We start from the raw sequence: 72,089 nt of genomic DNA, 5'->3' as shown, positions 1-72,089 counted from the left end.
TTTTATATTTTACCCATATTTTAAAACTTTTATCTACACAAGAATTGTTCTGATATAAACCACTGTGCTAAGTCACTTCAGTTGTATCCGACTCTGTGCGACCCCATAGACGGCAGCCCACCAGGCTCCCCCGTCCCTGGGATTCTCCAGGCAAGAACACTGGAGTGGGTTGCCATTTCCTTCTTCAATGCATGAAAGTGAAAAGTGAAAGTGAAGTCGCTTAGTCGTGTCCTACTCTTAGCGACCACATGGACTGCATCCTACTAGGCTCCTCCATCCATGGGATTTTCCAGGCAAGAGTACTGGAGTGGGATGCCATTGCCTTCTCCAATAAACCACTGTATTTATGCCTAAAGCAGTCACATTTGAGGTTTTCTCTGAAGCCAGTGTCCCAGGCTCTTCTCTCTGTAGCTGCCTCATTTCCTGGTTCTCTCCAGTGAGCAACTGTCCTCACATCTGATCTCCTGCTCTCGTACATGTATTTCCAAGCCATCTCTTAAATATTTACTTTCAAAATGTCCATTATTTTCAAGATTGCCCTTAGGCTTCAACTTTTCCACATCCTGTTTTAATAAAACTAGTTCCTTAGAGAGAGGGCCACCTCTATGCTTGGGCAAAACTTCTGAGCCACTTCTCTGGGTCCTATGTAAAGATGATCACCTGTGGTTTTCTCTGAATGCAGAAACTGCACCCTATAAGCAAGCTGGGGGTAGGGTGATCTGGCTTCCCATATTCTTAGCCTGCAGCAACAAGTGTGAAATTTCTTCCTTGGGAGTGACATAAGATAAAACAAAGATAATTTGTTTTTTAAATGTGATACTGGAAATAAGCTAAACAAACCTAACTTGCATCAAGTTCATAAGAATGATTCATAAATAAAATAGTTATTTCAAGTAAGTATGCCTATTTCATGTATTTGGTGGGGCAATTTTTAAGCACAAAGAGGCCAGATATTGAAAGGTCAGATGTATTGAAATGGCACAGTGGCCAGTCTGAATGAAATCAATAATTAAATATGGTATAATGTGGACATAAAAAGAATAATGACTATAAATGATTATCAAACAGTAAAGAGAAAAATCCATAAGCTCCTAGTTTCTCTAAAATAAGAAAGAAAAATCATTTACTACCTTTGAAAAGTGAAAGAGAAAGTCAGTCAGTCGTGTCCAACTCTTTGTGACCCCACGGACTATACAGTGCATGGAATTCTCCAGGCCAGAATACTGGAGCAGGTAGCCTTTCGCTTCTCCAGGGGATCTTCCCAACCCAGAGATTGAACCCAGGTTTCCCTCACTGCAGATGGATTCTTTATCAGCTGAAAATGATTATTGCTTCAACTCCTCATTCTTAATATTGGTAATGAAAAGGAAGGAATTAATCATTTACTTTGCCTTCATAAGAGAAACAGTAGCTCATCCCCAGTTGATTAGAGAAAAAAAATAAATAAATAATTTTATTATGACAAAATTTGAATGGAACTGTATAGAGAGCCAAGAAATAAACCTACACACCTATGGCCAATTAATGTACAACAAAGGAGACAAAACTACACAAAAAAAGACAGTGTATACACAGGAAATTAAATTAAATGTCCTCTGATAAACCACAATGGAAAAAAATATGAAAATAACACATGTATATGTGTAATTGAATAAATTTCCTGTACAGCAGAAATTAACACGACATTGTAAATCAACTACACTGCAATAAAAAATAGAAATGGTAAAAAGAAAATAGTTTCTTCAACAAGAGATATTACATGTAGCTGCATGTAAATCATTGAAATTAGAATACTCCCTCTCAACATATAGACAAATAAGATCAAAATAGTTTAAAGAGCTAAATGTAATCCATGAATCCATAGCACTCAAAGAAGAAAACATGGGCAAAATGTCCTCTGACATAAATTGTAGCAATATTTTCTTAAATGTCCTTCCCAAGGCAAAAGAAATAACAGTAAAACTAAGCAAAGCTAAAACCTAATGAAACTTAAAAGCTTTTGCACAACAAAGGAAATCATAATTAAACAGAAAGACAACCTGCAGGATGGGAAAAAATATTTTCAAATAAAGTAATAGACAAATATGTGTATGAGTGTATGTGTCTGTGTGTGTGTATAGTCATTTGCAGCAACATGAATGAACTTACAGAATATTATACTTTGTGAAGTAAGTCAGACAAAGGATATTATATGAAACCACTTGTATGTGGAATCTGAAAAAAAAAAATAGTACAAACACATCTATATATGAAACAGAAATAAACTCTCAGACATAGAAAATAAACATGTTTATCAAAGGGGAAAAAAGAAGATCGGAAGAGATAAATTAAGAGTATAGGAGTAACAGATTCAAAGTACATAAAATAAATAAACAACAAGGATTTGCTGTCTAGCACAGGGTAGTGTAACCAATAACTTGTGATAACCTATAGTCGAAAAAAAAATCTGAAAATATATGATTCACTTTGCTGCACATCTGGAACTAAAGCAATATTTATATCAACTATACTTCAATTTTAAAAATTATTAATTTACTAATTCTGATTAAATAATTGATTTCTCAAGACCCCTCAGTGGTTGTGAAAATCTTTAGAAATGTTTTCCCACACTGTAAAAGTCTCACCCATCACATATTTTCTAATTGCAAGTGGGTTTAATAAACTATAGTTTATGAGAAAGATTGGGAGGTCATGATCTGGAGCAATCAGTCAAATTTGGCTTGAATATTTGTAAGACACCTGATACTTTATGTAATAAACTTCTGAGCCACCAAGGAAGCCTAATAAATATTTCTAATCAAAGCTAACTATTATGATTTAATTTGGCCTTTAAATCTAATTATGATTCAGTGAAAATACCCAGTTTAGAAGAGTTAAGTTAGCAACAAGTAAATACATAATATTGGACATTTTATGAAGTCACTTGTGTTTTAAAAAAATGTGGCCCTTTTAGATTAAAGGAGGAAGAACATTTCTAATAACAAAATACAATGCATAAAAATTGATTGCATCTTGATTAAAGTAAAAGACAAAACTAAAACAAAAACCAGTTACAAAGTATAGCAAAGAAATAACTGGGGGAATTTGAATAAATATGTGAGATTTTATAATTTTTTTAGGTATGACAATGGTCCAGATAACATGCAGAACATCTTAATTTTTAAGAGATGTGTGTCAGGAGTATTTAAGGATAAAGTGTCAAATTTTCTCTAACTGATTTTGAAAATTCTCAGAAAGTATGCATTTGGACATTAACATACATATGCAAAAGATACATAGCAAAATGCTGATAATTATTAAATATTGTGGTGGGTTTACTGATACATATTGTTCTATTTCTCCAGCTGTCAATATATTGAAAATTATTTGTACATAAGTATTAAAAATTTTAAATGTAAATAATTTTAATCATTTTAAAATTAATTAATAAATGTATATATAAATAAGCCATCATTCATTAACTACTTTGAAGGTGTGATACATATAACTTAGTTATTTTAATATGAGTTTAACTCCTGTATGAGTAAAAGTCCTATTTTTTAGCTAAAGGGACTGAGGGAATTAAGTCATTTAATAACATTCCAAATAAATATTGAAAAGTAATAATGTTGTACTTAAGGAATTAAGTAGAATAAGTTGAGAAATTTGTAATTAATTCCATAAACTCCTCTAGAAAGATTCCAGTCATGGAAATATGATCAGAATCTCAGTTTAGAAAGAGATTTTGTTGCATTTAATAAGAATTGAAGTCAAGGAGAAAACAGTAGAAGACATAGATAATTTTCTAATGAACATGTCTAGATAATTTAGAAGTACCAGGAGAAGGAGTGTAAGAGAAATGATAGAAGTTCATGATATTTTGCCTGCAGACTATACATGACTTGGAATCTGATTAAAACATAAGATTAGAAGAAATGAGTCAAAAGGCTTGAGATTTAAATCCACATTACTAAAAAAAAAAAAGGTGCTGTTATTCCTTAAGTGCTTACATAAGATATAGGGATTTTATTGGGAAGAAAACAATAAACTTATTTGTGGCTATGTTGATTTTGACACGTTAGAGGTAAGTATTCTATTGAGAATTTGAACATATGTCAGATCCTAGACTGGGACTGGGAACGGTGATTCATTACTATAGTAAAAAAGAGAGACAAAGAATGAAGATATTTCCATGGTAAAGCTAATGGTGAAATCTAATTTGGGGAAAAGCTTAAAGTGATAATGTTAATACCTTTTATTTTTTCAGGAAAAAAATATATAATACATTCCACAACATAAATATAATATATATGTATGTATTTATGTTTGTATGTTTGCCAGAAATGGTAGAGACATAACAGACAACAAGAAAAAAAAAAAAAAACTATCAAAGGAGATTTCTGTGGAGGAGAGAGAGAGAACAAGATTAACCAAGAACAATCTATGCTTTAGACAACTAAGAATTTTCTTTTTTATATTTTAAATAATAATTTTTATACTGAAATAATAATAAATAGTAAATATGAGATGAAGAATTTGGGATAAAGAGCATCCTATATCTCTTTAAGGTGCTTAACCTTCTTCTGTGTCTAAAAACTTCATGAGCTGACATTTAGTTTTTAGATGAAGATAAAGAACTTTGATTTTACGGACAGTAAGTGTGCTTTTTCTGTATAGCAGAAAGATCAAACTTATTAAATAAAGTTCTTAAATTTCTTCCCATCACTTAAGAAAAAAATGAACACACATTGCCAAATTGAAATAGTAGTGAATAAAGTCTAAAAGAAATAGAGATGTTTTGTCTTCACAGAGTAACTGCTGAACAATTCTCTGCATGATGTACCACTGCCCCCTGTTAAAAAGATCAAGTGGCCCAAGGATATTTGCAGCACAGCTCCTCTCTGCCAATAAAAGACATAGATAAATTCATAATACCATTCAGAATAGATTTTAAATATCTATTGAAGTTCATAGGCTTCTATGCAACTTATATAGAAGATTAGTCTGTATCATTTGTGAAAAATGTCACCAGCATATATGTGTGTGTGTATGATTTTTGGTCTTTGACATATATGGGCTTATTCACTGTTTTCCTACTAGTAAAACACATTTAACTTATTAAATTGCAGCAAGATCCAGAATATATATTTTTACTTAAATTACACGTTAATTTCATTAAAAACCAATGAATATGGCTCTGTCACTTTTTTCTAATGTTAATCCTATTTTTGCAGCATCTTATCAATGAGATTTCAGGGATTGGCAGAAAGGTCACTCAGTTCAGTCACTCAGTCCAGTCACTCAGTCATGTACGACTCTTTGCGACTCCATGTACTGCAGCACATCAGGTCTCCCTGCCCATCACCAACTCCAGGAATTGACTCAAAATCATGTCCATCCAGTTGGTAATGCCACCCAACCACCTCATCCTCTATTGTCCCTTTCTCCTCCCATCTTCAATCTTTCCCGGAATTAGGATCTTTTCCAAAGAGTCAGTTCTTCACATCAGGTGTCCAAAGTACTGGAGTTTCAGCTTCAGCATCAATCCTTCCAATGAATATTCAGGGTTGATTTCCTTTAGGATGGACTGGTTGGATCTCCTTGCAGTCCAAGGGACTCTCAAGAGTCTTCTCCAACATCACAGTTCAAAAGCATCAATTCTTCGGCGCTCAGCTTTCCTGATAGCCCAACTTTCACATACATACATTACTACTGGAAAAACCGTATCTTTGACTAGACAGAACTTTATTGGCAAAATAATGTCTGCTCTTTAATATGCTGTCTAGGTTGGTCATAGCCTTTCTTCCAAGGAGCAATTATATTTTAATTTCATGGCTGAAATCACCATCTGCAGTGATTTTGGAGCACCCCAAAATAAAACCTCTCACTGTTTCTAAATTTTCCCTGTCTATTTGCCAAGAAGTGATGGGACCAGATGCCATGATTTTAGTTTTCTGAATACTGAGTTATAGGACAACTTTTTCACTCTCCTCTTTCACTTTCATCAAGAGGCTCTTTAGTTTTTCTTTGCTTTCTGCCATAAGGGGAGTGCCATCTGTATTTCTGAGATTATTGATATTTTTCCTGGCAATCTTGACTCCAGCTTGTGCTTCATCCAGTCTGGCATTTCACATGATGTACTCTGCATATAATATACATTATTTCTGTTAAAAGGCAAAGACATCACTTTGCCAACTAAGGTCCATGTAGTCAAACTATGGTTTTTCCAGTAGCCATGTAAGGATATGAGAGTTGGATCATAAAAAAAGCTGAGCACTGAAGAATTGATGCTTTCAAACTGTGGTACTTGAGAAGACTCTCTAGAGTCTCTTAAAATGTGAAGAGATCAAATCGGTCATTCCTAAAGGAAATCAGCTCTAAATATTCATTTGAAAGACTGGCTGAAGCTCCAATACTTTGGATACCTGATGCAAAGAGCCAACTTATTGAAAAAGACCCTGACACTGGGGATGATTGAAGGCAAATGGAAAAGGGGTTGGTGAAAGATTAAATGGTTGGATGGCATCCCTGATTCAATGGACATAAATTTGAGCAAACTCTAGGAGATGGTGGAGGACAGAAGAGGATGCTGCAGTCAATGGAATTGCAAAAAGCTGAACATGACTTTACAATTGGCCAACAAAAAATCAGGCATCATTAAAACTAGCATTGAAATTAATGTCACAAAAATTGTTACCTCTGATTTTTTCTGAACTAATCGGCAAATATCACATCAAGGAGATATCAATTTAATTTTAAAGAACTTCAGGAGAGTGTTTTATTGTGAACAGTGCAAATAAGTATAAGCTTAATTCACTCTAATTATCAGCAAAAGTATTTCCTTGTTAGAGACATTTTCTTGTTAAAGGCAAAAGGTTTAGACTATGACTTTACAAACTTCTATTGCTCCTGACAGGAGTACAGTAAATTTTCAAATCATTTTACAGTCATGGCACCAGATATTTTATTAAGAACAGAGAATTAAATAATGTAATTCAAATAGAAATTGAACTTGTTGCTTCTTAGCACCTGTTCACAAAATGAAGGAGTTAGGATTATCATAAATCAATTATAATGTGCTGCACTATGGTCAATATATCTTTCATTTGAAATACTTCCCATCAAAATAATTGTTTCAGTGATTTCTTTGTCTGGGATATCTGTAAAATATTTATCAGTTTAGTGGTTAAGATGTGCCTGTAGAAATGTCAGGATAATGGTATATGAAATAATATCCTGAATCTGAAATCCTGCCATTAACGTTTGGTTTTGCAGAAATGATTGAAACACATGTTTCATATTTCTGATTTATAAAAATAAGGATGAAATTGATTCTTAAGTTAAGGTACTATCCCCAATATATCTTTAAGAAAAATACTAAACATAATGGTAAAAGCCCTGCAGAAGTTGAAAATGAATACTCAAATTTAATGTCATATGTCTGTAACTTTTCCTAAATATGAAAGCCTTTCTTTCAACTAACTTTAGAATACTCTATTTCCCTGTGAGGGCTACAGGGCAAGAAGAGTAAAGTAAACAGTGTTAAGTCATTTATCTACTTTTTAGCCATTGGTTCAAATTCAGTCAGAGAAGCTAACTTTTTTTTTTTTTTTTCTTGTTGTCAGGAAGAGTCACAAAGAGAAATTTAATATTTATAGCTTCTAACTAGTGTGCAGTTACTGAATTCAAAAACCACGGTACATAAGTTTCAGAAAAGCTATTTAGTTTAGTTGTGTAAGGTCTTGGGAATCCAAAATGATTGTGGAAAGTGAACAGTGAGAGTATAAGCATGGAAATTATATATTTTAGAGGAATTTAAATTAATATGTGTGTCATACAATATCTCATCATACAAAATAATAAAAAGTGAATGTTACTGTGCTATTTCTTTTATGCCTCCCTTGAGTATTTGAAAAGGCTTGAGGGAGGTTCAGATTCCATTATGCCTAAATTAGAATCCTAGTCTACGAGAAGAGCAAGAAAGTTTAATTTTCAAAGTCATCATGGCATGGCAGGAAAAAATATCAAAGACCTCAGATTGTCTGTTGTTCTTGCTTAGTCACTAAGCTATGTCCGAATCTTTTGCGACCCCATGGACTACACCATTCCAGGCTTCCCTGTCTTTCACTATCTTCCCAAGCTTTCTCAAACTCATGTCCATTGAGTCAGTGATGCCATCCAACAATCTCGTCCTCTGTCACCCCTTTCTCCTTTTGCCCTCATTTCCCCCCAACATCAGGGTCTTTTCTAATAAGTTGTTTCTTTGCATCAGGTAACCAAAGTGTTGGAGTTTCAACTACAGCATCAATCCTTCCAATGAATCGTCAGGGTTGATTTCCTTTAGGATTGACTGGTTTGATCTCCTTGCAGTCCAAGGGACTCTCAAGAGTCTTCTCCAACACCACAATCCAAAAGCATCAATTGTTTGGCGTTCTGCCTTTTTCATGATCCAACTCTTACATCCATATATGACTACTGGACAAACCATAGCTATGACTGTATGGACCTTTTGGCAAAGTGATGTCTCTATTTTTTAATATGTTGTCTAGCTGTATCATAGCTTTTTTTTTTTTTTTTTTTCCCAAGGAGAAAGTGTCATTTAATTTCAAGTCTGCAGTCAGCATCCACAGTGATTTGTGAGCACAAGAAAATAAAATTTGCCACTCTTTCCACTTTTTCTCAAGCTATTTACCATGAAGTGATGGGGCTGAATGCCTTGCTGTTATAGATGAATGCAAATGAAACCTGGAAGATTGCCATCTGTGGATGCTATTGCATTACTGCTAAGTAGGAGGATATGTAAAAGGGACATAGACCAGGAAATGTAAACAAGGAATTGAGAACCAGTTATAGAAGGAAAATAGTTCAAAAGTAAAATCTAACAAAATTATGCATTAAAAACCTCTGGAATTAGCCTCAATTAAAATAAATAAATTTATACTAAAAAAAATAAACTTTGGAAGATAAGGCTACTAAATAGCTTTCCTTCAAAGGACTCTAGACATAATCTAAAAACAGAGTAATCTTATTACTGAACACCATATTTATTTACTTTCTTCTAAGAATTCAAATTAAAACTCAGTGATCACTGCAAAGAAATAAGGAAAACAATAGAATGGGAAAGACTAGAGATGTCTTCAAGAAAATTAGAGATACCAAGGGAACATTTCAGGCAAAGATGAACATAAAAAAGGAAAGAAATGGTATGGACCTAATAGAAGCAGAAAATATTAAGAAGAGGTGGCAAGAACACATGGAAGAACTATACAAAAAAAGATCTTCATGACCCAGTTAATCATGATGGTGTGATCACTCACCTAGAGCCAGACATCCTGGAATGTGAAGTCAAGTGGGCCTTAGGAAGCATCACTACAAACAAAGCTAGTGGAGGTGATGAAATTCCAGTTGCGCTATTTCAAATCTTAAAAGATGATGCTGTAAAAATGCTGCACTCAATATGCCAGCAAATTTGAAAAACTCAGCTGTGGCCGTAGGACTAGAAAAAGTCAGTTTTCATTCCAAACCCTAAGAAAGGCATTGCCAAAGAATGTTCAAACTACCAAACAATTGCACTTATCTCACACACTGCTAAGGTAATGCTAAAAATTATCCAAGCAAGGCTCCAACAGTTCATGAACTGTGAACTTCCAAATGCTAATGCTGAATTTAGAAACGGCAGAGGAATCAGAGATCAAATTGCCAACATCTGCTGGATCATGGAAAATGCAAGAGAGTTCCAGGAAAAAAAAAAAACATATATTTCTGCTTTTTAGACTATGCCAAAGCCTTTGACTGTGTGGATCACCACAAACGCTGGAAAATTCTGAAAGAGATGGAATACCAGACCACCTGACATGCCTTTTAAGAAATCTGTATGTAGGTCAGGAAGCAGCAGTTAGAACTGGACATGGAACAGACTGGTCCCAAACAGAAAAAGGAGTATGTCAAGGCTCTATATTATCATCCTGCTTATTTTAATTTATATGCAGAGAACATCATGAGAAAGGCTGGGCTGGATGAAGCACAAGCTGCAATCAAGATTGCCAGGAGAAATATCAATAATCTCAGATATGCAGATGACACCACCCTTATGGCAGAAAGCTTCTTGATGAAAGTGAAAGAGGAGAGTGAAAACGTTGGCTTATAACTCAGCATTCAGAAAACTAAGATCATGATATCCAGTCCCATCACTTCATGGCAAATAAGAGGAAACAATGGAAACAGTGGCATACTTTGTTTTCTTGGACTCCAAAATCACTGCAGATTGTGACTGCAGCCACGAAATTAAAAGATGCTTACTCTTTTGAAGAAAAGTTTTGACCAACCTAGACAACATATTAAAAAGCAGAGACATTACTTTGCCAACAAAGGTCCGTCTAGACAAAGCTATGGTTTTTCCAGTCGTCATGTATGGATGTGAGATTTGGACTGTGAAGAAAGCTAAGTGATGAAGAATTGATGCTTTTGAACTGTGGTGTTGGAGAAGACTCTTTAGAGCCCCTTGGACTGCAAGGAGATCCAACCAATCCATCCTAAAAGAAATCACTCCTGAATATTCATTGGAAGGACTGATGCTGAAGCTGAAGCTCCAGTACTTTGGCCACCTGATGAGAAGAACTGACTCATTGGAAAAGTCTCTAATGCTGAGAAAGATTGAAGGTGGGAGGAGAAGGAGATGAAAGAGGATGAGACGGTTGGATAGTGTCACCGACTCAATGGACATGAGTTTGTGTGAAGTCTGGGAATTTGTGACGGACAAGGGGGCCTGGCGTACTGCAGTCCATAGGTCTCAAAAACTCAGACATGACTGAGAGACTGAACTAAACTGAACTGAATAATTCAAATAAATAATTTTCCTTAATTTGAAGACATAATTTCTCCTTGATAGATATATACATATCAATATAAATCACAGTGGTGAGGTGTTCTCCTAAATTATTTATATTATTATATTCCTGTCAACCTACTGCCCCCAATGCATTTCCACACATGCACCTAGCAATGAAAATATGTATTTTCTAAACACTGGTTATAAAAATACTAGTATTCATATACTTATGTGGTGGACAGCCCCACTTCTGAAGTTATTTGTAAAAAGTTTTCCTTTATGATCATGATGTAAGCCTTGAGATAGTGTTTGACACAAATGTCAAATGTAAATTTGCTATTATCATTACTAAATATATATAATCTGTTTACAGAGTGAGTTAAATACAATGGATGAATTGGATTGAAGTTCTTTCCTCATACCTAAAAAGAGAGCCCTGCACACTGTTTTCAAAAAGATAGTGTAACCCCTTATTTTCCTCAACCTTCCTCCATGGAAAGAAGTAAACAAATTTCTTCAGGTTTAGAACTAAAAACAAGAGTGCATTTGGGAAATTTCCAGGCCTGAGCAGATGGAGGCAGAGGAATTTTTTTTTTTCCTGAGAGAGTGAGAGGTAGCAGTCTTGTGTAAATTTTGAGCCTGCCCAAGACTGCCAGGGCCAGAGTCCAGGGCCCCACCTTTACTGATCATTAGGGAAGGGGAACAAAGGGATGCTGCTGTTGAAGGAGTGAAACCACTGTGTGTGATAGCCCTGAACTTACCTGAGACAGCAGCTTTTGAGAAAAATAATATCAGTCTGAACTCTGAGAACAGAAATGTTGCATCACATCTGAAACATGTACTAACATCTGTGCCCAGTTTTATGGCATCACCAAACCCAAGATTCTTGAATGATCCTATGAAAATGAATGAGGGATAGTGTCTAGAAGAAGCAAGATTGAATTTCCTGCCAGATGGTCAGCCGGGGGCTCAGAAGACATTCGATTTGGTGTAGAAAAATAAGGAAATATGACATTTATCATGCCCTATATGTTGAAGTCAAACATGTAAAGCTGTGTGCATAAAAAGTAGCAAAATTCTCAAATTTAACAGTGCAGCTTGTGAATTTCTGTTGTTATTTTAAACTTTTTATTTCTATTTATTTATTTATTTGGCCACGTTGTATTGTCAAAGCAAGAGTGTCACTGGAAAAAGGCAGGGAAGACTTCATTCAAAGCGATTGCAGTAGGGGAGAGAGACCAGAATTCAGCCTCTGTTCAACTCCTCTGAAATTTAAGGCAGGACATTTCTGCACAGCTGGGGAAGGGAAATCCTGGGCTTTACCCAGGGGGGAAGTAAGTTTTCTTCCTGATAGGAGGTCGTTGACTGTATGGAGCAGGCACACCCTGCAGTTAAGGATCCTGGCCTCCCAGAGACCAGGAGATGAATCTCTATCTTTCTTGATGATTCCATTTCAAAGGATAGATCCCAGATCTTTGAAAAAGACATTCCTAGTTGTAAAACTGACAAGAGGCTTTAAAAATTTGCATCGCTAAGGGCCAAAGTTTTAACAAAGTCGAGTTTTCTAAAATAAGCAAGCAAGCTCTCTGGGAAAAGGGAGGCCAGGGTCCCTGAGTCAGGAGGAGGTCTGTATAAAGTTTAGTTCAGTAGAAGGGAATGTTGAGGTTGTCTTGGTCAGTGTACAGAGTCAAATACCACAAAATTAAATAACATTTTATGAATCTATTTCAGCATAAGTATAATTTATTCCTATTAGTTTGCAATCCTGATTTTGAAGGTGTTTTTCACTCCTACTCTCAACATTCTGAAAGCGGGTCTAACCAGGATAAAAGATTTATTTAAAAAAAATTACATATACCCTTAGAAATCCCTAGGACCAAATGACCAAAGCTCTTCAGAGGACTGAATTTATTTATTTTTATTTTATTTTTAATTAAATTTATTTATTTTAATTAGAGGCTAATTACTTTACAATATTGTATTGATTTTGCCATACATCAACATGAGTCCGCCACGGGTGTACACGTGTTCCCAATCTTGAACCCCCTTCCCACCTCCCTCCCCATACCATCCCTCTGGGTCATCCCAGTGCACCAGCCCCAAGCTTCGTGTATCCTGCATCTAGCCTGGACTGGCGATTCGTTTCTTACATGATATTATACATGATTCAATGCCATTCTCCCAAATCATCCACCCCCTCCTTCTCCCACAGAGTCCAAAAGACTGTTCTATACATCTGTGTCTCTTTTGCTGTCTCGCATACAGGGTTATCATTACCATCTTTCTAATTTCCATATATATGCATTAATATACCGCATTTGTGTTTTTCTTTCTGGCTTACTTCACTCTGTATAATCAGCTCCAGTTTCATCCACCTCATTAGAACTGATTCAAATGTATTCTTTTTAATGGCTGAGTAATATTCCATATTTAAGTAAGGATCAGTGCTCACACTTAATTAAAAAGGAATTGCAATCCTTAATTGTGTCTCTAAAAGAACATTAAGGGAGATCCATGTCATTACCCACAAAATCACATTTCAATTTTTTTTTTTCTCCTCCTCTCCAGTTCTTTCTCTCATTGTAATTGTACAGAACCCTTCAGTCTATGAATTCCACATATCCCCAGGTTTTCTCCCTCTTTTCTCATATTTCTGCCTCTGAAACCTTGTCTCTCCTTCATATTGAATGATAAATTTCATGCTTCTCAAATAAAGAAAATATTCTCTACAAATTGTGCCTATTCAAGCTTCTTAAGTCCCTTTGCAACTTGTAGAGTCTCAGACTAATCTGTTAAATAAAATCAGATTGCTACATAGGCAATGAAATGAAGTGACAATTGCTCAGTCATGTCCAACTCTTTGCAATCCCATGGACTATAGCATCCATGGAATCCTCCAGAATCCACCAGAATACTGGAGTGAGTAGCTGTTCCTTCTCCAGGGGGTCTTCCAAACCCAGAGATTGAACCCAGATGTCTTGCATTACAGGCAGGTTCTTTACCAGTTGAAACATGAGGGAAGCCCACATAGACAATGCCTATGCATTACAGCTGCTACTATTTTTAATACCATTTGGCAAGGCTCAATCACTGAGACTTCAAACTGAAATAAGCCAATTCAATTCACTCTGCTTTCTAAAAAGTGAAGTAAAATAAGGAAGGCTTTGCTAAAATATGAGAGTTTATATTTTGCTACTCAGTTCAGTTCAGTCACTCAGTTGTGTATGACTCTTTGCAACCCCATGGACTGCAGCATGTCCGACTTCCCTTTCCATCAAAAACTCCCAGAATTTACTCAAACTCATGTCCCTCCAGTCGGTGATGCCATCCAACCATCTCATCCTCATTGTCCCCTTGTCCCACCTTCAATCTTTCCCAGTATCAGGGTCTTTTCCAATGAGTCAGTTCTTCACATCAGGTGGAGTTTCAGCTTCATCATCAGTCCTTCCAATGAATATTCAGGACTGATTTCCTTTAGGATGGACTGGTTGGATATCCTTGCAACCCAAGGGACTTTCAAGAGTTTTCTCCAACACCACGGTTCAAGACCATCAGTTTTTTGGTGCTCAGCTTTCTTTATAGTCTCACATCCATACAAGATGACTGGAAAAAACATAGCTTTGACTAGACAGACATTTGTTGGCAATGTAATGTCTCTACTTTTTATTATGCTGTCTAAGTTGGTCTTAATTTTTCTTCAAAGGAGCAAGCATCTTTTAATTTCATGGCTGTAGTCATGATCTATAGTGATTTTGGAGCCCCCCAAAATAAAGTATTTCACTTTTTCTATTGTTTCCTCATCTATTTGATATAGTTTTCTGAAAGTTGAGTTTTAAGCCAGCTTTTTCACTTTCCTCTTTCACTTTCATCAAGAGGCTCTTTAGTTCTTTGCTTTCTGCCACAAGGGTGGTGCCATCTGTGTATCTGAGGTTGTTGATATTTCTCTCGGTAATCTTGATTCCAATTTGTGCTTAATCCAGTCCAGCATTTTGCATGATGTACTCTGCATATAAGTTAAATAATCAGGGTGACAGCCTTGATGTACTCCTTTCCCAATTTGGAACCAGTCTGTTATTCCATGTCCAGTTCTAACTGTTGCTTCCTGACCTGCATACAGCTTTCTCAGGAAGGAGGTCAGATTGTCTGGTATTCCTATCTCCAAAAGAGTTTTCCACAGTTTTTTGTGATCCACACAGTCAAAGGCTTTTTGCTGTTAATTAAAGGCAAATAATGAGTTGCTCTAATTTATTTGAGAGAAAGGGATGTATGTTTACTATTTTTGATATCCCCCAAGTATAACATAATGTATACAACATGATAAAAATAGTTGTGGAATTGAAAGCAAGGTAGGATTTTAATATCATTATACAATTATGTTCTTAGTTCATTTATTTGTTTGTTTATTCAGGAATATTATAAGAAGAAGATTATGTGTGAAAAAAATTGACCAAGTGCTGTGAAGAATATTGAGTTAATATGAAATAATACCATCCATAGAGAAGTTGCTGTCCTGAGTGTGGTGCAGAAAAGAAAAAAATAATTTTCCATCTACTCTTTTAAGTTCTTGGCAGAGATATCCACTGTGACAAAAGACAAATTAATAGAAGAAGCAAGTTTAATGTAATGCATTCTTCCTATATGGGGCTTTCCAGGTGATTCAATAGTAAAGAATCCTCCTGCTAAGCAGGAGACATGGTTTTGAACCCTAGGTCAGAAAGAGAAGATATTTATATTCATAATGTAAGAGAAGGAAGAAGAAGGAAATGGAGAAGGAAAAGGCAACCCACTACAGTATTCTTGCTGGGAAATCCTATGAACAGTGGAGTCTGGCAGGCTACAATCCATGGATTCACATAAGAATTGGACAAATCTTAGCCACTAAACAATAATTTTTGTGTACATGGGAGAGACCCCATAAAATCTGATAACTCTTCTAAATGGCCCATGCCACCCCTTTATATACCATCGTAAGATATAGGCAAAATATAGATGTCGGGGACAAGCCTGTTAATGAGCTATTACCAGGGAAACATATTAAACATATAACAGGGTGAGGTTGTTATGCAGATCTAAGTCATAACTTCTTCACTTTCTCAAGTGTTTCTAGAGACTTAGTCATCCTTCCCTTACTGGTAAAAGGGGGAGACACCCTAACAAATTTAGATATCCATTATGAATGTAAGTATCTCCTACAAAAGGGTGACTTCTACTCAGTTTTCAGAGCTTTCCCTGCGTCAGCTGTGCCTTAAAAATAATCACCTTAAAATAATGTTTATTCTAAAGGGATGTATTTGGGGTGTCAAATTCTGATCCCCTTCAGTGAGGAGCAGGTCATGGGGAATTATAGGCCAGGACTATGGGACAGAGATAAGCTTTTGTGGGTACACACACACACATATAAATATATATATATACATATATACATATATATATATATATATATATATATATATATATTTAATTGAAGAAAGAAGGGAAAACCACTAGACCATTCAGGTACGCCCTAAATCAAATCCCTTATGATTATACAGTGGAAGAAAGAAATAGATTTAAGGGCCTAGATCTGATAGATAGAGCGCCTGATGAACTATGGAATGAGGTTCGTGGCATTGTACAAGAGATGAACAAGACCATCCCCATGGAAAAGAAATGCAAAAAAGCAAAATGGCTGTCTGGGGAGGCCTTACAAATAGCTGTGAAAAGAAGAGAAGCAAAAAGCAAAGGAGAAAAGGGAAAATATAAGCATCTGAATGCAGAGTTCCAAAGAATAGCAAAAAGAGATAAGAAAGCCTTCCTCAGCGATCAATGCAAAGAAATTGAGGAAAACAGCAGAATGGGAAAGACTAGAGATCTCTTCAAGAAAATTAGAGATACCAAGGGAACATTTCATGCAAAGAGGGGCTCAATAAAGGACAGAAATGGTATGGACCTAACAGAAGCAGAAGATATAAAGAAGAGGTGGCAAGAATACACAGAAGAACTGTACAAAAAAGATCTTCATGACCCAGATAATCACGATGGTGTGATCACTGACCTAGAGCCAGACATCCTGGAATGTGAAGTCAAGGGCCTTAGAAAGCATCACTACGAACAAAGCTAGTGGAGGTGATAGAATTCCAGTTTAGCTATTTCAAATCCTGAAAGATGATGCTGTGAAAGTCTTGCACTCAATATGCCAGCAAATTTGGAAAACTCAGCAGTGGCCACAGGACTGGAAAAGGTCAGTTTTCATTCCAATCCCAAAGAAAGGCAATGCCAAAGAATGTTCAAACTACTGCACAATTGCACTCATCTCATATGCTAGTAAAGTAATGCTCAAAATTCTCCAAGTCAGGCTTCAGCAATACGTGAAGCTGGTTTTAGAAAAGGCAGAGGAACTAGTTATCAAATTGCCAGCATCTGCTGGATCACGGAAAAAGCAAGAGAGTTCCAGAAAAACATCTATTTCTGCTTTATTGACTATGCCAAAGCCTTTGACTGTGTGGATCACAATAAACTGGAAAATTCTGAAAGAGATGGGAATACCAGACCACTTGACCTGCCTCTTGAGAAATTTGTATGCAGGTCAGGAAACAACAGTTAGAACTGGACATGGAACAACAGACTGGTTCCAAATAGGAAAAGGAGTACGTCAAGGCTGTCTATTGTCACCCTGCTTATTTGACTTATGTGCAGAGTACATCTTAAGTCAGAGTACATCATGAGAAATGCTAGGCTGGAAGAAACACAAGCTGGAATCAAGATTGCTGGGAGAAATATAATTGACCTCAGATATGCAGATGACACCACCCTTATGGCAGAAAGTGAAGAGGAACTAAAAAGCCTCTTGATGAAAGTGAAAGTGGAAAGTGAAAAAGTTGGCTTAACGCTCAATATTCAGAAAACAAAGATCATGGAATCTAGTCCCATCACTTCATGGGAAATAGATGGGGAAACAGTGGAAACAGTGTCAGACTTTATATTTTGGGACTCCAAAATCACTGCAGATGGTGATTGCAGCCATGAAATTAAAAGACACTTGTTCCTTGGAAGGAAAGTTATGACAAACCTAGATAGCATATTCAAAAGCAGAGACATTACTTTGCCAGCAAAAGTCTGTCTAATCAAGGCTATGGTTTTTCCAGTGGTCACGTATGGTTGTAAGAGTTGGACTGTGAAGAAAGTTGAACACCGAAGAATTGATGCTTTTGAACTGTGGTGTTGGAGAAGACTCTTGACAGTCCCTTGGACCGCAAGGAGATCCAACCAGTCCATTCTGAAGGAGATCAGCCCTGGGATTTCTTTGGAAGGAATGATGCTAAAGCTGAAACTCCAATACTTTGGTCACCTCATGCGAAGAGTTAACTCATTGGAAAAGACTCTGATGCTGGGAGGGATTGGGGGCAGGAGGAGAAGGGGATGACAAAGGATGAGATGGCTGGATGGAGTCACCAACTCAATGGACATGAGTTTGGGTGAACTCCGGGAGCTGGTGATGGACAGGGAGGCCTGGCGTGCTGCAATTCATGATGTCGCAAAGAGTCGGACACGATTGAGCCACTGAACTGAACTGAACTGATATATGTATATGTATATATACTCACAACCACATATGTATATACATAATCAATCACAATATGCAAAGAAAAAGTGGTTTTCTTCCAAGCGGAATAAATCGGGAATAACATTGTGTCCAGAGTGGCCACTGAGTTCAAAATAATTATGGTTCTAGCTAGAAGACTGGGTTGGCTGTGCTAGTGCCATAAAGAGGTACTGAAAGACGGTGCTTTCTGACACTTAAAAGTGCTTTAAAGGAACAAATATAAGCACTTAGAATAAATATTTATTTTGATCTCTCCCTACATTTATAGTCTATGGGACCTTTTTATGAAGTACATTTTGAAGGTAATTAGCAGTGTTTTGTACTTTTACAGCAAGCAAGATATTCTTATTATGACACATTCTCTTTTAATCTATACTTTTCACAAATGTATTTTATTTTCATCATTAAATACTTACTATTTTTTTAGTCTTTTCATGTGATAGCATTAAAATAATTGCTATTCTAATGTAGTTTATTAACATTGCTATCTATTATCCATGTTTGCTGAATCCAGATTGCTTTCAGAAAGATCTTTCTATACATTCTATGAAAATTTTTACTTTAAAAAGTAATTCTCAAAATATGATTCCTAGAGCAGCACCATCAATCTTACTTGAAAACTTGTTACAAATACAAGTTATTGTATGCACCCCTAGAGCTACTCAGTGAAAAATTTGGAAGAACAGCAAGCTGTATTTTCATAAGCCCTTCAGATGTTGTGATCATGCTAAACTCTGAGATCCAATGACTTAAAGTATTTACCTTCAGAAAGGAAGTTCAATCTAATTAGTTGAATATATGGAGTCTCTTATCTCCTCAGCCCTCTTTTAGGGCATTTTTCATTACTGAATCCTTGTATCTGCATTTACTCACTCATGTATGAAGAATAAAATAACCATAAAACTTATTCAGTATGAGTAAAAATCTTAAAATATTTAAATTATCTTTTAGTTTCAATATTTCTACAAAATGTAATACTTTAAGTTTACTGAGTCTACCCTTAATATATTCATAGTACCTAAAACTATAATATTCCTAACAAAATGAAATAAACTAATACTACTTATGCAAACTGAAAATAACAATATTAATAACATAAAAGTTAGTTTCAAAATGTTATAAGAAAATAGGAAAAAAAAAAGAAATTAATGAATTCTTAAGTGATATTTTAAATAACTGCTGCACCGAATATCCTTCACAGAAATCCAAACATGGTTTGAAAGAGATAATGATGCATATACATATTGCCTCCAAATCTGGAAGGAGACCTGGGTGGCATCTATACAGTCCACCCACAAAGGCACCAGATGGGATTTTGCCATTTCCACATCATGGGAAGGCCCTAAGTATCTGGTGTCTTTGGTAATCAAGAGTTCTGTAAAGAAATTTTAAAGTCAAAATTTATGTACTAATAAATGATATTAACTATTGGGAATGGGCATTTATTTAATTCTCTATGCCTTTACACATTCTTGGATCCCTAGGTGGTGCTAGTGGTAAGAAACCTGCCTGCCAATGCAGGAGACATAACATATGTGGATTCAGTGCCTGGGTCAGGAAGATCCCCTGGAGGAGGGAATGGAAACCCACTCCAGTATTCTTGTCTGGAGAATGCCGTGGATAGAGGAGCCTGGTGAGCTATAGTCCATAGACTTTCAAAGAGTCAGACACGATTGAAGTGACTTAGCATGCAATTTACATATTCTAATAAGCAAAGAATCCTGAATGAAAATATAAGAACATCTTTTCCGACTGCTGAATATCCTGAACTCGCCTAGATTTCTCTGGTGCTTTTGCAGAGACACAGTGAATGGGGTTATTTACCCCTTCACCTTAAATGCAGCTGAACTGTGATAATATTTTTCTCCCTGCTCATTGATCTTTGGGAAGTCAAAACAAAACCTACAACCTAGCAAATTAAAGCTACAATAATGTTAACTTTACTCGGATGAATGGATAACTCCATATTTTTTCATGCTGGATCCTTTTCCTCTCAGAGAAAAATTTAGTTACTCTATTGTTACTAAATATTTAGCAAATGCTTAACAGTTGTCAAAAGTCAAACCATGCAGTTATTAAAGATATCTCTATGCTTTTAAATTTTTTTATGTAAATGGAATATGACTTTCTATAGTATTTAGCTTTTTATTAGAAAGTTTTATTTACCTGAACTTATTTGGATACAAGTCTAAGGATTAGCTATATAATAAAACTAATATAATGGTTCAATACATACTCTATCCTGTTTCACCACCACTTTAAAGACACCCTAAACTGTGTAGTCCACAAGAACTGTTAAAATATTTAAGTGGTTTATTTATGCATATAAATTAAGAGTACTCATGCTCACAATGCTTTTACCCTCTATAGTCAACCTGTTTACTTACTGTCCTTTAGTAAAGGGGAAAAAAATGATGAGTCATTTTAGGAAGAGTAACCTGGATATGCTACAGACAATGTATTAGAAGTGAGTAGTCCGAGGAATCATTGAACTATCCTAGCCTGGAGTGAAGTACTGAAGTCTGCTCTGGAGTGGTAACCTTTCAAAGGGAGATTCTGTTGAGCTCTTAACACAACACACTGTGCAAGAAAAATTGGCATGATTTAGTTATGTTGTTGTTCATTCACTAAGTCGTGTCCAATTCTTTGTGACCCCATGAACTGCAGCTCAGCAGGCTTCCCTGTCCTTCACTATTTCCAGGAGTTTGTTCAAACTTATATTCATTGAGTCAATGATCCTGTGTTGCCCCTTTCTCCTCTTGCCCTCAAACTTTTCCAGCATCAGGCTTTTTTCCAATGAGCTGTCTCTTTGCATCAGGTGGCCAAAGTATTGGAGCTTCAGTTTCAGCATTAGTCCTTCCAATGAATATTCATGGTTGATTTCCTTTAGAATTAACTGGTTTGATCTCCTTTCTGTCCAAGCGACTCTCAAGAATCTTCTCCAGCACTACACTATGAAAGGATCAATTCTTATATAGATTGAAAGAGACATTTTTTGACAGAATCTTTATATTACAGGAAATTTTACGTTAGGAAGAACAGATATTTGAAAATGATGAAATGTGAAAAATATTTGGGCTAAATGTATATGTTGGTGAGAAAAATAAATGTTCCTATACACTACTGAGTTCCTCTGAGTTCTTCTGGTTGCTTTAGAATTACTAATAAATTGACATGCAACAGGTTAAAAATAAACTTAATTTCATGTGGAGGGAAGATCATAAAAATATGGTAAAACCAATACAATATTGTAAAGTAATTAGCCTCTAATTAAAATAAATAAATTTAAATTAAAAAAATATTGCTCAGTAAGTGGCCAAAAGCAGGTAGTTTTTATAAAGTTTTACATAAAAAACTATAAAATGCTGAGGTTTTCACAGACAAAGAAGCTTAGGTTTGAATTCTTAACTAGTAAGGAATTTAAGCAAAGTTTGTATTTGAGTAAAAAATTAATGATGAAGTACAAGGTTTGTTTACACAGGCTTTCTTGTCTCTGCTGTTAAGAATATCTGTCCTTAGTCTGCTGTTCCAGAGAAAACATCCTTTACATGGTAAGTTATTTCCTTTATTCGGAAAACAAAAGAGACTCAAAGAATTCTCATAGAAGTTGTTTTTCAAGTAACTTTGCTTTGAAATAATCAATATGCCATTGAGGCATATTTTGAGGAGGGCTGCCCTGAGCCCAAGAGTTCCTTCCTCTGAAATATTTGAGACATTTCACACACTCACAGGTGAGCTGAATGATTCTTCCATTTCATTGAAATAGTCTTCAGAATACATCAGTTTAGTTTAGCTAATTTCTGGAAGTGGTGATTGAAAATATGGCTCTATGAATGAAATCTAAACTAGTCTTGGTTCAGTACAGTTCAGTCACTCAGTTGTGTCCGACTCTTTGCAAGCCCATGAATGGCAGCACGCCAGGCCTCCCTGTCCATCACCAACTCCCGGAGTTCACTCAAACTCACATCCATCGAGTCAGAGATGCCATCCAGCCATCTCGTCCTCTGTCATTCCCTTCTCCTCCTGCCCCCAATCCCTTCCAGCATCAGAGTCTTTTCCAATGAGTCAACACTTCGCATAAGGTGACCAAAGTATTGGAGTTTCAGCTTTAGCATCAGTCCCTCCAAAGAAATCCCAGGGCTGATCTCCTTCAGAATGGAGTGGTTGGATCTCCTTGCAGTCCAGGGGACTGTCAAGAGTCTTCTCCAACACCACATTTCAAAAGCATCAATTCTTCGGCGCTCAGCTTTCTTCACAGTCCAACTCTCACATCCATACGTGACCACTGGAAAAACCATAGCCTTGACTAGACTGTCCTCTGCTGGCAAAGTAATGTCTCTGCTTTTGAATATGCTATCTAGGTTGGTCATAACTTTCCTTCCAAGGAGTAAGCGTCTTTTAGTTTGATGGCTGCAGTCACCATCTGCAGTGATTTTGGAGCTTCCCAAAAAATAAAGTCTGACACTGTTTCCCCATCTATTTCCCATGAAGTAATGTGACAGATGCCATGATCTTCATTTCCTGAATATTGAGCTTTAAGCCAACTTTTTCATTCTCTTCTTTCACTTTCATCCAGAGGCTATTTAGTTCTTCTTCACTTTCTGCCATAAAGGTGGTGTCATCTGCATATCTGAGGTTATTGACATTTCTTCTGGCAATCTTGATTCCAGTCTGTGCTTCTTCCAGCCCAAGGTTTCTCATGATGCACTTTGCATATATGTTAAATAAGCAGGGTGACAATATACAGACTTGACATATTCCTTTTCTGATTTGGAATCAGTCTGTTGTTCCATGTCCAGTTCTAACTGTTGCTTTCTGACCTGCATACAAATTTCTCAAGAGACAGGTCAGGTGGTCTGGTATTCCCACCTCTTTCAGAATTTTCCACATTTTATTGTGAGCCACACAGTCAAAGGCTTTGGCATAGTCAATAAAGCAGAAATAGATGTTTTTTCTGCAACTCTCTTGCTTTTTCCATGTCTAGCAGATGTTGGCAATTTGAGCTCTGGTTCCTCTGCCTTTTCTATAACCAGCTTGAACATCTAGAATTTCATGATTCACATATTGCTAAAGCCTGGCGTGGAGAATTTGGGCATTACTTTACTAGCCTGTGAGATGAGTGAGTCTGGGTTACTGTTATTTTAATAAACAGAAACTTTGGTATATGAGATGTGTACTTTATAAAAATTGACATGAATAATTTTCCTTTGTGGAAATTATTTTAAACATATATTCAAAAACATGGCATAAATGTAAATATGAGACCGTTGGTTTGTCAAAAAATAGGTGATGGATAAAATGCAATTTAGTATTCTACTTTGAAAAATGCATCATGGCAGCTTAGCCTAATGAATTAGTAAACTGGAAATTATGGAAGCATGTTAAAAATATTGACTGAAAACAAATACAGAACTGAAGTTTCTAATATTATTAGTAATATCATCTCTCATTATTAAAACAATCATGTTAAGTGTAACCTTTTAAAAGTTTTCCTGTGGTTGTTGTTGTTCTTATTTTAATACATGTATCTATATCTTGGTAAAGGCTGATAATTTACAGAAAAAATATAAAACATAGGAAAGATGAAACTTAAAACATAAACTCATTATCACTCAGATCAGATCAGTCACTCAGTCATGTCTGACTCTTTGCGACCTCATGAATCCCAGCACACCAGGCCTCCCTGTACATCACCAGCTCCCAGAGTTCACTCAGACTCACGTCCATCGAGTCAGAGATGCCATCCAGCCATCTCATCCTCTGTCGTCCCCTTCTCCTCCTGCCCCCAATCCCTCCCAGCATCAGAGTCTTTTCCAATGAGTCAACTCTTCGCATGAGGAGGCCAAAGTACTGGAGTTTCAGCTTTAGCATCATGCCTTCCAAAGAAATCCCAGGGCTGATCTCCTTCAGAATGGACTAGTTGGATCTCCTTGCAGTCCAAGGGACTCTCAAGAGCCTTCTCCAACACCACAGTTCAAAAGCATCAATTCTTCAGCGCTCAGACTTCTTCACAGTCCAACTCTCACATCCATACATGACCACTGGAAAAACCATAGCCTTGACTAGACGAACCTTTGTTGGCAAAGTAATGTCTCTGCTTTTGAACATGCTATCTAGATTGGTCATAACTTTCCTTCCAAGGAGAAAGTGTCTTTTAATTTCATGGCTACAGTCACCATCTGTAGTGATTTTGGAGCCCAAAAAAATAAAGTCTGACACTGTTTCCACTGCTTCCCCATCTATTTCCCATGAAGTGATGGGACCGGATGCCATGATCTTTGTTTACTGAATGTCGAGCTTTAAGCCAACTTTTTCACTCTCCACTTTCACCTTCATCAAGAGGCCTTTTAGTTCCTCTTCACTTTCTGCCATAAGGGTGGTGTCATCTGCATATCTGAGGTTGTTGACATTTCTCCCGGCAATCTTGATTCCAGCTTGTGTTTCTTCCAGTCCAGCGTTTCTCATGATGTACTCTGCATAGACGTTAAATAAACAGGGTGACAATATACAGCCTTGAGGTACACCTTTTCCTATTTGGAACCTGTCTGTTGTTCCATGTCCAGTTCTAACTGTTGCTTCCTGATCTGCATACAAATTTCTAAAAAGGCAGATCAGGTGGTCTGGTATTCCCATCTCTTTCAGAATTTTCCACAGTTTATTGTGATCCACACAGTCAAAGGCTTTGGCATAGTCAATAAAGCAGAAATAGATGTTTTTTCTGGAACTCTCTTGCCTTTTCCATGATCCAGCGGATGTTGGCAATTTGATCTCTGATTCCTCTGCCTTTTCTAAAACCAGCTTGAACATCAGGAAATTCATGGTACACATATTGCTGAAGCCTGGCTTGGAGAATTTTGAGCATTAGTTTACTAGCGTGTGAGATGAGTGCAATTGTGCGGTAGTTTAAGCATTCTTTGGCATTGCCTTTCTTTGGGATTGGAATGAAAACACCTTTTCCAGTCCTGTGGCCACTGCTGAGTTTTCCAAATTTGCTGGTATATTGAGTGAAGCACTTTCACAGAATCATCTTTCAGGATTTGGAATAGCTCAACTGGAATTCTATCATCTCCACTAGCTTTGCTTGTAGTGATGCTTTCTAAGGCCCATACTTCACATTCCAGGATGTCTGGCTCTAGGTCAGTGATCACACCATCGTGATTATCTGGGTCATGAAGATCTTTTTTGTACAGTTCTTCTGTGTATTCTTGCCATCTCTTCTTAATATCTTCTGCTTCTGTTAGGTCCAACCATTTCTGTCCTTTATCGAGCCCATCTTTGCATGAAATGTTCCTTTGGTATATCTGATTTTCTTGAAGAGATCTCTAGTCTTTCCCATTCTGTTTTTTCCTCGATTTCTTTGCATTGATCGCTGAGGAAGGCTTTCTTACCTCTTTTTGCTGTTCTTTGGAACTCTGCATTCAGACGTTTATATCTTTACTTTTCTCCTTTGCTTTTCACTTCTCTTCTTTTCACAGCTATTTGTAAGCCCTCCCCAGACAGCCATTTTGCTTTTTTGCATTTCTTTTCCATGGAGATGGTCTCGATCCCTGTTTCCTGTACAATATCACGATCCTCATTCCATAGCTCATCAGGCACTCTAATCTATCATATCTAGGCCCTTAAATCTATTTCTCCCTTCCACTGTATAATTATAAGGGATTTGATTTAGGTCATACCTGAATGGTCTAATGGTTTTCCCTACTTTCTTCAATTTAAGTCTGAATTTAGCAACAAGAAGTTCATGGTCTGAGCCACAGTCAGCTCCTGGTCTTGTTTTTGCTGACTGTATAGAGCTTCTCCATCTTTGGCTGCAAAGAATATAATCAAGCTGATTTCATTATCACTAAATCACCAATTTTAATATATTTATGTATTTCTCTTAAGGATTTTTTCTTCATATTCACTTTCTATTTTTTTGAAAAGATACCTTTGAAGGAAATACCGTTTGAGACATTCAATTCAGTTCAGTTCAGTAGCTCAGTCATGTCCAACTCTTTGCAACCCCATGAATCTCAGCACGCCAAGCCTCCCTTTCCATCACCAACTCCCAGTGTTCATTCAGACTAACGTCCATCCAGTCAATGACGCCATCCAGCCATTTCATCCTCTGTTGTCCCCTTCTCCTCCTGCCCCCAATCCCTCCCAGCATCAGAGACTTTTCCAATGAGTCAACTCTTCTCATGAGCTGGCCAAAGTACTGGAGTTTCAGCTTTAGCATCATTCCCTCCAAAGAAATCCAAGGGCTGATCTCCTTCAGAATGGACTGGTTGGATCTCCTTGCAGTTATCCTATATAATATATTTTCAAAAATATTATTTCAAGTGACTGCTTTTGTTCTTTCAAAGAATCTTCCATATTACACTGTCAATTTGTTTAAGTGATTTTTATCTTTTATCACTGTTAGTAACATTGGGATAACTTTCTTTGTACATGTATCTTTGCTTTTCAATCTTAGTATTTTATTGTGATATATGTCGAAAAGAGGAGTGTTTCACTTAAGTAAAATATTTTTTTTTAAGAATTTTGTTTAAAGATTTTTGTTAAATCATTGTTTTGAACGGTCATAGTTGTTAACACTTCATCAGAATGAAGACAGGTTATGATTGTTGTTGTTTAGTGCCTAAGTTGTGTCTGACTCTTTTGTGACCCCCATGGACTGCAGCCTACCAGGCTCTTCTGTCTATGGGATTTCCCAGGCAAGAATACTGGAATGGGTTGGCATGCACTCCTCCAGGGATCTTTTTCACCTGGGGTCCAAACAGTGTCTCCTGCTTTGGCAGGTGGAACCTTTACCTTTGAGCCACCATGGAAGCCTGTGTGCTTATGATTAGCTTATGTATAAGTAATGGCCATGCTCTGGCCATTACTGGCCATACTCTTGCTACTTAATCTTTATCAAATGATGAATAAACTAAAACCAGAGACCTCACAGCCAGTAAGAGTTGAGCATATCCAGAGCTATTGATGAAGAATCCTGCACCTGTATACAACATAATCCTGTTTTTCTTTTATTCTGGTACATTTTTAATACAAAACCTTAACAATGTGATGGTTAGAAGGAAGAGGAGAGAGAGAAAAGAGCCCCTATCCCAGGCCCACAATATCTATGATTGCTGTTTTATGGTGTGTGACTTCAAGTTTATTCATTTGCCTCTTACTTGTACTGTTCTTTCAGTGAAATTTCCATGTTGTTCTGGATGGTCTAAGGATTAAACAGACAGGAGACAGATTAACAGAAGATTAAACAAAAGCTTAAAGACATGTATATATGGGAGACACCCAGAACTGAGTACCTCCCCCAAATGACCCAAGTCCTTACTTAAGCACTATCCTCAGCTAAAGACAAAACAGGATGTTGAGTATGGGTTGAGTGAGTTAAGAGAGATGACCAAGAAAAGCACAGTAAACAGGGGTAAAACTGTTACGCAGATTTAATTCTTTGTTTTTCCACTGAGTTTCTAAAGATTTGGTCCTCCTTTTCCTCCTGGAGCAGAAGAGGGAGACACCCCAAAAAAGGAGACTTCCTTTACAAATGTCATGTTCTTTGAGGGAAACAAAAAAAAAAAAAAAAATTAACTCCTTGTTGTTTTCAGACATTTTCACATATCTGGTGTTCTTTAGATAATAACCAGTTTTACTGGAAATAGAACTGCCATATGACCCAGCAATCCCGCTGCTGGGTATACACACGGAGAAAACCAGAATTGAAAGAGACACAATACCCCAATGTATATTTCAGCACTGTTCACGATAGCTTGGACATGGAAGCAACCTAAATGTCCACTGATAGATGAGTGGATAAGGAAGTTGTGGTACATATACACTGTGGGAATATTACTCAGTTATTAAAAAAACAAACAACAACAACAACAACAACAAAAAAAAACCTCACATTTGGGTCAGTTCCTAATGAGGTGGATGAAATTGGAGCCTATTATACAGAGTGAAGTAAAAGTCAGAAAGAGAAACACAGATACAGTATATTAATGCATATATATGGAATTTAGAAAGATGGTAAAAATGATCCTATGTAGAAGACAGCAAAAGAAACACAGATGTAAAGAACAGATTTTTGGACTCTGTGGGAGAAGGTGAGGATGGGATGATTTGAGAGAATAGCACTGAAACATGTATATTATCATGTGTGGAATAGATGACCAGTACAAGTTCAATGAATGAAGCAGGACACTCAAAGACAGTGCTCTGGGACAACTCAGAAGGATGGGATGGGGAGGGAGGGAGGAGAGGGGTTCAGGATGGGCAGACACATATGTACCCGTGGCTGATTCATGTTGATGTAGGGCAAAAACCACCACCATATTGTAAAGTAGTTTTCCTCCAAGTAAAATATTTTTTTTAAGGAAAATAATAACCAGTCTTAAATATTATGCCAAAGAGACATATTTTGTGGTAGAACACCTCCTCTCTTCAAACATTTATTTATTTATTTTTTAGCATGTCAGAGGCCAGGTGGACTGGTTTCTGGGACTCAGGATTTCTTTTCTTCATTAGCATCCAGAAATCAACAACCACCACAAAAGTTGTGTGGTGACTGGGCAATTGATTTCTTTTTAAATCTTTGACATCTAAGGACATTTTTATTACTTACTATTGTACTTGATTGTGCTTTTCCATTTTGAGAAACATTTCCCCCAGGATACTGAAAAAAAAATTACTATGTTTCAATTATTTGACACCCTTTATTTCCAGAAATATTTAGGATTTTCTTCTATACACAACACAGATTTTGGAACTTTTATAATGATCTATTTTAGTGTAGGTATTTTGTTTATTTATTGTACTGGTGATCTGTGGATACTGTTAGTCTGTAATAATACAGTAGAAAGAGGATACATTTTCAAAAATTCTGAAAATATTTAATATTCATGAAAATATAATTAACAGTTGTCGTAAGAAAATAATATGAATGGAGTATCAAAATAAAATGCATTGAGTAGTTTAAAGTTTACTACCTTTGGAATTAAGTCGGGAGAGTGTAAGTCAAAAGAATTTTTCATATAACAGCCACTTCCCACTACATATAACTTGATATAGAGCATATAAAATATGGAAGTTTCCTGATGTTCTGACACTATCTAGTTTGGAAATCAAACTATAAAGGTGGTATGAATAAATGTAATTATAAATGTAAAACTTTAAATAATCAAATTCAATTGCACATAAATGTATTATGATAAAGGAAATTAAATATAGAATGATGGTATGGAAATATAGAATACCAAATAAAATTAAATATATATACATTTATTATTTCTAAATATAGAAAATAGTACAGCAAAAGTTTCCCTGCTTTAATAGACTTAACAGTGGGTCTCAATCTATAGAAGTAAAATATAATTTTTTTTCTGTATGCTGTCAACAGCATTATTTACTAGAACTTTTAGTAATATTAATCAATGTAGACAGAAATAAATTAGGAAGAAAAGCAAATTAAAAAAGGATCATATCTAGAGTTTCTTTTCATAACTAAAGAAACTAAGTAGTCCTTCAGTATTTTTTAATATCTTTTCCTTAATCCTAAACTATGTCTTTGTTTATTTTAATTTTTTTAATTGTATAGGAAAGACTTTATTTTTTTCTCCCAGTTTTATTGAGATATAACTGACATATAATATGGAATGAGTTTAAGATTTATGGAAAAATGATTTGAATTACATCATCATGAAATGATTGCCACAATAACTTTATTAAATATCCATTACTTCATACAGATACAAAATTAAAGAAAAAAATTGTAAAGAAAAAAAATTTCCATGTGATGAGAAGTCATTATTGACTCTCAACAATTTTCATATACAGCACATAAGCTTCATTAATTATATTAATCATGTTTTATATTTTATCCTTAGTAGTTATTTGTCTTATAACTGTATTTTTGTACCTTTTCACCAACTTCATCACCATAAGAAGATGTTACAGTATTATAACTATTTCCTACACTGTAAATTTCATTCCCTTGCTCTTTTGTTTTGTAACTGGATGTTTGTACCTCTTAACTTCCCTCACTTATTTTACTTACCCTCCTCCTGCTACTGGCGGCCACTTGTTTCTTCTATGAATCTATGACTCCGTTTTATTACATTTTTTTTGTTTATTTCAGTCATTTCTTTCAGTTTTTAGAGTCGATATATAAGTGAAATTGTACTGTTTTTGTCTTTCTCTGTCTTACTTCTTTTGCTTAGCATAATATACTAGGTCCACCCATGTTTATTGTAGCAAACGACAAGATTTAATTTATTTTTATAGCTCAGTAATATTCCATTATCATTTATCCATTCATCTGTTGGTGGGTCCTTAGGTTGATTCCTTGTCTTAGCTACTGCAAACAATGCTGCAATTAACATAAGAATGCATATATTTTTCTAAATGTTGTTTTGTTTTGTTTGTTTTTTGTAGTAGTAGATTTTTCCCTTTCAATACTTTAAATGTTTCCTGCCATTTCTTTCTGGCCTACAGAGTTTCTGCTGAAAGATCAGCTGTTAAATATATGGGATTTCCTTGTATGTTACTTAATGCTTTTCTCTTTCTTAGCTTGATAGTATGTGTCTTGACATGTTTTTATCCTTGGTTTTATCCTGTAAGGGACTGCTTGTGCCTCTTGGAGTTTATTGACCTTTTCCTTTTCCATGTTGGAGAAATTTTCAACTATAGTCTCTTCAAAAAATTTCTCATACACTTTCTTTTTCTCTTCTTCTTCTGGGGCCCTTATAAATTGAATGTTTTTGCATTTGATATTGTCTCAGAGGTCTCTGAGACTATCCTCATTTCTTTTCATTCTTTTTATTTTATTCTGCTCTTCAGAAGTTATTTCCACCATTTTATCTTCCAGCTCACTGATTCTTTCTGCTGCTTCAGATATTCTTCTATTGATTCCTTCTAGAGAATATTTAATTTCATTAATTGTGTTGTTTGTCTTTGTATCTTTATTGTTTAATTTTTCTAAGTCTTTATTGATACCTGCATTTTCTCCATTCTATCTTCAAGACTTTTGATCACCTTTACTATCATTATTCTGCATTCTTTATCAGGTAGTTTGTCTATTTCCTCTTTATTTATTTGGACTTCTATCTTTCTAGTTTGTCCCTTCATTTTTGTAATATTTATTTGTCTTTTCATTTTTATTTTTTTAATGTATTGTGTTTGAGGTCTCCTTTTCCAAGTTATCAAGTTTGAATTCTTTCTTCCTTTTGATTTCTGCCCTCCTAAAGTTGGTCCAGTGGTTTGTGTAAGCTTCATAAAGGATGAGATTTGTGCTGAATTTTTGTTTGTGTGATTGTTTGTTTGTTTTTCCTCTGATGGGCAAGGCTGAGTGAGGTGATAATTCTGTCTGCTGGTGATTGGGTATGTAGTTTTATTTTGTTTGTTGTTTAGATGAGACATCCTCCACAGGATGCTACTGGTGGTTGAGTGATGCTGAGTCTTGTATTCAAGTGGTTTCATTTCTGTGAGTTCTCACTATTTGATACTCCCTAGGTCAGGAAGCAACAGTTAGAACTGGACACGGAACAGACTGGTTCCAAATAGGAAAAGGAGTACATCAAGGTTGTATATTGTCACCCTGCTTATTTAACTTATATGCAGAGTACATCATGAGAAACGCTGGACTGGAAGAAACACAAGCTGGAATCAAGATTGCCAGGAGAAATATCAATAACCTCAGATATGCAGATGACACCACCCTTATGGCAGAAAGTGAAGAGGAACTAAAAAGCCTCTTGATGAAGGTGAAAGTGGAGAGTGAAAAAGTTGGCTTAAAGCTCAACATTCAGAAACGAAGATCATGGCATCTCGTCCCATCACTTCATGGGAAATAAATAAGGAAACAATGGAAACAGTGTCAGACTTTATTTTCGGGGGCTCCAACATCACTGCAGATGGTGACTGCAGCCATGAAATTAAAAGACGCTTACTCCTTGGAAGGAAAGTTATGACCAACCTAGATAGCATATTCAAAAGCAGGAACATTACTTTGCCAACAAAAGTCCGTCTAGTCAAGGCTATAGTTTTTCCTATGTTCATGTATGGATGTGAGAGTTAGACTGTGAAGAAGGCTGAGCGCTGAAGAATTGATGCTTTTGAACTCTGGTGTTGGAGAGGACTCTTGAGAGTCCCTTGGACTGCAAGGAGATCCAACCAGTCCATTCTGAAGGAGATCAGCCCTGGGATTTCTTTGGAGGGAATAATGCTAAAGCTGAAACTCTAGTACTCTGGCCACCTCATGTGAAGAGTTGACTCATTGGAAAAGACTCTGATGCTGGGAGGGATTGGGGGCAGGAGGAGAAGGGGATGACAGAGGATGAGATGACTGGATGACATCACTGACTCGATGGACGTGAGTCTGAGTGAACTCTGGGAGTTGGTGATGTACAGGGAGGCCTGGCGTGCTGCGATTCACGGGGTCGCAAAGAGTCGGACATGACTGAGCGACTGAATTGAACTGAACTGAGGCTTAGCTGTCTGGTAGTCTAAGGTCTTGGAGTCAGTGCTCCCACTCCAAAGTCTCAGGGCTTCATATCTGATCAGGAACGAAGATTCCACAAGTGGTTGTTATGGCACTAAATGATATTAAAACTGTACCCCAAAACGAGAAACCAAAGTTGAACTCCAGACAAATGATAGTTACAAAATCAGGCAAGCAATAATGAAAATAACACACATATATATACAACCATAAGTAAAGTCAAAACAACCCAACAAAATACAGTAGAGTGACCCAGTGAACAAAGAAAAAAAAAAAAATATATATATATATATATATATATATATTTACCAGTTAAGAACAAAACTAAGTAAAGCACAAACTGGAAAACAAAACTAAAGCAAGGTGCAAAGTGGGGAATAGAGCAATGAAAAAAAAAAAAAAAAAGACTACAAACTATGTTGAGAGGAAAGGAAAGAAAGAAGAGTACAAAAGAATAAAAATAAACAGCTAAACAGAGGTAGATGGAGAAGATTTACAGACACTAAAGATTAACCACAAGGGGAAAAAACAGTAAGAAAGGCAAACAAAGGAATAAATGTAGAAAAATCCTAGGTTTAAAACATTGAAAAATAAATTATATAAAAGAGGAAAGTAAAGAATAATAAATTAAAAGGGGAGGGGGGAGGAAAACTTCTCAGAACTGCAAAATCTCAATGTAGAGGCACAGGTTTATAACAACAGTAAGAAGTGTGAATGAATATACGTGATTACATATACACCCATAAGCAAAATCAAAATAGTTCAACAAAAATAAAGTATAGTAGACTGACCAGGATAACAAAGGAAACCAAAAATTATATCTGCCAAAACAAAACTAACTAGAGCACAAACTAGAAAACCAAACAAAGGCAAGATGTCAAATGGGAAATAAAGCAATGAAAATAAAACTAGCAAATATGTTGAGAGGAAAGGAGAGAAAGGAAAGAAAGGACAGATATGCAAAATTAAATAGAGGTAGATAAAAAGATGTATATGCATTAAAGATTAACTGCAAATGGAAAAGAACAGTAGGAAAAGCAAACAAAGAAATAAATATAGAAAAAGTAATAGGTTTAATAAATTAAAATTAAAATTATAAAAAGAGAGAGAAAAGAAAAAAGAATGGAAAGCTCCACAGAACTGCAAAAGCCCAAAGTAGAGAAAGAGGTTTATAACAGCAATAAAAAAATGTGACTGAGGGGGAAAAAAATGAGCAAAAGTTTAATTCGATTTCATAGTGCCAATAAAATTGACAACTACAACAGAGGGGGGGAAATAAGAAAAAGAAAAAATTCAAAAGAATCTAAAGAACAAATCAAAACAAAAGAATAACAAATGTTTTTCTTGAGTCACTGCTGTTAGACTCCTTTCCCTCACTGAGAGTCACAGTACACTTCACCACCCTAGGATGCCCTCCAGTACTGTGCTGATCTCTGGACCTGCTGTGGGGGCAGCTCAGATTCTAATCTAGCCGTACTCCTGTTGTGTTCTTGCCTCCAATATCCATAGCTATCAGAACTAGTGCATTTTCTTTTGTGGGAGCTCTCAATGTTCTTTTATATATTCCATAGACACAGAGCCTGACTAGTTGATCAAGTGGACTTAATCTGCAGCTGGTACAGCTGGTGGGAAGGTTTTGAGTCTTCTTCCTTAGCTACAGTGTCTCTGGGTTTCAACTGTGGTTTAATTTCCACCTCTGCAGGTGGATCGTTCACTGGGGTTCTCTCTTGAGGCTGTCCTTGAGGGCTTGAGTCTGCCCCTGTGAGGGCCAGATGTGGAGGTGGTGCAGCTGTTTGGGTCATAGGGGTTCTGGCAGCACTGAGTACTCAAAGGAGTTGGCGGCTAGGGCAGCAGGAAATATAGTGCTCTAGAAGAATATGACAACCAGTATTTGCCAATATGCTCCAGTATTCTTACCTGGAGAATACCCCTGACCGAAAAGCCTGTCAGACCACAGTCTACAGGGACACAAAGAGTTGGAAATGACTGAAACAACCCTGAGTGCATAGCCATGAGACTTTTTTGCATGTGGCAGCTCTGCCCCACTGAGTGTTGAGCATGAAGATGGTATAGCTGGTTGGCTTGCACAGACCCTGGCGACACCAAGTGTGCAGGGACACAGATTGCCTTAGCTGCAGGTGTTGTGGCCCTCTCAGAGTCTTTTTTCGAGCCTCTTGTAGCTGGCGACCAGAAGGCCTCTTTGGCCAGTCTTTCTCCATAGCTCTGCCTATTCACGAACTTATAGGGCTTCCTTGCTTGTGGGCCTTCTCTGTAGTTTGGCACATCAGTCACTTAAACGGACACCTTGGGTGGGTTACTACTCTGCTGTTCAGTGCATCAGTCGTTTGAGGGGCCAGCCTCTCTATTATTCAGCTGCTGATGCAGGCATGTGGGGAGAGAGAGGCTATGGTGATGTCTCCACCCCCTATGCATTATCATCTTGCTTCCATGGCTGCACAACTTTCCTCCAAAGGCATTCCTCACCACAATCTTTTCCCTCACATCCCCTCAATCCATCTCTCTGCAGTCCACAGCAGCTCTCCCCCTGGGATTGCTCCACAGTCTCTAAACTCCAGTTCCCAGCTGTTGTGCTTTCCAGGGGACCTGCATCCCTGTCCAGGGTATGTATGGCTGTGGCAAGGACTGTTTGATTCTCATTCCGTTTAAGTTGCCACAGATCATCTGTTAAACTCTCAGCCTTACAAGTTTCTCCTCTGACTCAGACAATTGCCCTGCTGTGGAGTCAGACCCCTGCTTCAGTTCCCCCACCAGCCAAGGTCAGGTCTAGTCCTACTAATACTCCTGTTTTCCCCACTAGTTCCTTCATCCTACCGAGTTTGGGGTGTTTCCATATATTCTTTTCCACTGGTCAGGTACTCCTTTCCACTCTCACCTGGTGTTCTGCATGCACTTCTGTGTCTGAGGTGTATTCCTGATGTATCCATAGAGAGAGAGAGAGAGAGAGAGAGAGAGAGATACTCCACGTCCACCCACTCTTCCACCATTTTATTCTCCTGTTTTTGTTTTCTTTGTAAAAATATCCAGAAGTGGAGTTACTAGATCCTACAGTAGTTCTATTTTTAATTTCTTGGGAAACTTCCATACTGTTTTCCATAGTGGTTGTACCAACTTACGTTCCCACTAACAGTGCACAAGGATTCCCTCTTCTTCACATCCTTGTTATTTTTGTCTTTTTGAATATAGAAATCCTGACAGGCAAAAAGTGCTATCTCAATTATGTTTCAATTTTCATTTCCCTGATAGCAACGCTGTTGTTTGTGTGTGTGTGTGCATGTTCAGTCATATCTGAATCTTTGCAAACCCAAAGACTATAGCCCCCAGGCTCCTCTGTCTATGCAATTTTCCAGGCAAAAATACTGGAATGAGATGCCACGGTTAGTGATGATATTTCTGTGTCTGTTGGCCATCTATCTCTATTTCTTCTTTGGAAAAATGTCCACTTAGTTCATCTGGGGCATTTTTAATCAATTTGCTTGTTTTTTGAAAGTCAAGTTATATGAATTCTTTGTCTATTTTAGATATTACCCTTTAATAGATATATTATTTGCAAATAACTGTGCTTTTTGTGGATTTTTTGGCTTGTTTTTTTCTTCCTATTTACCAGTTATACATGTCTTAGTAGTTGAAGTTGAGACATTAAAATCTGTTTGATCTGTGCTACTCTTTGGGACCCATTCAGGAACAAAAAGTAATTCTCTAGCTTGTAGAAGCCCCTCCCCACCATGCAAAAAAAAAAGAAAAAGAGAACACTGTTCTGAGGTAAGCAGTACATGAATAGGGTTAAGTTACGAGGATCTGGATCTCGTTTTCTCTTTCTGTCTCCCCTGAATAGAGTACACACATTCTCTATACTTACCTTATGAAATTCCAACAGTGGTAAAATAGAAAGATGGGAAGGATATGGGAAAAACAGTTATGCCCCAGAGTGAATCTGTAGCACTATGTGATGGATAATATTAATACATCCTGACTCATGATGTTAAATAATCTATAGTAAATTAAATTTAAATGTATGTAAATCAATTTGCAAAGCAAATTCACATGTATTTGTGAATCCATGTCAGGAATCCAGTTTGTAGCCTTTGTCCTTCCATTCATTGATTGTAACTCAGCTAATCTAGCAGGATGAATTTTCAGATTATATTACTGAAGTAACAAAAAGCTGATTTCTCAGTAGGGAGACATCATAAATCTTTCTTCTGAGAGGGAGTGATTGGAAAGATAAAATGTCGTTGATGAAAATTAGAATGGAGAAATAAGAAATTGAAGAGAATGTTAAAAGTTTAATATGTCCTAGGAAAGAAGGTAGTGATAGTAAATATTTAGAATATGGCAAAGTTGGTTTTTTGTTGTTGTTGTTGTTTTTTAGAATATGGCAAAATTTTAAGAAACATTTTAGATATCCTCAAAGGACTTGACCCGATAGTGTGAAATAAGAATAATACTTTCATATAGCTTATTGAATAGATGGAAACAGGTTGTGAGGAGTGGGGATAACAGTTTGATGTATGGTGTCTGTAGACCATCTAAGAGGCAATAATTAAGTGACAACTCAACATTCAGGTTATGACCTGGATAAGAATGGTGTGATCACTCACCTAGAGCCAGAAATCCTGGAATGTGAAGTCAAGTGGCTCTTAGGAAGCATCACTGCAAACTAAGCTAGTGGAGATAATGGAATTCCAGTTAAGCTATTTAAAATCTTTATATATATATAGAAAAAAATGTTATTAAAGTGATGCATTCAATATGCCAGCAAATTTAGAAAACTCAGAAGTGGCCACAGGACTGAAAAAGATCAGTTTTAGTTCCAATCTCAAATAAGGGCAATGCAATAAAATGTTCAAACTACTACACAATTGCACTCATTTCACATACTAGCAAGAAATGTTCAAATCCTTCAAGCTAAGTTTAAACAGTACCTGAACCAATAATTTCCAGACGCACAAGCTAGATTTAGAAAAGGTAGAGGAGCCAGAAATCAAATTGCCAATATCTGTTGGATCACTGAATAAGTAAGGGAATTCCAGAAAAAAAAAAAAAAATCACCTAGTTATTCTTCATCAACCATGCTTAAGTCTTTAACCTTGTGGATTACAAGAACTGGAAAATTCTTAAAGAGATGGGAGTAACAAACCACCTTACCTGCCTCCTGAGAAACGTGTTTGCAGGTCAAGAAGCAACAAGTGAGAACCAGATATGGAATGACAGAGTGGTTCAAAAGTGGAAAAGGAGTATGTCATGGCTGTATATTATCATCCTGCTTATTTAACTTATATGCAGAATGCATCATGTGAAATCCCAGATTGGATAAAGCTCAAGTCGAATCAGGACTGCAGGGAGAAATAGCAATAACCTCAGATAAGCAGATGACGCCACTCTAATGGAAGAGAGAGAACAAAGAAGAATTAAAGAGCCTATTGATGAAGATAAAAGATGAGAGTGAAAAAGCTGGCTTAAAACTCAACCATCAAAAAATGAAGATCATGACATCCAGTCCCATCATTTCACTGGCAAATAGATGGGGGAAAAAATGGAAACAGTAACAGAGTTTATTTTCGTGGGCTCCAAAATCACTGTGGATGGTGACCACAGCCATGAAATTAAAAGACACTTGCTCCTTGGAAATAAAACTATGACCAACTCAGATGGTGTATTAAAAAGCAGAGACATTATTGACAGTAAGGGTCCATATAGTCAAATCTGTAGTTTGCTCAGTAGTCATGTATCTATGTGAAAGTGGGACTCTAAAAAAGGCTGTGTGCAGAACTGATGTTTTTGAATTATGGTGCTGGAGAAGACTCTTGAGAGTTCGTGTATAGTAAGGATATCAAACCAGTTAATCCTAAAAGATATCAACCCTGAATATCCATTGGTTGGACTGATGCTGAAACTGAACCTCCAATAATTTGGACACCTAATGTGAAGGGCCGACTCATTGCAAAAGACCCTGACACTGGGAAAGACTGAAAGGGACAACAGTGAATGAGATGGTTGAATGGCATCACTGATTCAATGGACGAGTTTGAGCAAACTCCAGGCAATTGTGAAGGACAGGGAAACCTGGTATACTTCAGTCCAGTGGGTCACAGAGTTGCACATGACTGAGTGACTGAACAGTAACAACATTCAGGTCTAATTCAATGAGAGCAATGTGGAGTTATTGTCATGATGATGATAAATGACATTTATCTGGAGGTGATATGACTGGCAAGAATTTGAGGAAAGTAAAAAGACAATAGACTTTAAAGCTGAAATGAAAGAAATTGAAACAGTGAAAGAAAAGAAACAAATAGTAAAAGAATAACAGCATGTTTTGGATGCTAGAATAGAATCAAACTTCTGGGGAGAATTACTTATTGCATCAAACCTCAAGAAGTCAGGATTTAAAGACAGTTTTGACTTTTTGTAATCACTACATTTGGTTATTTCATGAAACCAGTTTAAGCATTATAAGTGCAAATGGTTATCAAGATTCAAGATCAACTTGGAAATTACAAATGGAAACAATGAGTAAGGCTTTAATGGTGAAGGGTAGTAAGTAGAGGGTCAGGGTACTATCTTTAGAATGAAATGCCTGGATACATGATATTAGTAAATATGGAAAGATCAGTGGCCTAGTTTTAGAAAACATTATGAGCATAGCTCCCTGTGTAAAGCAAGGTCTGAGATCAGGAGTAGCAAAGAGAAAAGGGTTCTTAGATGTAAAAATGGATGATGACAATTGGGTAAACTTAAGCAAAAAGATATAAAGTATAATATTCATGTCAGTGAAATAATGATTTCCAAGTTTTGTTGTTATTTTATACACATATTTAATTAAAAAATCAATTCATTTAAAATCAAAACATTTCAAATATAAGTGCACTTTTAGAATAATAATTTTGAAATATCCAAAAACCTTAGAATAACATCAATAGTAATTAAGGCTATTTCTTTCAGTTAAAATTTTATACAAAACCTGGAACCTCGAACATACTGTAAAGGAAAAATGTATCTTCATTGAGCCAAGAAAACCTAAATTTGATTTTGACTGTAGAGGCTAGAAATCCAATTGTGAATAAATCTCTTTTGCAAACCACTTACTATAATTTAATCATTTTGCTTTTACCATCTCTCCCTCTTTTATTTTTTTCTCAGTTTATTATTTTATTCACAAAAGTCTATTTTTTCTGTTTTATTAAAAGGATATTTCCAAGTTTAAAAATTAGTTATTTGAAACCCTCAAAAGCAGTGTTGTATAAATTCTAGAACACTATTAAATGGACAGTTTCAGAAATATTTGAATGTGCTTTCATGAAAACTCTAAAAGTCTATATAATACTTATCACAGATGTGTCATGTTTATATTATTTTATATATATCTTCTTATATATAAATATATATATATTATTCATTTATATAATAATAAATACTATATGTATGTATATTCACATACACAGTTATATATAAAGTTAAAATTTTCATATGTATCTTTTCACAAACTCAGAAATAGAGGAATAGAAATAGATTTTTTAAATAAATATATATATTCAGTTTGTTTTATGCTGTTATTCTCACTAGTTTTTGTTGTTTATTTGCTTGGGTTTGAGGATGTGCGGATGTGAGAGTGAGGATGATTATAGAAAAGGTGGTCCTGGTGGACCTTTGATGGACGTATCTCATAAGCAAGAAGTAAGACTCTGTGGCTTTCAACTGCCTGAGATTTGTTCAAGCAGCCTACATTAGTCTACCATGCCCCTTCAAAAAAAGTGTTAACTGATCGATTTATGATGTTGCCACATGATGTAATATCCAACTAAAGACTCCCTCACTCAGACTTTTATATAACTTAATGAGAATTAAATCTGAGAAATTCTCCCTTATCAATGATGTTGCATTTCATCAGAATATACTGTTTTACAAGTATATATAATCGCTACTAAATTTTAGTAAATTTTGAAGTTTTACCAAAATAAATTTAGTAACATTAAGAAGTCTGATTATATTATTTCTTTAGGGAAATTATCAATTTTTCAAGCTTTAATTGGCTCTTTAAAAAAATTAAAATATTTCTGAAACTTTTAAGTAAAGACTATTTTTCTGGCCTGGATGTGCACAGTTCTGCTGGGAGTAATCTTTGTTTCTCCTTACCTTGGAGGCTGCGCTTTGCTGGAGCAGCTGTGAAGAGATACTGCACATCCAAAGTAAGAGAAATCCAAGTAAGATGGTAGGTGTTGTGAGAGGGCATCACAGGGCAGACACACTGAAACCATAATCACAGAAAATTAGCCAATATGATCACATGGAACACAGCCTTGTCTAACTCAATGAAACTAAGCTTTGCCATGTGGGACTAGCCAAGATGGACAGGTCATGGTGGACATGTCTGACAGAAAGTGGTCCACTGGAGAAGGGAATGGCAAACCACTTCAATATTCTTGCCTTGAGAACCCCATGAATAGTATGAAAAGGCAAAAAGGTAGGATACTGAAAGGGGAACTCCCCGGATTGGTAGGTGCCCAATATGCTACTGGAGATCAGTGGAGAAATAACTTTAGAAAGAATGAAGTGATGGAGCCAAAGCAAAAACAACACCTAGATGTGGATGTGACTGGTGATAGAAGCAAGGTCCGATGCTGTAAAGAGCAATATTGCATAGGAACCTGGAATATTAGGTCCATGCATCAAGGCAAATTGGGTGGTCAAACAGGAGATGGTAAGAATGAACGTCAACATTCTAGGAATCATCAAACTAATATGCACTGGAATGTGTGAATTTAACTCAGATGACTGCTATATTTACTACTGTGAGCAGGAATCCCTTAGAAGAAATGGAGTAGCCATCATGGTCAAAAAAGAATCCGAAATGCAGTACTTGGATGCAATCTCAAAAACGACAGAATGATCTCTGTTCGTTTGCAAGGCAAAACATTCAATATCACGATAATCCAAGCCTATGCCCCAACCAGTAACGCTGAAGAAGCTGAAGTTGAATGGTTCTATGAAGATCTACAAGACCTTCTAGAACTAACACCCAAAAAAGATGTCCTTTTCATTATAGGGGACTGGAATGCAAAAGTAAGAAGTCAAGAAACACCTGGAGTAACAGGAAAATTTGGCCTTGGAATATGGAGTGAAGTAGGGCAAAGGGTAATAGAGTTTTGCCAAGAGAATGCACTGGTCATAACAAACACTATCTTCCAACAACACAAGAGAAGATGCTATACATGGACATCACCATATGGTCAACACCGAAATCAGATTGATAATATTATTACCAGCCAAAGATGGAAAAGCTCTATACAGTTTATTACCAGCCAAAGATGGAAAAGCTCTATACAGTCAGCAGAAACAAGACTGGGAGGTCACTGTGGCTCAGATCATGAACTCCTTATTGGCAAATTCAGATTTAAATTGAAGAAAGTGGGGAAAACCTGAATACCATTCAGGTATGACCTAAATCAAATCACTTATGATTATACAGTGGAAGTGAGAAATAGATTTAACGAACTAGATCTGATAGATAGAGAGCCTGATGAATTATGGACAGAGCTTCATGACATTGAACAGAATACAGGGATCAAGGCCATCCCATGGAAAAGAAATGCAAAAAAGCAAAATGGCTGTCGGAGGAGGCCTTGCAAATAGCTGTGAAAAGAAGAGAAGCAAAAAGTAAAGGAGAAAAAGAAAGATATAAGCGTCTGAATGCAGAGTTCCAAAGAATAGCAAGGTGAAGTAAGCCAGAAAGAAAAACACCAATACAGTATACTAACGCACATATATGGAATCTAGAAAGATGGTAACAATAACCCTGTGTTCGAGACAGCAAAAGAGACACTGATGTATAGATCAGTCTTGTGGACTCTGTGGGAGAGGGAGAGGGTGGGGAGATTTGGGAGAATGGCATTGAAACATGTGTAATATCATGTATGAGACGAGTCGCCAGTCCAGGTTCGACGCACCATGCTGGGTGCTTGGGGCTGGTGCACTGGGACAGCCCAGAGGGAGGGTATGGGGAGGGAGGTGGGAGGAGGGTTCAGGATGGGGAGCACGGGAATACCTGTGATGGATTCATTTCGATGTTGGGCAAAACTAATACAATATTGTAAAGTTTAAAAATAAAATAAAATTTAAAAAAAAAAAGTTCAACATTCAGAAAACTAAAAAAAAAAAAAAAAAAAGAAAGAATTCCTCAGCAATCAATGCAAAAAAATAGAGGAAAACAACAGAATGGGAAAGACTAGAGATCTCTTCAAGAAAATTAGAGATACCAAGGGAAAATTTCATACAAAGATTGCTCAATAAAGGACATAAAAGGCATGGATCTAACAGGAGCAGAAGATATTAAGAAGAGGTGGCGAGAATACACAGAAGAACTGTACAAAAAAGAGTTTCATGACCCAGATAATCACGATGGTGTGATCACTGACCTAAGCCAGATATCCTGGAATGTGAAGTCAAGTGGGCCTTAGAAAACATCACTATGAACAAAGCTAGTGGAGGTGATGGAATTCCATTTGAGCTATTTCAAATCCTGAAAGATGATGCTGTGAAAGTGCTGCACTCAATATGCCAGCAAATATGGAAAACTCAGCAGTGGCCAAAGGAATGGAAAAGGTCAGTTTTCATTACAATCCCAAAGAAAGGTAATGCCAAAGAAAGCTCAAACTATCAAACAATTGCACTCATTTCACACGCTAGTAAAATAATGCTCAAAATTCTCCAAGCCAGGCTTCAGCAATACTTGAACCGTGAATTTCCAGATGTTAAAGCTGGATTTAGAAAAAGCTGAGGAATCAGAGAACAAATTGCCAACATCTGCTGGATCATGGGAAAGGTAAGAGACTTCCAGAAAAACATCTATTTCTGCTTTATTGACTATGCCAAAGCCTTTGACTGTGTGGATCACCACAAACTCTGGAAAATTCTGAAAGAGATGGGAATACCAGACTATCTGATCTGCCTCTTGAGAAACCTATATGCAGGTCAGAAAGCATCAGTTAAAACTGGACATGGAACAACAGACTGATTCCAAATAGGAAAAGGAGTATGTCAAGGCTGTATATTGTCACCCTGCTTATTTAACTTATATGCAGAGTACATAATGAGAAATGCTGGGCTGGAAGAAGCACAAGTTGTAATCAAGATTGCTGGGAGAAATATCAATAACCTCAGATATGCAGACGACACCACCCTTATGGCAGAAAATGAAGAGGAGCTAACAAGCCTCTTGATGAAAGTGAAAGAGGAGAGTGAAAAAGTTGGCTTAAAGCTCAACATTCAGAAAATGAAGATCATGGCATCCAGTCCCATCACTTCATGGGAAATAGATGGGGAAACAGTGGAAACAGTGTCAGACTTTATTTTTTTGGGGCTCCAAAATCACTGCAGATGGTGACTGCAGCCATGAAATTAAAAGACGCTTACTCCTTGGAAGGAAAGTGGTGACTATCCTAGATAGCATACTGAAAAGCAGAGACATTACTTTGCCAACAAAAGTCCTTTTAGTCAAGGCTATGGTTTTTCCAGTAGTTATGTATGGATGTGAGAGTTGGACTATGAAGAAAGCTGAACACTGAAGAATTGATGCTTTTGAACTGTGGTATTGGAGAAGACTCTTGAGAGTCCCTTGGACTGCAATTAGATCCAATCAGTCCATTCTAAAGGAGATCAGTCCTGGGTGTTCATTGGAAGGACTGATGTTGAAGCTGAAACTCCAGTACTTTGGCCACCTCATGCGAAGAGTTGACTCATTGGAAAAGACTCTGATGCTGGGAGGGACTGGAGGCAGGAGCGAAGTGGACGACAGAAAATGAAATGGCTAGATGGCATCACCGACTCAATAGACATGTGTTTGAATGAACTCTGGGAGTTGGTGATGGACAGGGAGCCCTGGCGTGCTGCAGTTTATAGGGTTGCAAAGAGTTGGACACGACTGAGCAACTGAACTGAACTGAACTGAACTGAATCTTTCTTGCTATCAGAAAATGTTTAGAGTACATAGTTATACTCAAAACATGAAGGAGGTTTTCAAGCCAGACTACATTGGGTCGTAGGAATAAGGAAACTCAAATTAGAAATAAGGAATTCAAATTCCTTATTTATCAACTGTGTGACCCTGGGCAAATTACTCAACCTTATTCAAATTGTTCTCATTTATAAAAACAAAATAAGAATAACACCTCTCTCTGTGCAGTATTCTGAGAATTAAATTTGATAACATATACAGAGGAGTAAATATGTGCCACAGACTAATTAAATTATAGTTTAAAATTATAAGTAGTTTTGTCATGCAGATGAAATTAACAAGTGCACATTATTTCATTAAATTCACTAATTAATGAGAGGACCTTTCATGAGGATGATGACTAGTTCACAGAGCATTTGAAAAGATATGTATTTATAGGAAGCTTAATAAATGTATTTGAGTTAATATTATTAGATTAGATACAAATTCAGTCACCGTCCTACAGAAGAGTAAATAATAAACCTTTGAAGTTATTTTCTGTTTTCAATGGACAGAAAATTCTTGCATCGCTACTGGACACAAATTTACATACCACCTAGATCTGTTATTTTGTGTTAATACCTTTAATGGATACAGGGCATTTTAACTCACTCTATAGGATGCTGGGGTCTCCCTCACACACTATGACGCTACCACATCAACTTGCAATAGCATCTCTGGCTTTGCCTGCATTTTTATCTAAGAGACTGAGGCCTTTCAGAAACTTCCTCCCTGCAAGGCAGAACAGAAATCTGGAGAATTAACACTCTTCCCCTTCTTAGCATCTCCCCAATCCATCATGACACTCGTGACAACAACTGATACGATATTGGGTGTAAATACCTTATCTTTCTCACCCCATCAGGTGGGGTTATCTTGAAACGTGTTTTTCAAGGTTAACTAGAGTTTTACCTATTCCCCCACTTTAATAATTAATCTAATAATGAAAATGTAATTTCTTGTATTCTCTTCCCTCCACCAACTTACTCAACTTTAGGTGTATTCTACATCTCCCCAAAAAATACTTCCAGTGAAACTCAGGATCTGTTTCCCGAGTACCCTGACCAAGAACCCAAAACTCTGAAAAAATCCTCAGGGTCTATCATATCTTCCATCAACCAGCCCACTTTGCAGGGGCAGCTGACTAACCACCGGTGTGTCTGAGCAAAACCTGCTGTTCCAGGGTGATTGTCCCCCTGCTCACTCTCCAATGAACAGGCATAGGGAAACATCTCCCCATTTACCACCACACACATGCTAGGTCTTATTGTCCATTAGACACCTTCACAGATTGTGGTGGCAATTATTGTTTTGTGTGAGTTCTATTTTTCTCTTCTTATTTGATTATAGCTTCTGCTAGGATAATGCCTGTTCTGTTCATCATTGTAGAGAATCTAGCACAGTGTCTCATACATAATAAGTGACAAATATTATTTGGATATTGTCCAGTAAATAAAGAAGTGTAAATAGAAGCAAATATAACAGTAGTGCTATCAAGGTGTCAAGAGCTGAAGACAACCTTAGACTTCTGACCACACAATTTTATGCACCATCATCTACTTTCATTTCCATATACAAATTTTATACAGATTTTTATCATATATATATATATATATATATAAATAAAATAGAAGCCAACTGACAGAGACTTTTAAGAAGACAATTAAGTTGATCATTAACTTTTTTCCTTTTCAATTTAAGCTGTGAAAAACAGAACAGATATTCCCATAGCCCTGGATTGGCAAACCATATTCCTAGAATCTCTGTGCAGAGGTCATCTTGAATTCAATACACAATCTAGGTATGTTCAAGGTATCAAGTCCCTGATTATTCTTTTCTATTACACATTTAAATTTTATGAGCAGACTATAGTCATTTATGTGTTGCCTTCTTAATGTAAAATGAAACTACACAAGAAGCAATTTAAGTTTATATATAAATGTATCTCTGTTCTAATAATTTGGAAATTGGGGATCAAAAGAATTATTTAAATTGTTCATCCATAGCATGCTGCCCTATAAACATAGTAAAACTATAAAATACATAGGGTACATGTTTTCTGACACATTTGATAGAATTTCGTTGGTGGCTACTTTCTGTATTATGCCTGTTGTGCAATTCTTCCTAATTATTACTAGTTTAGAAAATATAATTTCTTTATATTGCTATTGTGACTCACCCACAGTAAAAAGCTAAATGATATAGTTCAATAAAATTTAAATTCATAATATCATGTATTATGTATTGTAAGTGAAATACTGTTAATAAATTTAGACATTTTGTGGCCAACATACATTCATGCCCTGATAATATTATTAGACCCTGAGCAGGAAAAAAAAAAAAAATCAAAAGCCCATTTTAAAACTATGAAATTTATTTATTTTATCAAAATTTTAAAAAAGTTAAATCAATCATTTATCCTATGTGGTTCAGCAAGATCACTTCTCGTAGGTATTACTATGACAGAAAAGTAGTTAGCTCAAAACTACTATTTCTGGCAGTTCTAAAGATGCTTGAATTTTATAGCTGCTTTTGCTCACTTATTTTTTGGGGAGGGGTATGTGAAGGCTGCAGGTGAGCATTGATTAAATGAAAGATAGGGTCTTTGATGGATTGTTTCCTTTTCACCATTTTAATTTAGGAGGTAAAACTTTCTATCAGTTTAAGCTGAAAATTATGGCTGAGATAATAGAGGTTTGATTCTAGTGCAAGTTAAAGAGAGAAAAGACGCTAATCAAATGTCAAGACATCTTGTGGCCCAAGATGATTAAAACCAAACTGTTTGCTATACGAATCCCAAGGTACAGCCATATCTTAGTTTTGGTGACATTTAGTCAGTGATTTTTCATAGCTTGTTAATAATGTATAGCTGTTCCTATATAAGTTAGCAGTGACAGAAGTGGTTGTTTGGGGTAGAGCAATTAATGTGATTTATTAGTGACAGAAAATGCAGATTTGAAAAATGTTTCTACAAATCAAGATTGATATCAAAAGAAATTCTGCATTTGAAAATGGCATCATAATCATTTTTGAGTGTTTTAACCAAGGTCACAGGATTTTGTCCAGTGATATATGTTCCATTTTTAATCAGCCTTCTATACAGGGCAAACCCTTATCTTTCTCTGCCACTGGTTTCTACTTCTCCTGCATAAATCAGAAGATTTCACCTTACAAATTAATTCCTCAGTGGGGATTATCTCCATTGACTTGGTTAGTTCCACATCCACACAGTCAAAGGATTTGGCATAGTCAATAAAGCAGAAAGAGATGGTTTTATGAAACTCTCTTGCTTTTTCAATGGTCCAGTGGATGTTGGCAATTTGATCTCTGGTTCCTCCGCCTTTTTTAAATCCAGCTTGAACATCTGGAAGTTCACGGTTCACGTATTGCTGAAGCCTGGCTTGGAGGATTTTGAGCATTACTGTACTAGTGTGTCGGAGAAGGCAATGGCAACCCACTCCAGTACTCTTGCCTGGAAAGTCCGATGGGCGGAGGAGGCTGGTAGTCTGCAGTCCATGGAGTCGCTAAGAGTTGGACACGACTGAGCGACTTCACTTTGACTTTTCACTTTCATGCATTGGAGAAGGAAATGGCAACCCATTCCAGTGTTCTTGACTGGAGAATCCCAGGGATGGGGGAGCCTGGTGGGCTGCCGTCTATGGGGTCGAACAGAGTCGGAGAAGTGACTTAGCAGCAGTAGCATACTAGTGTGTAAGATGAGTGAAATTGTGCAGTAGTTTGAGCATTATTTGGCATTGCCTTTCTTTGGGATTGGAATGAAAACTGACATTTTCCAGTCCTGTGGCCACTGCTGAGTTTTCCAAATTTGCTGGCATATTGAGTGCAGCACTTTCACAGCATCATCTTTCAGCATTTGAAATAGCTCAACTGGAATTCAATCACCTCCAATAACTTTGTTCATAGTGATGCTTCCTAAGGCCCACTTGACTTCATATTCCAGGATGTCTGGCTCTAGGTGAATGTGAGTGATCACACCATTGTGATTATCTGGGTCATGAATATCTTTTTTTGTAGAGTTCTCCTGTGTATTCTTGCCATCTCTTCTTAATATCTTCTTCTTGTGTTAGGTTCATACCATTTCTGTCCTTTATCGAGCCCATCTTTGCATGAAATTCTCCCTTGGCATCTCTAATTTTCTTGAAGAGATCTATAGTCTTTCCCATTCTATTGTTTTCCTCTCTTTCCTTGCATTGATTGCTGAGGAAGGCTTTCTTACCTCTCCTTGTGATTCTTTGGAACTCTGCTTTCAAATGGGTATATTTTTCCTTTTCTCCTTTTCTTTTCATTTCTCTTTTCATAGCTATTTGTAAGGCCTCCTCAGACAGCCATTTTACTTTTTTGCATTTCTTTTTCTTGGGGATGGTCTTGATTCCTGTATCCAGTACAATGTCAAAAACCTTTGTCCATAGTTCATCAGGCACTGTATCTATCATATATAGAAATTAGAAGTGCAATAAACTGTGGAAAATTCTGAAGGAGATAGGAATACATGACCTGACCTGCCTCTTGAGAAACCTGTATGCAGGTCGGGAAGCAACATTTAGAACTGGACATGGAACAACAGACTGGTTCCAAATAGGGAAAGGAGTAAATCAAGGCTGTATATTGTCACCCTGCTTATTTAACTTATTTGCAGAGTACATCATGAGAAATGCTGGGCTAGATGAAGCACAAGCTGGAATCAAGACTGCCGGGAGAAATATCAATAACATCCGATATGCAGATGACACCACTCTTATGGCAGAAAGTGACGAAGAACTAAAGAGCCTCTTGATGAAAGTGAAAGAGGAAAGTGCAAAAGTGGACTTAAAGCTCAAAATTCGGAAAATTAAGATCATGGTATCAGGTCCCATCACTTCATGGCAAATAGATGGGGAAACAGTGGAATGAGTGGATGACTTTATTTTGGGGGCTCTAAAATCACTGCAGATGGTTATTGCAGGAATTACAAAATGCTTACTCTTGGAAGGAAAGTTTTGACCAACCTAGACAGCATATTAAAAAGCAGAGACATTGCTTTGTCCACAAAGTTCCGTATAGTCAAGGCTATGGTTTTTCCAGTAGTCATGTATGGATGTCAGAGTTGGACTATAAAGAAAGCTGAGGACTGAAGAATTGATGCTTTTGAACTGTGGTGTTGAAGAAGACTCTTAAGAATCCCTTGGACTGCAAGGAGATCCAACCAGTCCATCTTTAGGGAAATCAGTCCTGGGTGTTCATTGGAAGGACTGATGTTGAAGCTGAAACGCTAATACATTGGCCACCTGATGTAAAGTGCTGACTCATTTGAAAAGACCCTGATGCCTTGAAGGTTTGAAGGCGGGAGGAGAAGGGGACGACAGAGGATGAGATGGTTGGATGGCATCACCGACTCAACGGACATGTGTTTGGATAGACTCTGGCAGTTGATGATGAATAGGGAGGCCTGACATGTTGCGGTTCATGGGGTCACTGAGTCAGACACGACTGAGTGACAGAACTGAACTGAACTGAGTTCTACATCATTCATATGTTTACTATCATAAGACTTTACCATACTTTTTTATATCAATAATTCTTTCACACCACTATACACCACTAACGGGTTTCCTGACATACTTTTAGCTTTCTCTGACCCCTTAAAGGATTCTTCATCCATTGAGAAAACTAATAGGTGCTAATATGACTATCCTTTGCTAAAGAAAGAGCTATCTTTCTTAGACAATAAAGTGAAGTTTTATAAGAAAATTTCAGTGTATATTGTGAATATTCAATATTATGAAAAGTGAAAGTGTTAGTCACTCAGTCATGTCTGACTCTTTGGGACCCCATAGAGCCCATCAGGCTCCATTGTCCATATGGTTATCTAGGCAAGAATACTGGAGTGAATTTCCACGCCCTCTTCCAGAGGATCTTCCTGACTCAGGGACCAAACCTGCATTTCTTATGTCTCCTGCATTGGCAGACAGGTTTTTTTGTTTTTTTTTTTTTTTTTTTTAACCACTAGCACTACCTGGGAAGATCCTATTAATTATTTTGCTTCAGTAGAAACAGAAAAGTGCTGTTTTTAGTCATGTCTGTATCTGTCAACTTAAAACCTGACATATATACAAATAATGCATAAACTGTGAAATGTCACAAGGCAGATTATGACTAAACAGAAGAAAAGAAAATATAAAAAAGGAAATGACTTTGCAACTTATTTGTTAATTTTTATTTAGTGTTTATTTATAAGCACATAATTAACTCCTAACCCTTGTTGAAGAAGGTTATTTATATTTTGCAATTAATAATTTATATTTTATATGGAAATTTCAAAAGTGAAGAGCAAAATATGTAAACAAATTAAAAGGTTGTAGCAAAATTGTCATGTTAATAATTCAAATATGATTGAATACTAATAATTTTATTTTTCAGAGCCCACCTAAATAAATTTTCAACAACCAAGACTGTCACTACTAAATTGGCTGCAGTTTCATCAATAAAATCATAAAAGATGCATATTAGTTTCCTAGCTGCCATAAAAAAGTACACCAAACTGAGTAGCTTAAACAACAGAAATTATTGCCTCACAGTTCGGAGGCTGGAAGTCCAAATTCAGAGTGTTGGCAGAGCTGACTCTTGCTGAGAGCTCTGAAGGAACATTTGCACTTGTCATATCTTCTGGTAGCCTCAGGCACTCCTTGGCTTATAGACCCCATGGTAGACTCCTTGGTAGTCTCTCTGTATATTCACACACTATTCCCTCTGCGTGCCTCTGTCATTGAGTCCAAATCTCCCCGCTGTTTAAGGACACTGGTCACATTAGATCAGGGCCTCCTCTGATGACCTCATCTTAACTTAAATACCTAATGACCTCCTTTCAAAAAAATATTAGATTCTGTGGTACTGGGGTTTAGGTCTCTCCTTTGAGAGACACAGTTCAACCCATAAATACGCAACATAAAATATATGTGTATGTGTGTGTGTGTGTGTGTGTATAATTTATACATAGACACAGAAAGTTATACACTGCTTTCACGTAGGCTGCATATAGGCTTTGTAAACCTGAAAGTTAATTACTGAATAATATGTAACTTTTTGCTTACCTGGTCTTTAATGCTGTAGATGCTCTCCAGTTACTTGGTACTAGAAACGACACCAGGGCTGCAGTTTTTCTCTGGGTCTTGGGTTCCTCTTCCAAGTTCATAGCTATTGGCAGAATTTTTTTTTTTTTTTTCATGTGACTTGTGGACTGAAGTTCCATGTTCCTATCAGCCAGGGAATACTTCTATCTCCTAGATTCACCTATAGGTTCTTGTTGACTGACCCTATGTTCACAACTTGGATTTTTACTTTTGTTTTTCTAGGTCACACAGTGTGAGTCTCTCTGCCTCTTCTGTGCCAGTCAGAATAGTCTCTCTACTATTAAAGCACCCACTCAGGTTAGGCTCACCTTAAGCACTTTTCTCACGGCCACACATCTGAATACCATGAGTGTATCACAGTCACAGGTTTCATCCATATTTGCCAGGGGAGATTTTGCATGATTGTGATAGTCTTACAATTCTGACTACTGCAATATTCCCATTAGTTTATCTTTGCCTTTTTGATGATAACTTCTCTAGAATAAATTCCTCACAGGAAAATTACTATCTATATGCAATGGATAAAGTTTTTAAAATATGCTGCTAAAGTCTGATTTTCACTCCCAATGGGACATTTGGAGTACTTGTATATCCACACATCCTCAATAACAGAAATTTATCTCAGCAAGAGAAATAATACACAGGTACATACACATTAGTTTCTATACCATGAAAGAAAATTTGCATACACATAGGTGTATACACATAAATAATTTTGTAATCTCAAAGATTAAGAATATACAATTATATGATCTCTGCTTTTTAATATTCTATCTAGGTTGGTTATAACTTTTCTTCCAAGGGGCAAGCGTCTTTTAATTTCATGGCTGCCGTTACCATCTGCAGTGATTTTGGAGCCCAGAAAAATAAAGTTGTCACTTTTTCCATATTAACAAGCAGAAACATTCCTTTGCCAACAAAGGTCCATCTAGTCAAAGCTACATTTTTTCCAGAAGTCATGTATGGATGTCAGAGTTAGACTATAAAGAAAGCTGAGCACTGATGATGCTTTTGAGCTGTGGTGTTGGAGAAGACTCTTGAGAGTCCCTTGGACTGCAAGAGGCCCAACTAGTCCATCCTAAAGGAGATCAGCTCTGGGTGTTCATTGGAAGGACTGATGTTGAAGCTGAAACTCCAATACTTTTGGCCACCTGATGTGAAGACCTGACTTGTTGGAAAAGACTCTGATGCTGGGAATGAGTGAAGGCAGGAGGAGAAGGGGATGACAGAGGATGAGATGGTTGGATGGCATCACTGACTCAATAGACATGAGTTTGAGTAAACTCCAGGAGTTAGAGAAGGACAGGGAGGCCTGAGGTGCTGCAGCCCATGTGGCTGCAAAGAATTGGACACGATTGAGTGACTAAAGTGAACTGAATTACATGATCACAGAAAATTATTAAAATTGGATATTAAGCATTATCTAATACATAGACTTTTTTGAAAATTTCATCACTTATCTCAATAATATCCTTTTAATGATTTGTTCACTCCCTTGGGATCCTCCTTAGAATTCATCCTTGGAAGACATTTAGTCATATGTTCTGTAATCATTTGTCAGATTTTCTTTGTGTTTCATGACTTTCATATTTTTGATGAGTACAAGTTATTTACTTTGTATATTCCCTCAATTTTGGTTGATCTGATATATATATATATATATATATATATATATATATATATATACACACACACACACACACACACACATATATATATATATATACACACACTGTATATATATATACACACACACACACACACACACACACACACATGATTTGGCTCATTGTTCACTCTTGAAAGTGAAAGGGAAAGTCTCTCAGTCATGTCGGACTCTTTGCAACCCCATGGAATATGGACTATGGACTACACAGTCCGTGGAATTCTCCATGCTGGAATACTGGAGTGGGTGGCCTTTCCCTGCTGCAGGGTAATAATATTGGTTCATCCCGTTACTGACATGAACTTTTATCACTTTCCATTAGATTTCTCTGCTGGAAAGCATTATTTTCTTTTCTTAACTAGTTATATTGTAATCTGTGTACATATCCTATTTCTGATCAAGTATTTACTCACTAGTTTTAGAATCATTTGAAGGAAGCCTGCACCACTACCCATCAATGACCCAAAGTTAATAACACTGTCTGAGGACATGTGCACAGACACATACTCAACTGTAAATTTCTTTGTAATTTTTAAATGTTTCACACTAAAGATGTCTTAAGTTATCTATTTCTCACATTTTCTAAAAATAAATATTTTTAATTATTTTTAATCCATATACACACATATTTTTAATCCATATCCATATTTTTAATCCACATGTGGATTGATTATTTCTAATCCACATATTTCTCAGTAAAATATTTTCTTGAATCTCTCTAATTCATTTTCACTTTCAAAATATATCTTACTCAGGACACTTCAGTAATCATAAACTGATCATTTTTTCCTACTCTTTTGATACCTAAGCTATCATTACTTCATAGGATTTTTTTTAAATTATTTAACTATAACTTATATACTATAACATATTATCTTTTTGGAAAAAAAAAACATAAAATATTTAAAAATATGTATTTTTTTTGGTGATGGTTAAAGAATAGCAAGTAGTTTCTTCCAGAGAATTCAAGCATGTGGAGATAAGAATGTACCTTACCCATCTGAAGATTGTGCCTTTTTCTCTTAATGCATATAACAACAATCACAGCAATAATGAAAAGAGAGCGCTGAAGAAATCACTAGCACTAGACTTCTCTCTGTCTATGCAGGGGACACAGGTTTGATCCCTGGTCCAGGAAGATTCCACGTGCCAAGGGGCAACTAAGCCCGTGCACCACAATTACTGAGCCTGAACTTTACAGCCCATGCTCTGGAACAAGAGAAGCCACTTCCCTGAGAAACCTGTGCACTGCAACTAGAGAGGAGCCTCTTCCTGCTGCAACTAGAGAGGAGAACCCACCTGCTACAACAGAAAGCTGGAGTGCAGCAAAAAGCCAAAAGTATGTAAAAAAATAAAAGTTTTAAAAAATCGCTAGCACCGAAAAAGTACTCCAATTTTATAACATTCTAATAAGTATTTGTTTTATTTTATTTTGTGTGTAGTAAAGTTTTATTAAAGTATAAAGGAGATAGAGAAAGCTTCTGACATAGGCATCAGAAGGGGGCAGAAAGAGTACCCGCTTGCTAGTGTTAACAATGAGGTTATATAATCCAAAGAATGTCTGGAGGTTGTAAAGACCTCATCAGACCTACTCCCATAATTTACATTTTAAGATAACACTGTCCTCAGGCAAGATACATCCCTGTAAAGACCAGGTCTACTCCCATAATTAACATTTTAAGATAACAGAAGGTTGAATCCAAAGACTGTCCTTAGGCAGGATACATTATTGTTATATAATCCTAAGGAATGTGGAGAAAGAAAAAAAGTTTGTCCTTTCTTTCTCCTTGAGAATTCCAGACCCCTCTCTCTCCTTGGGGACACCTAGACTCCCTATCAACCTGCCTAGGAAATGACTCTCTCCTTCTCCCCTTTTCTTTTAGGAGAATTATGTTGCCTAAGGAAAAGGGGCATCGTTCTCGTTCCATAACTACTTCAGAGCTGACAAGGGGTGTTGTCCCTAAATTGGTGAGGCAACATATTCTCCTAATCCTCTTATTGAGGATATCTGATTCAGGGGCCCCAAATAGTAGCTGGAGGAAGCTACAGCAGTAGCAGGAGTTTGAGCAACCATTTGTAACTTAAAAGCTTTCATGCGGCTAGAAACAAATCCAGTTATACAATTACAGATGCAGGGAGCAAACAGCAAAAACACAACATTCAGAATCAAAATTAAAAGTCACATTATGTCCATAAAGTGCAAAGTGTTGCATCAGTCCATTTTAGCGTTGATAGATGTCATCAGATGAATAAGAGGCATTGCATGTGATTGTTGTCGAAGGTATTTAGACTTGGAGAAAGTCTTTTCCTTGAAGTGGAGATGTCCACCTCCGGAAGCCTTCCACTGATGAAGAGGGGAATGCTCCACAGACCCAGCAGTTAGACCAATTGTGGAATGCAGCATAGGAGTGAGCCCAGGACAAGAAGACATTGTCTTGAGGATCCAACGGCAGACTCAGGATATTTGGAGTCAGCAGAAGTAAGCTCACATATGTTATCTGGCCCATCCGCTGCCCTTTGCTTAACTCTAGAGCTCAGGTCAGAGCTACAAGCTCTGCTAACTGAGCACTGGTTCCCTGGGGGAGAGATTTTGCTTCCAAAACCTGTTCAGCAGTCACCACAGAGCAACCCGCTTTATGCTTTCCATCCCGAACAAAAGAACTGCCATCTGTAAATATTCCCATGTCAGGATTGTCTACTTAGATCCTCCCGAGCTGCATAGTTTAAAGTTAGGAATTGAGAACAATCGTGATCATGTGTTTCATTTTCCTTCTCAGGAAGGAAAGTGGCAGGATTTAAATTTCCACAAACTTTAAGCTTAGTTACTGGTCCTTCTAACAACAATGACTGATATTTAAGAAGCCTACTGTCTGTCATCCAAATATTAACCTTAGAATTTAAGATTCCATTCACATCATGAGAAGTCAGTACAGTAAGGTTTCGTCCATTAATTATTTTTAAAGCTTCAGGTGCTAATAAGGCTGCTGCCCCAATTACTCTTAGGCAGTGGGGCCACCCACGTGAAACTACATCTAATTTTCTGCTTAGATAAGCAATAGGTTGCTGGTGAGGCCCTCGGGGTTGTGTCAAAACTCCCAATGCCACACCTTTTTTTTCAGTGACAAATTAAATTCTGACCCTGTGGGCAAGCTCAGAGCTGGAGCTTGCAGGAGAGCAATCTGAAGAACCTTAAAAGCCTTTTGAGTTTCTGGAGACCAAACCAGTTTGTCGGTTTGGGCCTGCTGAGTTTCAGCTATAAGTTTATACAAAGGCCGGGCAAGTTCCCCGTAATCCGGAATCCAAATATATCCTGTAATCCCCCAAAATCCTCTCAATTGTCTTAAGTCATAAGACATAAGTCATAAGCAGGGGGTGATTTAGTATAGGTTTAATTCTCTCAGGGCCTATGGCCCTAGTCTCTTCTGATATGATTAGGCCCAGATATCTAACCGATTGTTGACAAAGCTGAGCCTTTTCTCTTGATGCCTTGTAACCACAGCCTGCCAGAAAGTTTAAGAAATCTTCTGAGGCTCTCGAACAAGCTTCCTCTGTCTCAGCACAGAGCAAAATATCATGTACATATTGTAACACCACTGCTTCAGAGCTATTAAAGTTTTGTAGATCCCGTGACAACCTTTGTCCAAAGAAGTGAGGACTGTCACGAAATCCCTGGGGCAAAACTGTCCAGGTTAACTGAGAAGCTGTCTGCGTAGGGTCTTCAAAGGCAAATAAAAATTGACTTTCTTCCGCCAAAGGCACTGAATAGAAGGCATCCTTTAAATCAATTACTGAGAAATATTTGGCCCATTCAGGAATTTCAGACAATAGAGTATAAGGATTAGGCACCACGGGATGTAAAGGAACTACAGCCTCATTTATTATTCGTAAATCTTGAACTAGTCTTCATTTACCATTAGATTTCTTTATACCCAAAATAGGAGTGTTGCAAGGACTGTTACAGGGAATTAATAGTCCCTGCTCCTTTAAATTTTCGATGATGGGTTTTAACCCTTCCTTAACTTCAGGTTTCAGTGGATACTGCTTCTTATGTGGAAATACGTGTGGGTCTTTGAGCTCAACAACTACAGGAATAGCATTTTGTGTTCGACCCACAGATTTTTCATCAGTCCATACTCTAGGATTTACATTTTGTTCAACTAAAGGGAGAGAAAGGAAGGGCTCCATATTCATGAAAACAGAGGTATGGACCTTTCTCAGTATATCCCTTCCCAAAAGGGGTGAGGGAGATTCTGGCACGATCAGAAACTCGTGTGGAAACAGCACAGAATCCCAGTTGCAAGATAAAGAATAACTGAAATAATATCTTTTGGCTTGTCCAGACAGTCCCATTATGGAAGTGGATCGGGAAGAAAGTGGGCCAAGGGCTTCAGTAAGCACAGAATACGTTGCCCCAGTATCTAAAAGGAAATCGACGGATTGGCCCCCCACAATTATTAATACCCGGGGTTCCTCAGGTGTAATTAGGACGGGAGCCTGTGTGGGGACCCCCGGGCACCTTCAGTCCTGATTGTCTTGAGAGTCCGACCTGGGAGACCTACGCCTCTGGGGGCAGTCTCTCTTCCAGTGTGGTCCTTTGCAGACCGGACATGGAGCTGGGGGTGTCTTAGATGCCTGAGGGCAATCCCTCGAGGTGCCCCTCCTTTCCACAGTAATAGCAAGCCCATCCCTTTTCACCTGGGCCCCTCTGGGCATTTTTCTCAGGCTGTTTAAGAACGTTTTTCATAGCCATGGCGAAGGCTTCCGTCTTTTCCTCTCTTTTTTTGCCTTTCTTTCTTTTCCTCATATTCCCTACCATAATAGACTGTCTGAGCCAGTTGTAACAGAGTATCTAAAGACTGATTTGGTCCATACGCCTGTTTTAATAGCTTACAGCGGATATCTGGAGCCGACTGAGTGAGAAATCTATCCTTTAAGATCACTTTTCCCTCTTGACTTTAGGGATCAATCTCAGTAAATCTGAGAAGGCCTTCTCTCAGTCTGTCTAGGAATTTACCAGGAGATTCTTTCTCCTCCTGTTCTATGTCTGCCAATTTGCCATAGTTCAAAGGCTTAGAATGCACCAGCCTAAGTCCTTCAAGAATACATCTAACAAAATGACTCTGATCCCATCTTTCTTTAGCTGTGTTGTAGTCCCAGTCTGGTTCTATAGTTGGGACTGCCTGATTCCCAGTGGGGAGGGCCACTATCTCGTTCTCCCTCTTCCCTACTGATTCATTACCAAGCCATTCATCTCCATAAGCAACCGCTTTTTCCAAAACTCGAGTCTTTGACTCGGGAGTCAGCGTTTGTCCCAAGATATACATCACATCCTTCCAAGTGAGGTCATAAAGCAGAATAACACCTTTAAAAGCTCTAATATATTTTTCTGGGTCCTCTAAATAGTCTCCCAGATCCTCCTTGATTCTTTGTATTTCTTGATAAGAAAAAGGCTTGTTAACTCTCACAGACTGATTATTTCTCCTGGTGGGTGTTTCATAAAGAGGCAACAGTTTGTGTGGCTGTTCCTCAGTCTCTTTGGCTGCTCTGTGCATATGATCCCAGGGATAGATTGGAGAAACCTGTTTTTCGTCTTTTCTTTGTCTCCTGTCCTCCATCTCATCTCTTACTTTGATGGTCTGAGTTTCTACTGAAACCAGAGTAGTCTGAGGTCGTACTGAGACAGGAGTTGTTTGGACCTCCATGTGGGCAGTTTGAATCTCAGTTTGGAGTCCCCGGTACGGGGGCAAAGTAAGAGGACAGGAGGAGCTGAAGGTTTCAAGCCCAAATCTATACCCTTAGGACATAAGTCTGGCATATTTCACAGAGAGAAAAAGGGGAACACATATGCTACTTCTACCCATTTCCCTTGTTCCTTACAGAACCGGTCTAATTGTAGAATAGTATTATACTTAAGAGACCCTCCAACTGGCCACCATTTGCCATCCTCCAATGGATACTGTGGACATGCAGTATCACATAGGAAGACCAGGTGTGTCTTCTTTAAGCCCTGGGGATCAAATCTATCCCAGTTTTTCAGGATACAGTTCAAAGGAGTGAGGCTGGAATTGTTAGCTCCCATCTTGTCCTGAAGGATCCCAGACGAGCCCCCAAGATGAAAGGTTGTTGTTGAATCACGCGAAGACACCAGGATTCTTGGCCCCCGGAGGAGAAGGCTTCAATCCGGGGCCAGAGACGAGGCTTGATCGCTCAGAGCTTTTGTGTAATAAAGTTTTATTAAAGTATAAAGGAGATAGAGAAAGCTTCTGACATAGGCATCAGAAGGGGGCAGAAAGAGTACCCCTTATTTTATTTTTACTGTATTGACTTTTTAAGTTCATCCTCAAACGAGACATATAATATTAGTTCAAATAAAATATTGAAATTATAGAAGAAAAAAACCTACAGATATGTATAGATGTAAGATATGCTATTTATCAAGGTCACACAGCTGAAAATTCCCAGAGATCTTTCTTTCATCTCCACAATGTCTCAGTGTCAAGAATTCCAAAGTCTTAGTTCTTAATATCAAACTTCCTGAACATTGCACACTACACAGTCTTTGCTTTTTTTTTTTCTTTTGTTTATTAATTAACATACAAATTTCTGAAAAAAATACCCACGGAATCAATTTCAGATCCAGGATTACAACCAATATTGATGTTCCCAGTAAGACTCCAGTATTATAACTTGTCTAAAATAGTTCTACTTAAGTTATTTAAATATTAATTCTTCTATTTTATTTGCTGATTTAAACACACTACTGCTCTGGTGTCTGATTCCCTCTCTTTTCTTTTTCTTTTTTTTCTCAGAAAAGTGTTCAATAAAATTTCCTAATCACCTATTTTTCAGTGAGTTTTAACACTGAGATAAACCTAAAACCACCTATTAGTTGGGTGATAAAGAAAAATAATAAACTATATATTCCCCAAAGAAATTCAGCTATGTTATAAAGGCTCAGGTAATGTAAAATAATACTGTTCTGATTAATGGAATCCTAACTATTTCTAGTTCTTTGCTCACTAAATGAGATTAGAGAATTAAATAAAGAAAAAGGGGAAAAGTATTTTACATTAAAAAAAAAAATTACAAATGAAGAAGTCCAGGCAGCTGACAGGTTCAGAGATATTTAGCAGAAGTAAGTGCTGGTGACATGTGCTGTTAGCAATTGTGAGGAAGGAGAGCCCAGACCTCCACATCAACCACATTAAAATGTATATTCAGGCCAATTTGGTTAAGGAAAACTCAGGAGTTGGCTTGCAAAACATATTATTTTCATATAAGTAGTTTTCCTGTTCAATATGGTTTTATAATGTAATAATCTACTATTTCTTTGGATGTTAGTATATTTAAAATAGGTAAAGTAACCACCTCAAGAATATGTTAGCTTTATAATAACTCTTAGGAATATAGTTTCTGTCATCAGAGAGCATGCATTTTTAAAATACTTTTGAATATTAAAAAAAATTTATACATTCTTATTTGATTACATCTAACAATAGAAACATAGTTTTCTGTGTTTTTTTCCCTCTTGATTCTTACTCACTCCTCTCTATCTCAATTCTTTTATTCCATAAGAAGACAAAAATGTTGTATTAATATTCAGTCAATTTCAGTTAAAAATTACAAACAAGGAACAAAACCAACCCAGTGAAAAACATTGTAGAATTTTTATGCCTCATAAAACCAGAAAGTTCACTTAAGATGCTAACATTAGGCATAGCTGGATTCAGGGATGACTCAGTCCAGAAATTATTTCTCTGTCTTTTGCCTCTACTCCCCTATATTGGCTTAGTTGAAGGTGAACTCTATATATATGGTGGGAAAACTGCTGTTAGTAATCTAGACCATAATCTTCTCAACTACAATCTGAAAGAAATATCAAGTCATCTCATAAGAAAACTATTTGGCATTGCTTCAAGTCTCACCTCTAAGCCAAACAAAAGGGGATTTTTGCTGGAACAGTTTGGACCGCCTCTTCTGTTTATATGACATGACATAAGATTCCACTATTAACCTCACACACCACCCCTCTGTCTCCTGGACCCTCACTTCCCACAGACACATGGGATTCTCTTAGCAGAAGGGATGTTGAACATACAAACAGTGCAGACCCTTTGTGGATAGGATTATCACACTTACCAGATTGCCTGAATCAGTTCTGGTTCATGTCCGTTGTGTTTCAGGGTTAATTAATAATCAGATCAGATCAGATCAAATCAGTCACTCAGTCGTGTCCGACTATTTGCGACCAAATGAATCTCAGCACGCCAGGCCTCCCTATCCATCACCAACTCCCGGAGTTCACTCAGACTCATGTCCATTGAATCAGTGATGCCATCCAGCCATCTCATCCTCTGTCGTCCCCTTCTCTTCCTGCCCCCAATCCCTCCCAGCATCAGAGTCTTTTCCAATGAGTCAACTCTTCGCATGAGGTGGCCAAAGTACTGGAGTTTCAGCTTTAGCATCATTCCTTCCAAAGAAATCCCAGAGCTGATCTTCAGAATGGAATGGTTGGATCTCCTTGCAGTCCAAGGGACTCTCAGGAGTCTTCTCCAACACCACAGTTCAAAAGCATCAATTCTTTGGCGCTCAGCCTTCTTCACAGTCCAACTCTCACATCCATACATGACCACAGGAAAATCCATAGCCTTGACTAGACTGTCCTCTGCTGGCAAAGTAATGTCTCTGCTTTTGAATATGCTATCTAGGTTGGCCATAACTTTCCTTCCAAGGAGTAAGCGTCTTTTAATTTCATGGCTGTAGTCACCATCTGTAGTGATTTTGGAGCCCCCAAAAATACAGTCTGACACTGTTTCCACTGTTTCCCTATTTCCCATGAAGTGATGGGACCAGATGCCATGATCTTCATTTTCTGAATGTTGAGCTTTAAGCCAACTTTTTCACTTTCCACTTTCACTTTCATCAAGAGGCTTTTTAGTTCCTCTTCTCTTTCTGCCATAAGGGTGGTGTCATCTGCATATCTTAGGTTATTGATATTTCTTCCGGCAATTTTGATTCCAGCTTGTGTTTCTTGCAGTCCAGCATTTCTCATGATGTACTCTGCATATAAGTTAAGTAAACAGGGTGACAATATACAGCCTTAACGTACTCCTTTTCCTATTTGGAACCAGTCTGTTGTTCCTTGTCCAGTTCTAACTGTTGCTTCCTGACCTGCATACAAATTTCTCAAGAGGCAGGTCAGGTGGTCTGGTATTTCCATCTCTTTCAGAATTTTCCACAGTTTATTGTGATCCACACAGTCAAAGGCTTTGGCATAGTCAATAAAGCAGAAATAGAGGGGAGGAGCTAAGATGGTGGAGGAATAGGACGGGGAGAACACTTTCTCGCCAACAAATTCATCAAAAGGACATTTAAATGCTGAGTAAATGCCACAAAACAACTTCTGAATGACAGCAGAGGACATCAGGCACCCAGAAAAGCAACCAATTGTCTTTGAAAGGAGGTAGGAAAAAATATAAAAGACAAAAAAAGAGACAAAAGAGGGAGGGATGGAGCTCTGTCCTGGGAAGGGAGTCTTAAAAAGAGAGAAATTTCCAAACACCAGGAAACTTTCTCACGGCCAAATCTGTGCCGAGCCTTGGAAGCACAGAGGGCAACACAACAGGGAGGAAAAATAAACAATTAAAACCCACAGATTACGAGCCCTACGGTAACTCTCCCAGTGGAGAAACAGCGCAGACACCTGCACACGCCACTAGCAAGTGGGGGCTGGGCAGGGAGGCGTGGAGTGGGCTGCAGCATTTAGAGTAAGGATCTGGCCTGAATACCCTGAGTGCTATCTGAGCAAAATAATTTGGGCTTGCAAAAAAGACTGTGGGATATCTACCATGCGAAAAGCCAGCCCTAACCTAAGACACCACCAGACCCACGCAAGGAACAAAGGACTGAACAGAGATAGCCAGCTTCAGACCACCCTACTCTGGTGACAGGCAGCCAGAGCCAGAAGGGGGCAATCGCAACCCCAGAGAGACATTATCTACAAAACTGAAAGCAGGCTTCTTTGCTAACTAAAACTTCTTGGGGTTCTGGATGGTCAACATCTGCCTGAGACGGTGTGCCAGTTGTACACCTAGATAACCAAGCGGCGGGGAGGGGATAAGTCGCAGCAAGCATGCTCGCCAAACACCTCATCACCTGAGCTGCTCAGACCTGGGAAGGGCACAAAACGCAGGCCCAACCGAGTCTGCAGCTCTGAGGGCTACCCGAGTGCCTGAACTTGAGTGGCTTAGACCTGGGAGGTGCAAGCAGCCCAGGGCCGGCCACGGATGGTTCCTGGTGGAGCAACCTAGAGCCTGAGCTGTGTGAGCAGGGAGGCTACACGTGCTGTGAGTGGGGGCAGGCCCAGTGTGGCTAAGGCACTTTGAGCACACGCCAGTGTCATTTGTTTGCAGCGTCCCTCCCTCCCCACAGGGGGACTGAACAAGTGAGCCTAAAAAAAAAAAAAAAAAAAAAATACTGCACACCACCATCCCCTTTGTGTCAGTGCGGAAATCAGACACTTAAGAGACCAGCAAACAGAAGAAGCTATAACAGAGGGAACCGCCTTGGAAGCTACAGGCAATAGATTAAAACTCTGTGGTTAGTACCAACTACATAGCAAGGGGCCTATAGATCTTGAGAGATATAAGCCGGATGAAGGAACTAGCTAAAAATGAACTGACCCCACAATACCCACAATAACACCAGAGAAAGTCCTAGATATATTTTTACTACTTTTATGATCATTCTTTCTTTCTTTCTTTTTTTAATTAAAAAAAAAATGTTTAAGTCCTCTATTACTCCTTTAATTTTCACTTTTATAACTTACTAGTACTTTGCAAAAAAAAAAAAAAAACCTATTAAAAAAAAAACTTCATATATATATATATATTTTATAAATTTTCTGACCTTGTTTTTTTTTTTTTCTTATTTTCTTAAATATTGTATTTTTGAAATTCCAAACTCTACTGTAGGTTTTTAATTTTAGCTTTTTGGTATTTGTTATCAATTTTGTGCCTATATTTTTTTTTATAATTTTTGTGACTTTTTTTTTTCTTCTCTCTCTTCCTTTCTCTTCTTCTTTTCTATAACATTGTATATCTGAAATTCCAAACTCCATCCTAGATTTTTAATTTATGCTTTTTGGTATTTGTTATCAATTTTGTACCTATATTTTCTTTATAATTTTTGCGACTTTGTTTTTGTTTGTTCGCTTTTCTCTCTTTTTCTTTCTTTTCTTTTTCTTTAACATTGTATTTTTGAAATTCCAAACTCTACTCTAGATTTTTAACTTTTGCTTTTTGGTATTTGTTATCAATTTTGTACCTATATTTTCTTTATAATTTTTGCGACTTTGTTTTTGTTTGTTCACTTTTCTCTCTTTTTCTTTCTTTTCTTTTTCTTTAACATTGTATTTTTGAAATTCCAAACTCTACTCTAGATTTTTAACTTTTGCTTTTTGGTATTTGTTGTCAATTTTTTACCTATATTTTCTTTATAATTTTTGAGACTTTGTTTTTTTTTGTTTTTGTTTTTTTCTTTCTTTCCTTTTCTCTCTTTCATTTCCTTCTTCTTTTCTTTAACATTGTATTTTTGAAATTCCAAACTCTACTCTAGATTTTTAATTTTTGCTTTTATGTATTTGTTACTAATTTTGTACCTTTAGGAACCCAATCTTCAGGACCCATTTTTCACTAGGGAGTGAGATTACTGGCTTGACTGCTCTCTTCCCCTTTGGACTCCCCTTTTTCTCCACCAGGTCATCTGTGTCTCTTCCCTAAACCCTCTCTACTCTACCCAACTCTGTAAATTTCTGTGTGTTTCAGATAATGGAGAACACTTAGGGAACTGATTACTGGCTGGATCTGTCTCCCTCCTTTTCATTCCCCTCTTTTATCCCCATGGCCACCTCTGTCTCCTTCCTCCCTCTTCTCTTCTCTGTATAACTCCGTGAACATATATGAGTGGTCCAGTTGTGAAGTGTACATAAGGAAGTGATTACTGGCTAGCCCGCTCTCTCCTCTATTGATTCCACTTCATGTCATTCGGGTCACCTCTAACTCCCTCCTCCCTCTTCTCTTCTCCATGTAATGCTGTGAACCTCTCTGGGTGACCCTCACGGTGGAGAAACTTTTCATCTTTAACCTAGATGTTTTATCAATGGGCTGTATAGAAGGAGAAGTTTCAAAACTACTGTAAAAATAAGACTGATAACTGGAAGCAGGAGGCTTCAGTTCAAACCCTGACTCCAGGGAACTCCTGACTTCAGGGAACATTAATTAACAGGAGCTCATCAGACGCCTCCATACCTACACTGAAACCAAGCACCACGCAAGGGCCAACAAGTTCCAGGGCAAGACATACCAAGCAAATTCTCCAGCAACACAAGAACACAGCCCTGAGCTCCAAGATACAGGCTGCCCAAAGCCACCTCAAAACCATAGACATCTCATAACTCATTACTGGACACTTCATCACACTTCAGAGAGAAGAAATCCAGCTCCACCTACCAGAACACCGACACAAGCTTCCCTAACCAAGAAACCTTGACAAGGCACCTGTACAAACCCACACACAGCAAGGAAACGCCACAATAAAGAGAATTCTACAAACTGCCAGAATACAGAAAGGACACCCCAAACTCAGCAATTTAAAAAAGATGAAGAGGCAGAGAAATACCCAGCAGGTAAAGGAACAGGATAAATGCCCAGGGAACCAAACCAAAGAGGAAGAGATAGGGAATCTACCTGATAAAGAATTCCAAATAATGATAGTGAAATTGATGCAAAATCTTGAAATCAAAATGGAATCACAGATAAATAGCCTGGAGACAAGCATTGAGAAGATGCAAGAAAGGTTTAACAAGGACCTAGAAGATAAAAAAGAGTCAATATATAATGAATAATGCAATAAATGAGATCCAAAACACTCTGGAGGCAACAAATAGTAGAATAACCGAAGCAGAAGATAGGATTAGTGAATTAGAAGATAGAATGGAAGAAGTAAATGAATCAGAGAGGAAAAAAGAAAAGTGAATTAAAAGAAATGAGGACAATCTCAGAGACCTCCAGGACAATATTAAATGCTACAACATTCGAATCATAGGGGTCCCAGAAGAAGAAGACAAAAAGAAAGACCATGAGAAAATACTTGAGGAGATAATAGTTCAAAACTTCCCTAAAATGGGGAAGGACATATTCACTCAAGTCCAAGAAACCGAGAGTCCCAAACAGGATAAACCCAAGGAGAAACACAAGATCAAACACAAAGAACAAATATTAAAAGCAGCAAGGGAAAAACAACAAATAACACACAAGGGAATTCCCATAAGGATAACAGCTGATCTTTCAATAGAAAGTCTTCAAGCCAGGAGGGAAAGGCAAGACATACTTAAAGTATTGAAAGAAAATAACCTACAGCCCAGATTATTGTACCCAGAAAGGATCTCATTCAAATATGAAGAAGAAATCAAAAGCTTTACAGACAAGCAAAAGCTAAGAGAATTCAGCACCACCAAACCAGCTCTCCAACAAATACTAAAGGATACTCCCTAGACAGGAAACACAAAAAGAGTATGAATTTGAACCCAAAACAATAAAGTAAATGGCAACGGGATCATACTTATCAGTAATTACCTTAAACGTAAATGGTTTGAATGCCCCAACCAAAAGACATAGACTGGCTGAATGGATACAAAACAAGACCCCTACAAACTCTGTCTACAAGAGACCCACCTCAAAACAGGGGACACATACAGATTGAAAGTGAAGGGCTGGAAAAAGGTTTTCCATGCAAACAGGGGCCAAAAGAAAGCAGGAGTAGCAATACTCATATCAGATAAAATAGACTTTAAAACAAAGGCTGTGAAAAGAGACAAAGACGGTCAATACATAATGATCAAAGGATCAATCCAAGAAGAAGATATAACAATTATAAATATATATGCACCCAACATGGGAACACCGCAATATGTAAGACAAATGCTAACAATTATGAAAGGAGAAATCAACAATAACACAATAATAGTGGGAGACTTTAATACCCCACTCACACCTATGGATAGATCAACTAAACAGAAAATTAACAAGAAAACACAAACTTTAAATGATACAATAGACCAGTTAGACCTAACTGATATCTATAGGACACTTCATCCCAAAACAATGAATTTCATCTTTTTCTCAAGCGCACATGGAACCTTCTCCAGGATAGATCACATCCTGGGCCATAACTCTAGACTTGGTAAATTCAAAAAAATTGAAATCATTCCAAGCATCTTTTCTGACCACAATGCAGTAAGATTAGATCTCAATTACAGGAGAAAAACTATTAAAAATTCCAACATATGGAGGCTAAACAACACGCTGCTGAATAACCAACAAATCACAGAAGAAATCAAAAAAGAAATCAAAATTTGCATAGAAACGAATGAAAATGAAAACACAACAACCCAAAACCTGTGGGACACTGTAAAAGCAGTCCTATGGGGAAAGTTCATAGCAATACAGGCATACCTTAAGAAACAAGAAAAAAGTCACATAAATTATCTAACTCTACACCTAAAGCAAGTAGAAAAGGAAGAAATGAAGAACCCCAGAGTTAGTAGAAGGAAAGAAATCTTAAAAATTAGGGAAGAAATAAATGCAAAAGAAACAAAAGAGACCATAGCAAAAATCAACAAAACCAAAAGCTGGTTCTTTGAAAGGATAAATAAAATTGACAAACCATTAGCCAGACTCATCAAGAAACAAAGGGAGAAAAATCAAATCAATAGAATTAGAAATGAAAATGGAGAGATCACAACAGACAACACAGATACAAAGGATCATAAGAAACTACTATCAGCAATTATATGCCAATAAAATGGACAATGGGGAAGAAATGGACAAATTCTTAGAGAAGTACAACTTTCCAAAACCGGACCAGGAAGAAATAGAAAATCTTAACAGACCCATCACAAGCACGGAAATTGAAACTGTAATCAAAAATCTTCCAGCAAACAAAAGCCCAGGTCCAGACGGCTTCACAGCTGAATTCTACCAAAAATTTAGAGAGGAGCTAACACCTATCCTGCTCAAACTCTTCCAGAAAATTGCAGAGGAAGGTAAACTTCCAAACTCATTCTATGAGGCCACCATCACGCTAATACCAAAACCTGACAAAGATGCCACAAAAAAAGAAAACTACAGGCCAATATCACTGGTGAACATAGATGCAAAAATCCTTAGTAAAATTCTAGCAATCAGAATCCAACAACACATTAAAAAGATCACACACCATGACCAAGTGGGCTTTATCCCAGGGATGCAAAGATTCTTCAATATCCTCAAATCAATCAATGTAATACACCACATTAACAAATTGAGAAATAAAAACCATATGATTATCTCAATAGATGTAGAGAAAGCCTTTGATAAAATTCAACATCCATTTATGATAAAAAAAAAAAAAACTCTCCAGAAAGCAGGAATAGAAGGAACATACTTCAACATAATAAAAGCTATATATGACAAATCCACAGCAAACATTATCCTCAATGGTGAAAAATTGAAAGCATTTCCTCTAAAGTCAGGAACAAGACAAGGATGCCCACTTTCACCATTACTATTCAACATAGTTTTAGAAGTTTTGGCCACAGCAATCAGAGCAGAAAAAGAAATAAAAGGAATCCAAATTGGAAAAGAAGAAATAAAACTCTCACTGTTTTCAAATGACATGATCCTCTACATAGAAAACCCTAAAGACTCCACCAGAAAATTACTAGAACTAATCAATGAATATAGTAAAATTGCAGGATATAAAATCAACACACAGAAATCCCTTGCATTCCTATACACTAATAATGAGAAAATAGAAAGAGAAATTAAGGAATCAATTCCATTCACCATTGCAACGAAAAGAATAAAATACTTAGGAATATATCTACCTAAAGAAACTAAAGACCTATATATAGAAAACTATAAAACACTGGTGAGAGAAATCAAAGAGGACACTAATAGATGGAGAAATATACCATGTTCATGGATTGGAAGAATCAATATAGTGAAAATGAGTATACTACCCAAAGCAATTTATAGATTCAATGCAATCCCTATCAAGCTACCAACGGTATTCTTCACAGAGCTAGAACAAATAATTTCACAATTTGTATGGAAGTACAAAAAACCTCGAATAGCCAAAGCTATCTTGAGAAAGAAGAATGGAACTGCAGTAATCAACCTACCTGACTTCAGGCTATACTATAAAGCCACAGTCAACAAGACAGTGTGGTACTTGCACAAACACAGAAATATAGATCAATGGAACAAAATAGAAAGCCCAGAGATAAATCCACACACATATGGACACCTTATCTTTGACAAGGCAGGCAAGAGTATACAATGGATTAAAGACAATCTCTTTAACAAGTGGTGCTGGGAAAACTGGTCAACCACTTGTAAAAGAATGAAACTAGAGCACTTTCTAACACCATACACAAAAATAAACTCAAAATGGATTAAAGATCTAAACTTAAGACCAGAAACTATAAAACTCCTAGAGGAGAACATAGGCAAAACACTCTCTGACATACATCACAGCAGGATCCTCTATGACCCACTTCCCAGAATATTGGAAATAAAAGCAAAAATAAACAAATGGGACCTAATTAACCTTAAAAGCTTCTGCACCACAAAGGAAACTATAAGCAAGGTGAAAAGACAGCCTTCAGAATGGGAGAAAATAATAGGAAATGAAGCAACTGACAAACAACTAATCTCAAAAATATACAAGCAACTCCTACAGCTCAATTCCAGAAAAACAAATGACCCAATCAAAAAATGGGCCAAAGGACTAAACAGACATTTCTCCAAAGAATACATACAGATGGCTAACAAACACATGAAAAGATGCTCAACATCACTCATTATCAGAGAAATGCAAATCAAAACCACTATGAGGTACCATTTCATGCCAGTCAGAATGGCTGCGATCCAAAAGTCTATAAGCAATAAATGCTGGAGAGAGTGTGGAGAAAAGGGAACCCTCTTACACTGTTGGTGGGAATGCAAACTAGTACAGACACTATGGAGAACAGTGTGGAGACTCCTTAAAAAACTGGAAATAGAACTGCCTTATGATTCAGCGATCCCACTGCTGTGCATACACACTGAGGAAACCAGAAGGGAAAGAGACACGTGTACCCCAATGTTCATCGCAGCACTGTTTATAATAGCCAGGACATGGAATCAACCTAGATGTCCATCAGCAGATGAATGGATAAGAAAGCTGTGGTACATATACACAATGGAGTATATATGTGGTACATATACACAATATACTCAGCCATTATAAAGAATACATTTGAATCAGTTCTAATGAGGTGGATGAAACCGGAGCCTATTATACAGAGTGAAGTAAGCCAGAAAGAAAAACACCAATACAGTATACTAACGCATATACATGGAATTTAGAAAGATGGTTACAATAACCCTGTATACGAGAAAGAAAAAGAGACACTGATGTATAGAAGAGTCTTTTGGACTCTGTGGGAGAGGGAGAGGGTGGGATGATTTGGGAGAATGGCATTGAAACATGTATAATATCATCTATGAAATGATTCACCAGTCCAGGTTTGATGCACGATACTGGATGCTTGGAGCTGGTGCAATGGCAGGACCCAGAAGGATGGTATGGGGAGGGAGGAGGGAGGAGGGTTCAGGATGGGGAACACATGTATACCTGTAGCGGATTCATTTTGATATATGACAAAACCAATACAATATTGTAAAGTTAAAAAATAAAATTAAATTAAAAAAATGATGAAAAAAAAAAAGTAGAAATAGATGTTTTTCTGGAACTCTCTTGCTTTTTCCATGATCCAGTGATGTTTGCAATTTGATCTCTGGTTCCTCTGCCTTTTCTACAACCAGCTTGAACATCAGGAAGTTCACAGTTCACCAATTAAAACAAATACATTTAAATTTAAAAAATTATTTAATAGTTATATTTAAATCTAATTAAATAATTATAATTTAATATTCATAATTAAATTTAATTTAATAATTATAATTAAAACAGGTAAAATTTATTGAGTTTAATGAATACCTAAGTTTTCTAGTTTCTGCATTTTGTTATAAACCCACAATTGACATTTTCACTATTTCAGATATAATAGAGAATCTAGTTAGAACTTCTGTAGGAAAGCAACATGGAGCTGTCTGTAACTATATTCTATTTCAAAAAGAAGCAGAGTCTGCTAGAAGTTTGTCCCTAAATATTTATTTGCATTAACATTTGTAAAGCAGTTACACAGATTGTGTTCTCAGAGCAAACTGTACTCAATATTAGAAATAAAAATGGAAACATATTACAGTTATTTCATGGCAAAGAGGTTTGTAGAGTTCATGACATAGTTCTTGCTATCCATCTTTAGGAT

Source organism: Bos indicus, chromosome 9, assembly GCF_029378745.1.
Source record: "Bos indicus isolate NIAB-ARS_2022 breed Sahiwal x Tharparkar chromosome 9, NIAB-ARS_B.indTharparkar_mat_pri_1.0, whole genome shotgun sequence".
NCBI classification, from domain to species: Eukaryota; Metazoa; Chordata; class Mammalia; order Artiodactyla; family Bovidae; genus Bos; species Bos indicus.
This window is presented reverse-complemented; position numbering follows the sequence as displayed.